Source organism: Panulirus ornatus, chromosome 23 (assembly GCF_036320965.1).
Source record: "Panulirus ornatus isolate Po-2019 chromosome 23, ASM3632096v1, whole genome shotgun sequence".
In the NCBI taxonomy this organism is placed as follows: domain Eukaryota; kingdom Metazoa; phylum Arthropoda; class Malacostraca; order Decapoda; family Palinuridae; genus Panulirus; species Panulirus ornatus.
In genome coordinates, this window is record NC_092246.1 from 12,334,401 (window position 1) to 12,406,489 (window position 72,089).

The 72,089-nt window shown below is 41.2% G+C and overlaps 2 protein-coding genes across 2 annotated transcripts; both read left to right on the forward strand.

Annotated features, from left to right (window-relative positions):
• The first annotated feature begins 24,472 nt into the window (after nt 1-24,472).
• Nucleotides 24,473-36,114, forward strand: LOC139756808 (uncharacterized). Its single transcript, XM_071676613.1, has 3 exons — nt 24,473-24,545; nt 34,281-34,565; nt 35,730-36,114. Exons 1-3 carry the CDS (start codon nt 24,531-24,533, stop codon nt 35,970-35,972), a joined length of 543 nt encoding a protein of 180 aa, XP_071532714.1. The 5' UTR covers nt 24,473-24,530; the 3' UTR covers nt 35,973-36,114.
• Nucleotides 36,115-56,640: 20,526 nt separating this feature from the next.
• On the forward strand, nt 56,641-58,636 carry LOC139756672 (adult-specific cuticular protein ACP-20-like). The gene is made up of 3 exons (XM_071676329.1): nt 56,641-56,677; nt 57,433-57,573; nt 58,316-58,636. The coding sequence occupies exons 1-3, from the start codon at nt 56,663-56,665 to the stop codon at nt 58,556-58,558; spliced, it is 399 nt and encodes a 132-aa protein (XP_071532430.1). The 5' UTR covers nt 56,641-56,662; the 3' UTR covers nt 58,559-58,636.
• Nucleotides 58,637-72,089: the final 13,453 nt, after the last annotated feature.

Below are 72,089 nucleotides of genomic sequence, written 5' to 3' on the forward strand. Positions count from 1 at the left end.
CTTTGTCAATCTTTCCTCACTCATTCTCTGCATGTGAGTAAACCATTTCAATACACCCTCTTCTGCTCTCTCAACCACACTCTTTTTATTACCACACATTTCTCTTCCCCTTTCATTACTTACTCGACCAAACAACCTCACACCACATATTGTTCTCATGCATCTCCTTTCCAACACATCCACCTTCCTCCGCACAACCCTTCTATAGCACACGCCTCGTATCCATATAACGTTGTTGGAGCCACTCCGAAATAACGCTCTCGCCTTCCACACATTCTTCAACGCTCCCAGAAACTTCAACCCCTCCCCCACCCTGTGACTCATTTCCGCTTCCATAATTCTATCCTCTGCTAAATCCACTCCCAGATATCTAAAACATTTCACTTCCTCCAGTTTTTCTCCATTTAAACTTACTCACTAACGCGGCTGACAGCGACAAAGTATAATGAATATATAAATGAAAGAATATATATATATATATATATATATATATATATATAAATATATATATATATATATTTAGCGCAAGGAAACAGACGAAAGAAATGGCCCAACCCCCCCCATACACATATATATACATACGTCCACACACGCAAATATACATACCTACACAGCTTTCCATGGTTTACCCCAGACGCTTCACATGCCTTGATTCAATCCACTGACAGCACGTCAACCCCGGTATACCACATCGCTCCAATTCACTCTATTCCTTGCCCTCCTTTCACCCTCCTGCATGTTCAGGCCCCGATCACACAAAATCTTTTTCACTCCATCTTTCCACCTCCTTACACGCTTTTTACCCTCCTACATGTTCAGGCCCTGATGGCTCAATATCTTTTCCACGTCATCCTTCCACCTCCAATTTGGTCTCCCACTTCTCGTTCCCTCCACCTCTGACACATATATCCTCTTTGTCAATCTTTCCTCACTCATTCTCTCCATGTGCCCAAACCACTTCAAAACACCCTCTTCTGCTCTCTCAACCACGCTCTTTTTATTTCCAGACATCTCTCTTACCCTTACGTTACTCACTCGATCAAACCACCTCACACCACACATTGTCCTCAAACATCTCATTTCCAGCACATCCATCCTCCTGCGCACAACTCTATCCATAGCCCACGCCTCGCAACCATACAACATTGATGGAACCACTATTCCTTCAAACATACCCATTTTTGCTTTCCGAGATAATGTTCTCGACTTCCACACATTCTTCAAGTCCCCCAGAATTTTCGCCCCCTCCCCCACTCTATGATCCACTTCCGCTTCCATGGTTCCATCCGCTGCCAGATCCACTCCCAGATATCTAAAACACTTCACTTCCTCCAGTTTTTCTCCATTCAAACTCACCTCCCAATTGACTTGACCCTCAACCCTACTGTACCTAATAACCTTGCTCTTATTCACATTTACTCTTAACTTTCTTCTTCCACACACTTTACCAAACTCAGTCACCAGCTTCTGCAGTTTCTCACATGAATCAGCCACCAGCGCTGTATCATCAGCGAACAACAACTGACTCACTTCCCAAGCTCTCTCATCCCCAACTGACTTCATACTTGCCCCTCTTTCCAAAACTCTTGCATTTACCTCCCTAACAACCCCATCCATAAACAAATTAAACAACCATGGAGACATCACACACCCCTGCCGCAAACCTACATTCACTGAGAACCAATCACTTTCCTCTCTTCCTACACGTACACATGCCTTACATCCTCGATAAAAACTTTTCACCGCTTCTAACAACTTTCCTCCCACACCATATATTCTTAATACCTTCCACAGAGCATCTCTATCAACTCTATCATATGCCTTCTCCAGATCCATAAATGCTACATACAAATCCATTTGCTTTTCTAAGTATTTCTCACATACATTCTTCAAAGGAAACACCTGATCCACACATCATCTACCACTTCTGAAACCACACTGCTCTTCCCCAATCTGATGCTCTGTACATACCTTCACCCTCTCAATCAATACCCTCCCATATAATTTACCAGGAATACTCAACAAACTTATACCTCTGTAATTTGAGCACTCACTCTTATCCCCTTTGCCTTTGTACAATGGCACTATGCACGCATTCCGCCAATCCTCAGGCACCTCACCATGAGTCATACATACATTAAATAACCTTCCCAACCAGTCAACAATACAGTCACCCCCTTTTTTAATAAATTCCACTGCAATACCATCCAAACCTGCTGCCTTGCCGGCTTTCATCTTCCGCAAAGCTTTCACTACCTCTTCTCTGTTTACCAAATCATTTTCCCTAACCCTCTCACTTTGCACACCACCTCGACCAAAACACCCTATATCTGCCACTCTATCATCAAACACATTCAACAAACCTTCAAAATACTCACTCCATCCCCTTCTCACATCACCACTACTTGTTATCACCTCCCCATTTGCGCCCTTCACTGAAGTTCCCATTTGCTCCCTTGTCTTACGTACTTTATTTACCTCCTTCCAGAACACCTTTTTATTCTCCCTAAAATTTAATGATACTCTCTCACCCCAACTCTCATTTGCCCTTTTTTTCACCTCTTGCACCTTTCTCTTGACCTCCTGTCTCTTTCTTTTATACATCTCCCACTCAATTGCATTTTTTCCCTGCAAAAATCGTCCAAATGCCTCTCTCTTCTCTTTCACTAATACTCTTACTTCTTCATCCCACCACTCACTACCCTTTCTAATCAACCCACCTCCCACTCTTCTCATGCCACAAGCATCTTTTGCGCAATCCATCACTGATTCCCTAAATACATTCCATTCCTCCCCCACTTCCCTTACTTCCATTGTTCTCACCTTTTTCCATTCTGTACTCAGTCTCTCCTAGTACTTCCTCACACAGGTCTCCTTCCCAAGCTCACTTACTCTCACCACCCTCTTCACCCCAACATTCACTCTTCTTTTCTGAAAACCCATACAAATCTTCACCTTAGCCTCCACAAGATAATGATCAGACATCCCTCCAGTTGCACCTCTCAGCACATTAACATCCAAAAGTCTCTCTTTCGCACGCCTGTCAATTAATACGTAATCCAATAACGCTCTCTGGCCATCTCTCCTACTTACATAAGTATACTTATGTATATCTCGCTTTTTAAACCAGGTATTCCCAATCATCAGTCCTTTTTCAGCACATAAATCTACAAGCTCTTCACCATTTCCATTTACAACACTGAACACCCCATGTATACCAATTATTCCCTCAACTGCCACATTACTCACCTTTGCATTCAAATCACCAATCACTATAATCCGGTCTCGTGCATCAAAACCACTAACACACTCATTCAGCTGCTCCCAAAACACTTGCCTCTCATGATCTTTCTTCTCATGCGCGGGTGCATATGCACCAATAATCACCCACCTCTCTCCATCAACTTTCAGTTTTACCCATATTAATCGAGAATTTGCTTTCTTACATTCTATCACATACTCCCACAACTCCTGTTTCAGGAGTATTGCTACTCCTTCCCTTGCTCTTGTCCTCTCACTAACCCCTGACATTCCCAAACCACTCTTCCCCTTTACCCTTGAGCTTCGTTTCACTCAGAGCCAAAACATCCACGCTCCTTTCCTCAAACATACTACCTATCTCTCCTTTTTTCACACATATATATATATATATATATATATATATATATATATATATATATATATATATATATATATATATATATATATATGTATATAAATGAAAGCCGGCAAGGCAGCAGGTTTGGATGGTATTGCAGTGGAATTTATTAAAAAAGGGGGTGACTGTATTGTTGACTGGTTGGGAAGGTTATTTAATGTATGTATGACTCATGGTGAAGTGCCTGAGGATTGGCGGAATGCGTGCATAGTGCCATTGTACAAAGGCAAAGGGGATAAGAGTGAGTGCTCAAATTACAGAGGTATAAGTTTGTTGAGTATTCCTGGTAAATTATATGGGAGGGTATTGATTGAGAGGGTGAAGGCATGTACAGAGCATCAGATTGGGGAAGAGCAGTGTGGTTTCAGAAGTGGTAGAGGATGTGTAGATCAGGTGTTTGCTTTGAAGAATGTATGTGAGAAATACTTAGAAAAGCAAATGGATTTGTATGTAGCATTTATGGATCTGGATAAGGCATATGATAGAGTTGATAGAGATGCTCTGTGGAAGGTATTAAGAATATATGGTGTGGGAGGAAAGTTGTTAGAAGCAGTGAAAAGTTTTTATCGAGGATGTAAGGCATGTGTACGTGTAGGAAGAGAGGAAAGTGATTGGTTCTCAGTGAATGTAGGTTTGCGGCAGGGGTGTGTGATGTCTCCATGGTTGTTTAATTTGTTTATGGATGGGGTTGTTAGGGAGGTAAATGCAAGAGTTTTGGAAAGAGGGGCAAGTATGAAGTCAGTTGGGGATGAGAGAGCTTGGGAAGTGAGTCAGTTGTTGTTCGCTGATGATACAGCGCTGGTGGCTGATTCATGTGAGAATCTGCAGAAGCTGGTGACTGAGTTTGGTAAAGTGTGTGGAAGAAGAAAGTTAAGAGTAAATGTGAATAAGAGCAAGGTTATTAGGTACAGTAGGGTTGAGGGTCAAGTCAATTGGGAGGTGAGTTTGAATGGAGAAAAACTGGAGGAAGTGAAGTGTTTTAGATATCTGGGAGTGGATCTGGCAGCGGATGGAACCATGGAAGCGGAAGTGGATCATAGGGTGGGGGAGGGGGCGAAAATTCTGGGGGCCTTGAAGAATGTGTGGAAGTCGAGAACATTATCTCGGAAAGCAAAAATGGGTATGTTTGAAGGAATAGTGGTTCCAACAATGTTGTATGGTTGCGAGGCGTGGGCTATGGATAGAGTTGTGCGCAGGAGGATGGATGTGCTGGAAATGAGATGTTTGAGGACAATGTGTGGTGTGAGGTGGTTTGATCGAGTGAGTAACGTAAGGGTAAGAGAGATGTGTGGAAATAAAAAGAGCGTGGTTGAGAGAGCAGAAGAGGGTGTTTTGAAGTGGTTTGGGCACATGGAGAGAATGAGTGAGGAAAGATTGACCAAGAGGATATATGTGTCGGAGGTGGAGGGAACGAGGAGAAGAGGGAGACCAAATTGGAGGTGGAAAGATGGAGTGAAAAAGATTTTGTGTGATCGGGGCCTGAACATGCAGGAGGGTGAAAGGAGGGCAAGGAATAGAGTGAATTGGAGCGATGTGGTATACCGGGGTTGACGTGCTGTCAGTGGATTGAATCAAGGCATGTGAAGCGTCTGGGGTAAACCATGGAAAGCTGTGTAGGTATGTATATTTGCGTGTGTGGACGTATGTATATACATGTGTATGGGGGGGGGGGGTGGGGCCATTTCTTTCGTCTGTTTCCTTGCGCTACCTCGCAAACGCGGGAGCCAGCGACAAAATATAATAAAAAAAAAATAAATATATATATATATATATATATATATATATATATATATATATATATATATATATATATATATATATATATGTATATATATATATACATATATATATATATATATATATATATATATATATATATATCTTTTTTCTTTCATACTATTCGCCATTTCCCGAGTTAGCGAGGTAGCGTTAAGAACAGAGGACTGGGCCTTTGAGGGAATATCCTCACCTGGCCCTCCTTCTCTGTTCCTTCTTTTGGAAAATTGAAAAAAAAAAATACGAGAGGGGAGGATTTCCAGCCACCTGCTCCCTCCCCTTTTAGTCGCCTTCTACGACACTAAGGGAATACGCGGGAAGTATTCTTTCTCCCCTATCCCCAGGGATATATATATATATATATATATATATATATATATATATATATATACATATATATATATATATATATATATATATATATATATATATATATATATATATATATATATATATATATATATATATTTATACATATATATATATATATGTGTGTGTGTGTGTGTGTGTTGGAAAGGATCACAATTTTGCGCGTGATTAAGATATTCCTATGAGTCCACGGGAAAAATGAAACACGAAAAGTTCCCAAGTGCACTTCCGTGTAATAATCACATTATCAGGGGAGACACAAGAGAGAAATACAACAGTCAGTTGATATACATCGAAGAGACGAAGCTAGGACGCCATATATATATATATATACATATATATATATATATATATATATATATATATATATATATATATATATATATATATATATATATATATATATATATATATATATATATATCAATTTCTATTATACTTTGTCGATGTCTCCCGCGTTAGCGAGGTACTGCAAGGAAACAGACGAAAGAATGGCCCAACCCACCCACATACACATGTATATACATACACGTCCACACACGCACATATACATACCTATACATTTCAACGCATACGTATATTTACATACACAGACATATACATAGATATACACATGTACATAATTCATACTTGCTGCCTTTATACGTTCCCGTCACCACCCCGCCACACATGAGATTATACCCCCCCCCCCTTCAACCCCTCTCCCCATCCCCACCCCGCATGCGCGCAAGGTAGCGCTAGGTAAAGATAACATGGGCCACATTCGTTCACATTCAATCTCTACCTGTCATGTATATGCATTGGAACCATAGCTCCCTTTGACATCTAGGCCCCACAATACTTTCCATGGTTTACCCCAGACGCTTCAACATGCCCTGCTTCAACCCAATGACAGCACCTCGACCTCGGTATACCGCATCATTCCAATTCGCTCTATTCCTTGCACGCCCTTCACCCTCCTGTATGTTCAGGCCCCGATCGATCAAAATCTTTTTCTCTCCATCCTTCCACCTCCAATTTGGTCTCCCACCTCCCCGCGTTCCCTCCACCTCTGACACATACATCCTCTTTGGTAATCTTTCCTCACTCATTCACTCCAAGTAATCAAACCATTTCAATACACCCTCTCATGTCTCTCAACCACACTCTTTTTATCACTACACTCTTTTCATCACCACACATCTCTCTTACCCTTTCATTACTTACTCGATCAAACCACCTCACACCACTTATTGTCCTCAAACATCTTACTTCTAACACATCTTTCCTCCTCAGCACAACTCTATCTATAGCTCATGCCTCGCAACCATATAACAATGTTGGAACCACTATTCCTTCAAACATACCCATTTTTGCTCTCCGAGATAACGTTTTCGCCTTCCACACATTCTTCAAGGCTCCCAACACATTCGCCCCTTCCCCAGCTTGTGACACTTTCGCTTCCATGATTCCATCCGCTGCTAAATCCACTCCCAGATATCTAAAATGCTTCACTTCCTCCAGTTTTTCTCCATTCAAACTTACCTCCCAATTCAATTGCCCCACAACCCTATTGAACCTAATAATCTTGCTCTTATTCACATTTACTCTCAGCTATCTTCTTTCACACCCTTTACCAAACTCAGTCACCAACATCTCCAGTTTTTCACCCGAAGCAGCCACAAGCGATGTATAATCAGCGAACAACAACTCACTTCTCAAGCCCTCTCATCCACAACAGACTGCATATTCGCTCCTCTCTCCAAAACTCTTCCATTCACCTCCCTAACTACTCCATCTATAAACAAATTAAACAACCATCGAGACATCACGCATCCCTGCCGCAGACTGACATTCACTGAGAACCAATCACTTTCCTCTCTTCCTACACGTACACATGCCTTACATCCTTGATAAATACTTTTCACTGCTTCTAACAACTTACCTCCCACACCATATAGTCTTAATACCTTCCACAGAGCATCTCTATCAACTCTATCATATGCCTTCTCCAGATCCATAAATGCTACATACAAATCCATTTGTCTTTCTAAGTATTTCTCACATACATTCTTCAAAGCAAACGCCTGATCCACACTTCTCTACCACTTCCGTAACCACACTGCTCTTCCCCAATCTGATGCTCTGTACATGCCTTTACCCTCTCAGTCAATACCCTCCCATATAATATCCCAGGAATACTTATAAAACTTATACCTCTGTAATTTGAACACTTACCTTTGTCCCCTTTGCCTTTGTACAATGGCATTATGCATGCACTCCGCCAATCTTCAAGCACCTCACCATGAACCATACATACATTGAATATCGTTACCAACCAGTTAACAACGCAGTCATCCTTTTTTAATAAATTCCACTGCAATACCATCCAAACCTGCTGCCTTGCCGGCTTTCATCTTCCGCAAAGCTTTTAGTACCTCTTCTCTGTTTACCAAATCATTCTTCCTAACCTTCTCACTTTGAACACCACCTCGACCAAGACATCCTATATCTGCCACCCTATCATCAAACACATTCAACAAGCCTTCAAAATACTCACTCCATCTCCTTTTCACATCACCATTACTTGTTATCACCTCCCCATTAGCCCCCCCTTCACTTATATTTCCATTTGTTCCCTTGTCTTACGCACTTTATTTACCTCCTTCCAAAACATCTTTTAATTCTACCTAAAATTTGATGATACTTTTTAATAAATTCCACTGCAATACCATCCAAACCCGCCACCTTGCCGGCATTCATCTTCCGAAAAGTTTTCACTACTTCTCTGTTTACCAAACCATTCTCCCTGATCCTCTCACTTTGCACACCACCTCGACCAAAAAACCCTACATCTGCCACTCTGTCATCAAACACATTCAGGAAACCTTCAAAATATTCACCTCATCTCCTTCTCACTTCACCACTACTTGTTATTAGTTCCCCATTAGCCCCCTTCACCGTTCCTCCCATTTGTTCTCTTGTCTTACGCACTTTATTTACCTCTTTCCAAAACAACTTTTTATTCTCCCTCAAATTTAATGATATTCTTTCACCCCAATTCTCTTTTGCCTTCTTTTCACCTCATGCACCTTTCTCTTGACCTCTTGCCTCTTTCTTTTATACATCCATCAGTCATTCGCAATACTTCCTTGAAAAATCGTCCAAACGCTACTCTCTTCTCTTTCGCTAACACTCTTACCTCTTCATCCTACCACTCATTACCCTTTCTAATCTGCCCACCTCACACTTTCTCATCCCACAGACATCTTTTGCGCAAGTCATCACTGCTTTCCTAAATGCATCCCATTCCTCCCCCACTCACCTTACATCATTTGCTCTCACCTCTTTCCATTCTGCACTCAATCTCTCCTGGTACTTCCTCACACAAGTCACCTTTCCAAGCTCACTTATTCTTACCACTCTCTTCACCCTAACAGTCTCCCTTCTTTTCTGAAAACCTCTACAAATTTTCACTTGCTCTTCCACAAGACAATGATCAGACATCCCTCCAGTTCCCCCTCTCAGTAGATAAACATCTAGAAGACTCTCTTTCACGCCCGTATCAATTAACACGTAATCCAAAAACGCTCTCTGACCATCTCTCCTACTTACATACGTATAGTTATGTATATCACCAGTCCTTTTTCAACACAAAAATCTACAAGCTCCTCACCATTTCCATTTACAACACTGAACACCCCATGTAGATCAATTACTTCCTCAACTGCCACATTACTCACCTTTGCATTCAAATCCCTCATCACTATAACCCGGTCTAAGGGGGGGGGGGGGTGGATGGGATGTATTTAGGGAAGTAGTGATAGCTTGAGCAAAAGATGCTTGTGGCACAAGAAAGGTGGGAGGTGGGTAGATTGGAAGGTGTAGTGAGTGGTGGGATGAAGAGGTAAGATTATTAGTGAAAGAAAAGAGAGAGGCATTTGGACGATTTTTGCAGGGAAATAGTGCAAATGACTGAGAGATGTATAAAAGAAAGAGGCAGGAGGTCAAGAGAAAGGTGCAAGAGGTGAAATAGAGGGCAAATGAGAGTTGGGGTTAGAGAGTATCATTAAATTTTAGGAAGAATAAAAAGATGTTTGGAAGGAGGTAAATAAAGTGCGTAAGACAAGGGAACAAATGGGAACTTCAGTGAAGGGGGCTAATGGGGAGGTGATAAGAAGAAGGGGTGATGTGAGAAGAAGATGGAGTGTTTTGAAGGTTTGTTGAATGTATTTGATGATAGAGTGGCAGATATAGGGTGTTTTGGTCGAGGTGGTGTGCAAAGTGAGAGGCTTAGGGAGAATGATTTGGTAAAGAGAGAAGAGGTAGTAAAAGCTTTGCGGAAGATGAAAGCCGGAAGGCAGCGGGTTTGGATGAAATTTATTAAAAGAGGGGGTGACTGTGTTGTTGACTGGTTGGTGAGGATATTCATTGTATGTATGGCTCATGATAAAGTGCCTGAGGATTGGCGGAATGCATGCTTAGTACTATTGTACAACGGCAAAGGGGATAAAGGTGAATGTTCAAATTACAGAGATATAAGTTTGTTGAGTATTCCTGGGAAATTATATGGGAGGGTACTGATTGAGAGGGTGTAAGCATGTAAGTGTGGTTTCAGAAGTGGTAGAAGTGTGGATCAGGTATTTCCTTTGAAGAATGTATATGAGTTGAAGAATGTATATGAGAAATACTTAGAAAAACAAATGGATTTGTATGCAGCATTTATGGATCTGGAGAAGGCATTTGATAGAGTTGATAGACCTACTCTATGGAAGGTATTAAAAGTATATGGTGGGGGAGGCAAGTTGTTGGAAGCAGTGAAAAGTTTTTATCGAGGAACTAAGGCATTTATATGAGTAGGAAGAGAGGAAAGTGCTTGGATCTCAGTGAATGTCTGTTTGCGGCAGGATTGCGTTTTGTCTCCATGGTTGTTTAATTTGTTCATGGATTGGGTTGTTAGGGAGGTGAATGCAAGAGTTTTGGAAAGAGGGGCAAGTATGAAGTCTGTTGGGGATGAGAGAGCTTGGGAAGTGAGTCAGTTGTTGTTCGCTGATAATACAGCGCTGATGGCTCATTCATGTGAGAAACTGCAGAAGCTGGTGACTGAGTTTGGTAAAGTGTGTGAAAGAAGAAAGTTAAGAGTGAATGTGAATAAGAGCAAGGTTATTAGGTACAGTAGGGTTGAGGGTCAAGTCAATTGGGAGGTAAGTTTGAATGGAGAAAAACTGGAGGAAGTAAAGTGTTTTAGATATCTGGGAGTGGATCTGGCAGCGGATGGAACCATGGAAGCGGAAGTGGATCATTGGGTGGGGGAGGGGGCGAAAATCCTGGGAGCCTTGAAGAATGTGTGGAAGTCGAGAACGTTATGTCGGAAAGCAAAAATGGGTATGTTTGAAGGAATAGTGGTTCCAACAATGTTGTATGGTTGCGAGGCGTGGGCTATGGATAGAGTTGTGCGCAGGAGGGTGGATGTGCTGGAAATGAGATGTTTGAGGACAATGTGTTGTGTGAGGTGGTTTGATCGAGTAAGTAATGTAAGGGTAAGAGAGATGTGTGGAAATAAAAAGAGCGTGGTTGAGAGAGCAGAAGAGGGTGTTTTGAAATAGTTTGGGCACATGGAGAGAATGAGTGAGGAAAGATTGACCAAGAGGATATATGTGTCGGAGGTGGAGGGAACGAGAAGTGGGAGACCAAATTGGAGGTGGAAAGATGGAGTGAAAAAGATTTTGAGTGATCGGGGCCTGAACATGCAGGAGGGTGAAAGGCGTGCAAGGAATAGAGTGAATTGGATCGATGTGGTATACCGGGGTTGACGTGCTGTTAATGGATTGAATCAGGGCATGTGAAGCGTCTGGGGTAAAGCATGGAAAGTTGTGTGGGGCCTGGATGTGGAAAGGGAGCTGTGGTTTCGGGCATTATTGCATGACAGCTAGAGACTGAGTGTGAACGAATGTGGCCTTTGTTGTCTTTTCCTAGAGCTGCCTCGCACACATGAGTGGGGAGGGGGATGGTATTCCATGTGTGGCGAGGTGACGATGGGAATGAATAAAGGCAGACAGTGTGAATTGTGTGCATGGGTATATATGTATGTGTATGTGTGTGTATATATATGTGTACATTGAGATGTATAGGTATGTATATTTGCGTGTGTGGACGTGTATGTATATACATGTGTATGGGGGTGGGTTGGGCCATTTCTTTCGTCTGTTTCCTTGCGCTACCTCGCAAACGCGGGAGACAGCGACAAAGCAAAATAAAAAAGAATAATATATATATATATATATATATATATATATATATATATACACATATATGTATAGCGTTAATGAGATGAATATATATATATATATATATACAATCAACTGTCCGTGCCGGTTCAGCTCACATACAAAATTTGTACAGTTGTAAGACAGGGAGGTGTTAACACAGTTGCTAAATCAGGGAGATTGTTGCGCAAGCGAACGCACTGTGATGCTTTAAGAAAAATATTACTGCAGAAAATCACTAGTTCAATGAGGCACTGACAAAGGAACGTAGTGAGTCAGAGAGGCATAGAGACATTTCGTCGCCATTGCTGGCCGGGTTGAGCCGGGGATGTAACGACCCACAGAAAGTATATGAAAGTATAACAGAACACGAAGGTTGATCCTGTAGACAGAAGGTAATGTGACGCTAAAAGACTGAACTAGAAATGTATCGAGGCAAGAAGCCTCTGAGTCGGAGAGGTAAGGCTAATGGGATGAGGACGTTAAAGAAGCAGCTGCTGATAATTTAGAGATCCAGTGAAGAGCGAAATTACACAGGCACCTAGCTCATAAAACAGGGATGCAGTCAGACAGGAAGTTATAGGACACATAATAGGTCATAAAACATTAATGCAGTGAAGCAGGGAGTTTCACCAGCAAGGTAAGTGATGCAACGGAGATGACGTGATGCAAGGAGTTACTGGGGCCTGCAGGTGATTCGACAGAGATTAAGTGAAGCAGTGAGTCACCGAGGTGCATGGATGATGCAAAGTGGATACAAGGCGTCACTAAGGCACATGAATGATATACCGGAGAGACAGGGAGCTACAAAAGCCTATAGATGATACAGTGGAGATACAGGGAGTTACCGAGGCACAATTACGATACAAAGGAGATGACTGGAGTTACTGATGCATGAAAATCATGCAATAGAGATAAGAGATAAGTGTTACGACGGTGACACAGGGAGTTACGGAGGCATGATGATGCAAAGGGTTACTGGGGCTCAGAGACGCAGGAATATGGAAAACTGTATACTAAGACGACAATAGGATAGCGTGGCAAGTAGGTACCGATGCCAGGAGGTACTGATGTAAGGAGGTGGGTCATGCCCTATCCTGAAACACAAAGAAACTGAGGCTTGGGTTTAAGGAAGAAGAAATGCATCATAACAGGGCTGTGGTGAAGCAAGGAGCTACTGGAACACGAAGGGGCGGTAAGACACCTCCGAAGTGAAAATGGACGGTACTGAGGTATACAGCTGGTATGATAAAGGCGAGGGCTAAAGGGAGGTTACTGAGGCAAAGAGATTATGAGGATGAGGGATAGGAAAGCAGGAGTCTGATGAAGCAGGGGGGAAGAGAAAAAGGAACGTAATAAGGAAAGGAAGTACTAACGCAAGAAAGTACTGAGGAAAGTATGTGATAAGCTGGATACGTAATGAAACTGAAATGTAATGAAGCAGGGAAGTACTGTGAAAGGGAAGTAATGCAACAGGAAGGTAATACAATAGGGATGTACATGATGAAACAGGAGATGATATGTCCAGAATATGAAAAGTAGTAGAAGTAATAAGATGAGGATGTGAACATTCTAACCAGACAGGGTATTTATTGCACTTCGTGAGGTCCTTACCTGAATGGGCACAGTAAGTTCCCTAACTCTACGTGTTCTAGATACTTTAGAACTGTGGCCACACAGGGCATCTTATGCTTACTCTGGTCTACCAAAACTAATAAAAAGCTACGCGGTCAAGGTGTTATAAACACCCTGGCATCGGTATCCTTAGCACGATCTAAATCAGTTCGATACAGTGAACACCTGACGCTATCTAAGCCCCTCTTTCCCACGGAAACATCCCACCTCTTAACTACAGATGAGTAACCTGGTGTTACTTGGCCCACGCCAGTCTATATCAGCACCTTCACGTTGGGAGAGCCGCCATATTGACCGAAGAGAGTACTTCTACGCATGGAGTGCCACAATAATTACACTGCACCATTATACTAGGAGAACCAGACTGGTCTAAGTAAACATCAGTCCATCACCACCAGTGCCAACTACGCCACATGACACAGGGTTACCACGCTAAACAAGGCTAGATACCTCCCCTGCAGCTGAGCCATACTGAACAAGCTGATAATTCCATCACCAAGTGAGCCACACAAGCGATGATGAGAACTCTAGTGCCACTAGAGTCACATTGAACCAAGCGAAAAGTGTGGCACTATTTGAGGCATATTGGGGCTAGGGAGAACCTTAGCTGTGTCTGTGCCATACTAGACAAAGTAGAAACCCATGCGCCAGTGCATTGGATCACACGAGAACCCTGCCAACAAACTGGACTAGGTGGAAATCCTGGAACCATCCTGCTCCACCTGATCCACATGCGCCAGGTGGACTACACTAGACCAGATGAGGTTCCTAGCGTCACCCTGGGTCACGCTGGACAGGAGAACACCCTGACGCCAGGTAAGACTAACTGGTCCCAAGTTGAGCCACGTGAGACCAGTAAGCACTGCCTAGATCACGCACCAGAACATGACACTAACCTTGACCTCAAACAGGCATCATGACAGCGCCGGCCGAGGGATGACTTTCAACTCGTGATAAATCAGGAACAGTATATCTGTATATATGTATAACCCAGCCTTAGGAGTCGACTCATTTCTATGCTAACCTGAGACAATACAGCCCACATTTCAATAATAGATATCCATGATTGTTTCAATGAAACGTACACAATGTATTATACTCCAAGATGGCTGACCAAAACGATAGAAAAGTCTATTCTCTATCTTGAATTATGATATACGATTACCATATACCTGTGATCACATTCTAATATCTCAAAAAAAAAATCAAGGTGACTTATTACATCTCCATACGAAAAAATGACTTGCATCCATTAGTATGTTTCCCTGGAAAACAATGAAACATAAAGCAAGGTGATCTAACACCAGCAGTATATCGTGTTGTCCATATGATTATGTCAGCCATAGAGCTAAGACAATTCCGGGGAGAATTCATCTACAAAAGAGAATTTTTCACAGCCGACTAAGTCATCCACGCTATAAAGTCGACAACACAATAGAAATATCCACGAAAAATAAGTAATTCATTCAAACAAGTAGATGATATATATATATATATATATATATATATATATATATATATATATATATATATATATATATATATATATATATATATATATATATATTAAGAATATATGGTGTGGGAGGCAAGTTGTTAGAAGCAGTGAAAAGTTTTTATCGAGGATGTAAGGCATGTGTACGTGTAGGAAGAGAGGAAAGTGATTCGTTCTCAGTGAATGTAGGTTTGCGGCAGGAGTGTGTGATGTCTCCATGGTTGTTTAATTTGTTTATGGATGGGGTTGTTAGGGAGGCGAATGCAAGAGTTTTGGAAAGAGGGGCAAGTACTATGAAGTCTGTTGGGGATGAGAGAGCTTGGGAAGTGAGTCAGTTGTTGTTCGCTGATGATACAGCGCTGGTGGCTGATTCATGTGAGAAACTGCAGAAGCTGGTGACTGAGTTTGGTAAAGTGTGTGAAAGAAGAAAGTTAAGAGTAAATGTGAATAAGAGCAAGTTAATTAGGTACAGTAGGGTTGAGGGTCAAGTCAATTGGGAGGTAAGTTTGAATGGAGAAAAACTGGAGGAAGTAAAGTGTTTTAGATATCTGGGAGTGGATCTGGCAGCGGATGGAACCACGGAAGCGGAAGTAGATCATAGGGTGGGGGAGGGGGCGAAAATCCTGGGAGCCTTGAAGAATGTGTGGAAGTCGAGAACATTATCTCGGAAAGCAAAAATGGGTATGTTTGAAGGAATAGTGGTTCCAACAATGTTGTATGGTTGCGAGGCGTGGGCGATGGATAGAGTTGTGCGCAGGAGGATGGATGTGCTGGAAATGAGATGTTTTAGGACAATGTGTGGTGTGAGGTGGTTTGATCGAGTAAGTAACGTAAGGGTAATAGAGATGTGTGGAAATAAAAAGAGCGTAGTTGAGAGAGCAGAAGAGGGTGTTTTGAAATGGTTTGGGCACATGGAGAGAATGAGTGAGGAAAGATTGACCAAGAGGATATATGAGTCGGAGGTGGAGGGAACGAGGAGAAGAGGGAGACCAAATTGGAGGTGGAAAGATGGAGTGAAAAAGATTTTGTGTGATCGGGGCTGAACATGCAGGAGGGTGAAAGGAGGGCAAGGAATAGAGTGAATTGGATCGATATGGTATACCGGGGTTGACGTGCTGTCAGTGGATTGAATCAGGGCATGTGAAGCGTCTGGGGTGAACCATGGCAAGCTGTGTAGGTATGTATATTTGCGTGTGTGGACGTATGTATATACATGTGTATGGGGGTGGGTTGGGCCATTTCTTTCGTCTGTTTCCTTGCGCTACCTCGCAAACGCGGGAGAGAGCGACAAAGCAAAAAAAAAAAGAAAAAAAAAGATATATATATATATATATATATATATATATATATATATATATATATATTGGGAAGGATCACAATTTTGCGCGTGATCAAGATATTCCTATGAGTCCACGTGGAAAATGAAACAAGAAAAGTTCCCAAGTGCACTTTCGTGTAATAATCACATCATCAGGGGAGATACAAGAGATAAATATAACAGTCAGTTGATATACATCGAGGAGACGAAATAGGACGCCATTTGGTAAACATGTGATTTGGTAAACATATATATATATACATATATATATATATATATATATATATATATATATATATATATATATATATATATATATATATATATATATATATATATATATATATATATATATATATATATATATATATATATATATACACACACAGACATATACATATATACATATCTACATAATTCATACTCTCTGCCTGTCTTTATTCCCATCGCCACCTCGCCACACATGGAAAAACAACCCCCTCCCCCCTCATGTGTGCGAGGTAGCGCTGGGAAAAGACAGCAAAGGCCACATTCGTCCACACTCAGTCTCTTGCAGTTATGTAATAATGCACCGAAACCACAGCTCCCTTTCCACATCAAGGCCCCATGGAACTTTCCATTGTTTACCCCAGACGCTTCACATGCCCTGGGTCAATCCATTGACAGCACATCGACCCAGGTATACCACATCGTTCCAATTCATTCTATTCCTTGCATGCCTTTCACCCTCCTGCATCTTCAGGCCCCGATCACTCAAAATCTTTTTCACTCCATCTTTCCACATCCAATTTGGGTTCCCACCTCTCCTCGTTCCCTCCACCTCTGACACATTTATCCTCTTTGTCAATCTTTTCTCACTCATTCTCTCCATGTGACCAAACCATTTCAACACACCCTCTTCTGCTCTCTCAACCACACTCTTTTTATTTCCACTCAACTCTCTTGCCCTATCATTACTTAATCGATCAAACCACCTCACACCACATATTGTCCTCAAACATCTCATTTCAAGCACATCAACCCTCCTGCGCACAACTCTATCTATAGCCCACGCCTACCAACCATACAACATTGTTGGAACCACTATTCCTTCAAACATACCCATTTTTGCTTTCCGAGATAATGTTCTCGACTACCACACATTCTTCAAGGCTCCCAGAAGTTTCGCCCCCTCACCCACCCTATGATTCACTTCCGCTTCCATGCTTCCATTCGCTGCCAAATCCACTCCCAGATATCTAAAACACTTCACTTCCTCCAGTTTTTCTCCATTCGAACTTCCCTCCCAATTGACTCGACCCTCAACTCTACTGTACCTAATAACCTTGCTCTTATTCACATTTACTCTCAACTTTCTTCTTTCACACACTTTACCAAACTCAGTCACCAGCTTCTGCAGTTTCTCACATCAATCAGCCAGCATCGCTGTATCATCAGTGAACAACTGACTCACTTCCCGAGCTCTTTAATCCGCAACAGACTGCATACTTGCCCCTCTTTCCAAAACTCTTGCATTCACCTCCCTAAGAACCCCATCCATAAACAAATTAAACAACTATGGAGACATCACACACCCCTGCCGCAAACCTACTTTCACTGAGAACCAATCACTTTCATCTCTTCCTACACGTACACATGCCTTACATCCTCGATAAAAACTTTTCACTGCTTCTACCAACTTGCCTCCCAAACCATATATTCTTAATACCTTCCACAGACCATCTCTGTCAACCCTATCATATACCTTCTCCAGATCCATAAATGCTACATACAAATCCATTTGCTTTTCTAAGTATTTCTCACATACATTCTTCAAAGCAAACACCTGATCCACACATCCTCTACCACTTCTGAAACCACACTGCTCTTCCCCAATCTGATGCTCTGTACATGCCTTCACCTTCTCAATCAATACCCTCCCATATAATTTACCAGGAATACTCAACAAACTTATACCTCTATAATTTGAGCACTCATTTTTATCCCCTTTGCCTTTGTACAATGGCACTATGCAAGCATTCCGCCAATCCTCAGGCACCTCACCATGAATCATACATACATTAAATAACCTTACCAACCGGTCAACAATACAGTCACCCCCTTTTTTAATAAATTCCACTGCAATACCATCCAAACCCGCAATACCCTGCAATACCATCCAAACTCCCCTCCTTGTATTTTAACTTTCTAAAAGGGGAATCAGAAGTAGGAGTCACGCGGGGAGTGCTCATCCTCCTCGAAGGCTCAGATTGGGGTGTCTAAATGTGTGTGGATGTAACCAAGATGAGAAAAGAGGAGAGATATGTCGTATGTTTGAGGAAAGGAACCTGGATGTTTTGGCTCTGAGTGAAACGAAGCTCAAGGGTGAAGGGAAAGAGTGGTTTGGGAATATCTTGGGAGTAAAGTCAGGGTTTAGTGAGAGGACAAGAGCAAGGGAAGGAGTAGCACTACTCCTGAAACAGGAGTTGTGGGAGTATGTGATAGAGTGTAAGAAAGTGAACCCCAGATTGATATGGGTAAAACTGAAAGTTGATGGAGAGAGATGGGTGATTATTGGTGCATATGCATCTGTGCATGAGAAGAAAGATCATGAGAGGCAAGTGTTTTGGGAGCAGCTGAATGAGTGTGTTAGTGGTTTTGATGCACGAGACCGGGTTATAGTGATGGATGATTTGAATGCAAAAGTGAGTAATGTGGCATTTGAGGGAATACCTGGTATACATGGGGTGTTCAGTGTTGTAAATGGAAATGGTGAAGAGCTTGTAGATTTATGTGCTGAAAAAGAACTGGTGATTGGGAATACCTGGTTTAAAAGAGAGATATACATAAGTATACGTATGTAAGTAGGAGAGATGGCCAGAGAGCGTTATTGGATTACGTGTTAATTGATAGGCGCGCGAAAGAGAGACTTTTGGATGTTAATGTGCTGAGAGGTGCAACTGGAGGGATGTCTGATCATTATCTTGTAGAGGCGAAGGTTAAGATTTGTAGGGGTTTTCAGAAAAGAAGAGAGAATGTTGGGGTGAAGAGAGTGGTGAGAGTAAGTGAGCTTGGGGAGGAGACTTGTGTGAGGAAGTACCAGAAGAGACTGAGTACAGAATGGAAAAAGGTGAAAACAAAGGAGGTAAGGGGAGTGGGGGAGGAATGGGATGTATTTAGGGAAGCAGTGATGGCTTGCGCAAAAGATGCTTGTGGCATGAGAAGAGTGGGAGGTGGGTTGATTAGAAAGGGTAGTGAGTGGTGGGATGAAGAAGTAAGATAATTAGTAAAAGTGAAGAGAGAGGCATTTGGACGATTTTTGCAGGGAAATAATGCAAATAAGTGGGATATGTATAAAAGAAAGAAGCAGGAGGTCAAGAGAAAGGTACAAGAGGTGAAAAAGAGGACAAATGAGAGTTGGGGTGAGAGAGTATCACTAGATTTCAGGGAGAATAAAAAGATGTTTTGGAAGGAGGTAAATAAAGTGCGTAAGACAAGGGAACAAATGGGAACTTCACTGAAGGAGGCTAATGGGGAGGTGATAACAAGTAGTGGTGATGTGAGAAGAAGATGGAGTGAGTATTTTGAAGGTTTGTTGAATGTGTTTGTTGATAGAGTGGCAGATATAGGGTGCTTTGGTCGAGGTGGTGTGCAAAGTGAGAGGGTTAGGGAAAATGATTTGGTAAACAGAGAAGAGGTAGCAAAAGCTTTGCGGAAGATGAAAGCCTGCAAGAAAGGAGGTTTGGATGGTATGGCAGTGGAATTTATTAAAAAAGGGGGTGACTGTATCGTTGACTGGTTGGTAAGGTTATTTAATGTATGTATGATTCATGGAGAGGTGCCTGGGGATTGGCGGAATGCTTGCATAGTGCCATTGTACAAAGGCAAAGGGGACAAAGATGAGTGATCAAATTACAGAGGTATAAGTTTGGTGAGTATTCCTGTGAAATTATATGGGAGGGTATTGATTGAGAGGGTGAAGGCATGTACAGAGCATCTGATTGGGGAAGAGCAGTGTGGTTTCAGAAGTGGTAGAGGATGTGTGGATCAGGTGTTCGCTTTGAAGAATGTATGTGAGAAATACTTAGAAAAGTAAATGGATTTGTATATAGCATTTATGGATCTGGAGAAGGCATATGATAGAGTTGATAGAGATGCTCTGTGGAAGTTATTAAGAATATATGGTGTGGGAGGCAAGTTGTTAGAAGCAGTGAAAAGTTTTTATCGCGGATGTAAGTTATTTGTGCGTGTAGGAAGAGAGGAAAGTGATTGGTTGTCAGTTAATGTAGGTTCGCGGCAGGGGTGTGTGACGTCTCCATGGTTCTTTGATTTGTTTATGAATGGGGTTGTTAGAGAGGTGAATGCAAGGGTTTTGGAAAGAGGGGCAAGTATGCAGTCTGTTGTGGATCAGAGAGCTTGGGAAGTGAGTCAGTTGTTGTTCGCTGATGATAAAGCGCTGGTGGCTGATTCATGTGAGAAACTGCAGAAGCTGGTGACTGAGTTTGGTAAGGTGTGTGAAAGAAGAAAGTTGAGAGTAAATGTGAATAAGAGCAAGGTTATTAGGTACAGTAAGGTTGAGGGTCAAGTCAATTGGGAGGTAAGTTTGAATGGAAAAAACTGGAGGAAGTGAAGTGTTATAGATATCTGGGAGTGAATTTCGCAGCTGATGGAACCATGGAAGCGTAAGTGAATCATAGGGTGGGGGAGGGGGCGAAAATTCTGGGAGCCTTGAAGAATGTGTGGGAGTCGAGAACATTATCGCGGAAAGCAAAAATGGGTATGTTTGAAGGAATAGTGGTTCCAACAATGTTGTGTGGTTGCGAGGCGTGGGCTATGGATAGAGTTGTGCGCAGGAGGGTGGATGTGCTGGAAATGAGATGTTTGAGGAAAATATGTCGTGTGAGGTGGTTTGACTGAGTAAGTGATAATAGGGTAAGAGAGATGTGTGGTAATAAAAAGAGTGTGGTTGAGAGAGCAGAAGAGGGTGTTTTGAATTGGTTTGGTCACATGGAGAGAATGAGTTAGGAAAGATTGACACAGACGATATATGTGTCATAGGTGGAGGGAACGAGGAGAAGTGGGAGACCAAATTTGAGGTGGAAAGATGGAGTGAAAAAGATTTTGAGTGATCGGGGCCTAAACATGCGCTACCTCGCACACATGAGGGGGGAGGGGGTTGTTATTCCATGTGTGGCAAGGTGGTGATGGGAATGAATAAAGGTAGACAGTATGAATTATTCACATGTGTATATATGTATATGTCTGTGTGTGTATATATATGTATACGTTGAGATGTATAGGTATATATATTTGCGTGTGTGGACGAGTATGTATATACATGTGTATGTGGGTGGGTTGGGCCATTCTTTCTTTTGTTTCCTTGCGCTACCTCGCTAACGCGGGAGACAGCGACAAAGAAAAATAAATAAATAAATGATATATATATATATATATATATATATATATATATATATATATATATATATATATATATATATATATATATATATATATATATTAATATATATATATATATATATATATATATATATATATATATATATATATATATATATATATATATATATGTATATATATATATATATATATATATATATATATATATATATATATATATATATATATATATATATATATATATATATATGTATGGTGAAATCGCAATTCAGTAGGAGTTCAGATAATTTTATATAACACATAATTTCACAGAGATAATCTGCCTCATCACGTGCGATCAATTCACAAAGTTTTTAAATTCCAGCACAACCACACAAATTCCGTCTCTCCCGTGTCATTCTAGACTGAAGAATGACATAGGAGAGACGGAATTTTTGCTGTGTTGTTGGGAATTGCAAAGCTTTATTGATTGTTTGTACCTGATGAGGTGGATTGTCTTCGTGTTGTGCCGCATATATAAAATTGCGTTCTATGAAATTATCTGCCATTTCACCTTCATAATTATCATCAGGGGATTGTGTGACTAAATTAACATTATATATGTATGTATGTATGCATGTATGTATGTATATATATGTATGTATTTATATATATATATATATATATACATATATATATATATATACATATATATATATATATATATACATGTGAATAAGAGCAAGGTTATTAGGTACAGTAGGGGTGAGGGTCAAGTCAATTGGGAGGTGAGTTTGAATGGAGAAAAACTGGAGGAAGTAAAGTGTTTTAGATATCTGGGAGTGGATCTGGCAGCGGATGGAACCATGGAAGCGGAAGTGGATCATAGGGTGGGGGAGGGGGCGAAAGTCTGGGAGCCTTGAAGAATGTGTGGAAGTCGAGAACATTATCTCGGAAAGCAAAAATGGGTATGTTTGAAGGAATAGTGGTTCCAACAATGTTGTATGGTTGCGAGGCGTGGGCTATGGATAGAGTTGTGCGCAGGAGGATGGATGTGCTGGAAATGAGATGTTTGAGGACAATGTGTGGTGTGAGGTGGTTTGATCGAGTAAGTAACGTAAGGGTAAGAGAGATGTGTGGAAATAAAAAGAGCGTGGTTGAGAGAGCAGAAGAGGGTGTTTTGAAATGGTTTGGGCACATGGAGAGAATGAGTGAGGAAAGATTGACCAAGAGGATATATGTGTCGGAGGTGGAGGGAGCAAGGAGAAGAGGGAGACCAAATTGGAGGTGGAAAGATGGAGTGAAAAAGATTTTGTGTGATCGGGGCCTGAACATGCAGGAGGGTGAAAGGAGGGCAAGGAATAGAGTGAATTGGATCGATGTGGTATACCGGGGTTGACGTGCTGTCAGTGGATTGAATCAAGGCATGTGAAGCGTCTGGGGTAAACCATGGAAAGCTGTGTAGGTATGTATATTTGCGTGTGTGAACGTATGTATATACATGTGTATGGGGGGGGTTGGGCCATTTCTTTCGTCTGTTTCCTTGCGCTACCTCGCAAACGCGGGAGACAGCGACAAAGTATAAAAAAAAAAAAATATATATATATATATATATATATATATATACATATATATATATATATATATATATATATATATATATATATATATATATATATATATATATATATATATATATATATATATATATTTCTTTCTTTCAAACTATTCGCCATTTCCCGCATTAGCAAGGTAGCATTAAGAACAGAGGACTGGGCCTCTGAGGGAATATCCTCACCTGGCCCCCTTCTATGTTCCTTCTTTTGGAAAATTAAAAAAAAAAAATGTATGTATGTATATACGCATATATATTGCAAGGATCACAATTTTGCGCTTGATCAAGTATAATCCTATGAGTTCACAGGGAAAGTGAAACACGATATGTTCCCAAGCGCGCTTACGTGTGATAATCACATCATCAGGGGAGACACAAGAGAGAAATATAACAGTCAGTTGATATACAACGAAGAGACGTAGCTCGGACGTCTCCTCGCTGTATATCAACTGACTTTTATATTTCTCTCTTGTGTCTCTCCTGATGATGTGATTATTACACGAAAGTGCACTTGGGAATTTATCGTGTTTCATCTTCCCCGTGGACTCATAGGAATAGATATATGTATGAATGAGTGTGTTTGTATGTATGTATGTATGTATGTGTGTATATAATCTAATCGAGTAGCTTTTCATTCCAAAGGAGTCCATCATTTTCCTCCTACTGATCATAGCGCAGCCTTGAAGCTGCAGAAGTACCAGAAAAGGTATTGTATTATTCCATAATTAATGATTATGTACAAATGAGTCTTATCTGTGTGTGTGTGTGTGTGTGTGTGTGTGTGTGTGTGTGTGTGTGTGTGTGTGTGTGTGTGTGTGTGTGTGTGTGTGTGTGTATATTCGTCTATTTATCTATTTCGGATGTCTAAACACGTTATATCTTATACTCATATAGGACTTTTACTTCCCAAGTAAGGTGCATCTGTCGTGAGTGCTGGAGATAACGGAGGCGTGTGGGTGTGGCCCCTGTAGTCTCCAGGGTGAGGCAGGTATATAAGGTGGTGCGGGTCGACTTCCAGCATCACACTCACCTCAGCCTCCACCATGATCGCTCCTAAGGTAAGATCATGCATCGCTCGTCCACCTGGCTTGTGTAGATAGCTGACACTCTGTCTATTAGGTCTGGAGACCTTGTGCTCTTGTCTAACTCCATCGCCATCGATATTGGAGAAAAAGATGTGTAGATTTTCAGTATTTTTTCGATTTTAGATTTTTTCAATATTCAGCTCTTCAAGAAGTATAGTTTGCACTGTGTCTACGTGAACGAGAGTGACAGACTACGTGAACTGAAAATCGTATTTGAATGTGTGTGTGTACGTTTCAAAAATAGATAGCATACACAGATACACACACACACACACACACACACACACACACACACACACACACACACACACTTACATGGCAGTGATCGAAGAATATTCCTTTTAACTACAATCTTATGGTGGACATGATGCTGTATTCCGTCTCTGAATGTGTGAAACAAGTTCGTCCAAAAATCTACGTTCTGATAACTTGGAAATGTCCTCTGAGATTGTTCCAGGTAGCTGCACGAGCTGCATATCTGTAACCAGATTCTCTTTTGGCCAGCTGAATTTTGTAATTACGTACGTAATGGTTATCGTTAGTATTATCATTATTACCATTATCATTATCATTTTCATTATTATTATGAATATTACTGTCGCTGTTGAATTCAGAGACATCCATAATGACAGTGATGACAAGAAATAATATTTTCTTGGTGATCAAGACGCTGGTATACGTAGGAAGCATATAATACGGTACAATACGGTATAATTCGGTACAATACGATATAATACGGCTTGGCCAATTGAGGCCATATCTTCCATTTTTGCTGTTATACTTCTTTGCGTTCCAGTTTCAAGTCTGCATCTCTTAGCAATCCCACACTCTTTCTTGGTCGCGCTTAACCACAGGGAGGGGACCAGTCCAGTGATACAACTGAAAAAGTTTGATAGCAAAGTTACCGCACCGTAGTGCTTGTCACCCCAGCTACCGTCCTCAGCTGAGAGCTTTTCTTAACTGTCTGCGCGTGACGTGACTCGTCCAGTCGTGGTACCAACCGTGCAATCTTGTCACACCTCCTTACAACGACGGGGTTGAGGTCACCATCAATATTATGCGGCACGGTGGCTCTCTCTCTCTTTCTACGTCTACGACTCTGAACCAGGTGTTCGCGAGCACAATGGTGTTCTCTTGATCTTGTAAAAGCGTTCACCAAAAATGACTCAAATCGGTGTTCGCGAGAACCAATTTGGGAGTCCCTGCTCGAGATTCATATGAGATATTCCCCTCGCTTAATTTTCTGCTCTTGCCCTATTCAAATAAGCCACTGGTGCTGCCTGGCTGACTCTATTTCCTTCGTAAATACCGTCAGTTCCTTCGTCAGGCACACAGCTGCACTGATGCCTCCTGTGGTTCACATGGTAAGGGAGATGATAGCAGGTCGCAGTGCTTAACCAAGAGGAGGTAAGTCACTCTACGTAAATACTTCAAAATCTAGTTTGTCTTACGTTTGGTTATGCAGTTACTGTGCCCCACAAGGGAGAGAGAAAAAGACGAGCGTTTTTCCCATACGATTAAATCTAGTCCATTATATTTAGCAGTAAGTGGTTGCTAAACGTCACGGATACATGGGCCGCTGGAAATCAGACCCGCATAGATTCAAATCCTGGTCATGTCAGCCGGTACACAGTCCAACCAGCTGTTCGTCCTCCCCTGATGGCTTGTCGATAATACAGATACCTGGCATAGGCAAGGGTGTGCGTGCGTGCGCATGCATACACAGGAGTTTAGATATGGTTCATACATACAAGGTTGAGAGACGGGACAACACAAGTGTAAAACTCTCACCCAGCAACACACGAATAGTAATCACAACTGGTAATCACGCATGACCACAATCATGCAACACTCATGTGCTCCTCCTATAAGGTTACTTTGCTGGTTGTTTGGGGTGTAGGCCTATCACTTACCAGGGTCACTGAGGCCGTCACTGTCAAATCACATCCACCAGCTGACAAAAAACTCCAGCGCCTTCTTCAGGGGTTAAGGATAATCCTATGACGAAAAACACTCCCACTGTACATGTGGCCCATACTCTAAGAAAAGTCTAAGTGATATGAGATAAAACAAGGACTCCCAGCAGAACAATCTTGGGGACAAAATGCTATGAACAAATGAGATTCTCTCATCCCATTATATTGTAGACTGTAGTGTGATAATAGCAGCTGGCAGACGTAAGGATATCAGAGCCACTCGACGTTGGTCTTTCAATCAAGTATTCTTGATACAAGGGATAATAATTTTACTTTACTTCCAAGTTGCTTAAATCCTTTAATGCAAATGTTGCCTTCAGCAACAATAATACTATAAAGATTATCTTAATCAGGAACTCACCAGAAAATTCTCCTGGGTGCATCTATAAAGAGCAATGTAAAATTTGTGATAAGTTTTATGTCGGTCAGACTGGTAAGGATCTTTCTGTTAGACTTAAGCAACATAAATGTAGTATAAGAATAGGACAAGAATCAAATGCCTTGTTTAATCACCTTCAAAACTACAATCATTGCATTGACTGGAGTAATACCATCTCAGTTATTAACTCTAACTCCAGTACCACGAGAAATATCATTGAATCTATTATCAAATACATAAAGAATTATTACCTTGATATTAGCGAAGGTCTATACAAATTGGATAACTTCATTGTTAATAAATTTTGTAAACAATTCCCCTTCTTGTCCACATAAAAAGTTAATGATGCGCTCTTGTCTGTCTTTGACAATCACGTGTTTACAAAATGGCGTCCAAGCTACGTCTCTTCGTTGTATATCAGCTCACTTGTATTTCTCTCTTGTGTCTCCCCTGATCATTTGATTATTACCCGAAAGTGCACTTGGGAATTTATCGTGTTTCATTTTCCACGTGGACTCATAGGAATTTATATATACGTATATACGTATATACGTATATACGTATATATATATATATATATATATATATATATATATATATATATATATATATATATATATATATATATATATATATATTTTCTTTCTTTTCTTTCGTACTATTCGCCATTTCCCGCGATAGCGAGGTAGCATTAAGAACAGAGGACTGAGCCTTTGAGGGAATATCCTCACCTGGCCCCCTTCTCTGTTCCTTCTTTTGGAAAATTGAAAAAAATGAGAGGGGAGGATTTCCAGCCACCCGCTCCCTCCCCTTTTAGTCGCCTTCTACGACACGCAGGGAATACGTGGGAAGCATTCTTTCTCCCCTATCCCCAGGGATATATATATATATATATATATATATATATATATATATATTACTTTGTCCCTGTCTCCCGCGTTAACGAGGTACCGCAAGGAAACAGACGAAAGAATGGCTCAACCCACCCACATACACATGTATATACCTACACGTCCACACACGCAAATATACATAACTATACATCTCAACGTATACATATATATACACACGCAAACATATATATATATACACATGTACATAATTCATATTGTATGCCTTTATCCAATTCCATCGCCACCCCGCTACACATGAAATGACAACCCCCTCCCCCCTCACGTGCGCGAGATAGCGCTAGGAAAAGACAACAAAGGCCACATTCGTTCACACTCAGTCTTTAGCTGCCATGTATAATGCACCGAAACCACAGATCCCTTTCCACATCCAGGCCCCACAGAACTTTCCATGGTTTATCCCAGACGTTTCGCATGCCCTGGTTCAATCCATTGACAGTACATCGACCCCTTTAAACCACATCGTTCCAATTCACTCTATTCCTTGCACGCCTTTCACCCTCCTGCATGTTCAGGCCCCGATCACTCAAAATCTTTTTCACTCCATCCTTCCACCTCCAGTTTGGCTTCCACTTCTCGTTCCCTCCACCTCTGACACATATATCCTCTTGGTCAATCTTTCCTCACTCATTCTCTCCATGTGACCAAACCATTTCAAAATACCCTCTTCTGCTCTCTCAACCACACAATTTTCATTACCTATTATTACTTACTCGATCAAACCACCTCACACCACATATCATCCTCAAATATCTCATTTCCAGCACGTCCACCCTCCTCCGCACAACTCTCTCTATAGCCCACGCCTCGCAACCATATAACATTGCTGGAACCACTATTCCCTCAAACATACCCATTTTTGCTTTCCGAGATAATGTTCTCGACTTCCACACATTCTTCAACGCTCTCAGAACTTTCGCCACCTCCCCCACCCTATGATTCACTTCCGCTTCCATGGTTCCATCCGCTGCCAGATCCACTCCCAGATATCTAAAACACTTCGCTTCCTCCATCTTTTCTCCATTCAAACTTACTTCCCACTTGACTTGTCCCTCAACGCTACTGTACCTAATAACCTTGTTCTTATTTACATCTACTCTCAGCTTTCTTCTTTCACACACTTCACCAAACTCAGTCACTAGCTTCTGCAGTTTCTAACACGAATCAGCCACCAGCGCTGTATCATCAGCGAACAACAACTGACTCACTTCCCAAGCTCTCTCGTCCACAACAGACTGCATACTTGCCCCTCTTTCCAAAACTCTTGCATTCACCTCCCTAACAACCCCATCCATAAACAAATTAAACAACCATGGAGGCATCACACACCCCTGCCGCAAACCAACATTCACTGAGAACCAATCACTTTCCTCGCTTCCTACACGTACACATGCCTTATATCCTTATATATATATATATATATATATATATATATATATATATATATATATATATATATATATATATATATATATATATATATATATATATATATTTCTATAAGTCCATGTCGAAAATGAAACACGATAAGTTCCCAAATCCTCGTTGACTCGTAGGAATATATTTGATAACGCGCAAAATTGTGAATCTCCCTAATATATATATATATATATATATATATATATATATATATATATATATATATATATATATATATATATATATATATTTTTTTTTTTTTTTTTTTTTTTTTTTTTTATACTTTGTCGCTGTCTCCCGCGTTTGCGAGGTAGCGCAAGGAAACAGACGAAAGAAATGCTCCCCCCCCCCATACACATGTATATACATACGTCCACACACGCAAATATACATACCTACACAGCCTTCCATGGTTTTCCCCAGACGCTTCACATGCCCTGATTCAATCCACTGACAGCACGTCAACCCCGGTATACCACATCGCTCCAATTCACTCTATTCCTTGCCCTCCTTTCACCCTCCTGCATGTTCAGGCCCCGATCACACAAAATCTTTTTCACTCCATCTTTCCACCTCCAATTTGGTCTCCCTCTTCTCCTCGTTCCCTCCACCTCCGACACATATATCCTCTTGGTCAATCTTTCCTCACTCATTCTCTCCATGTGCCCAAACCACTTCAAAACACCCTCCTCTGCTCTCTCAACCACGCTCTTTTTATTTCCACACATCTCTCTTACCCTTACGTTACTCACTCGATCAAACCACCTCACACCACACATTGTCCTCAAACATCTCATTTCCAGCACATCCATCCTCCTGCGCACAACTCTATCCATAGCCCACGCCTCGCAACCATACAACATTGTTGGAACCACTATTCCTTCAAACATACCCATTTTTGCTTTCCGAGATAATGTTCTCGACTTCCACACATTCTTCAAGGCCCCCAGAATTTTCGCCCCCTCCCCCACCCTATGATCCACTTCCGCTTCCATGGTTCCATCCGCTGCCAGATCCACTCCCAGATATCTAAAACACTTCACTTCCTCCAGTTTTTCTCCATTCAAACTCACCTCCCAATTGACTTGACCCTCAACCCTACTGTACCTAATTACCTTGCTCTTATTCACATTTACTCTTAACTTTCTTCTTCCACACACTTTACCAAACTCAGTCACCAGCTTCTGCAGTTTCTCACATGAATCAGCCACCAGCGCTGTATCATCAGCGAACAACAACTGACTCACTTCCCAAGCTCTCTCATCCCCAACAGACTTCATACTTGCCCCTCTTTCCAAAACTCTTGCATTTACCTCCCTAACAACCCCATCCATAAACAAATTAAACAACCATGGAGACATCACACACCCCTGCCGCAAACCTACATTCACTGAGAACCAATCACTTTCCTCTCTTCCTACACGTACACATGCCTTACATCCTCGATAAAAACTTTTCACTGCTTCTAACAACTTGCCTCCCACACCATATATTCTTAATACCTTCCACAGAGCATCTCTATCAACTCTATCGTATGCCTTCTCCAGATCCATAAATGCTACATACAAATCCATTTGCTTTTCTAAGTATTTCTCACATACATTCTTCAAAGCAAACACCTGATCCACACATCCTCTACCACTTCTGAAACCATATATATATATATATATATATATATATATATATATATATATATATATATATATATATATATATATATATATATATATATATATATATATATATATATATATATATATATATATATATATATATTTATATATATATATATATATATATATATATATATATATATATATATATATATATATATATATATATATATATATATATATATAAATTAGCTTAAGTTCGGTAACCAGTTAATTGACCACCCTCTAAGGGAGGATAAACAACCGGATTGACTGTGGAGCGACTGCCACAGCCAGGGTTCAGAATTATGTGCCCGATCATGGGCGGCCCGCGAATGGATCACATTTAGCAACACTGACCGATACACGACGAAGAACCACTGCCTCCCTCAAGTTCACGTCTCTCACAAGAAACCTTCTCATTTCTCGACTCTTTTTAGAGGATGCTATCATGATGATGAAAGTGCCAAACGTCAATAGCTTCCAAGAGAATAAGGGATTTGAAAATAATAGAAGTTAAGGAGAGAATTACTTCCAGACTATATTACTAAACCCTACCCTCCTACCCAAGATTCTTTTTCTGTAGGGTTCTTACTGCGCTACGAAGCCAGCCACATCCACTAGGTGGTGCCACAGATTATGAAGTTCAATTATGTGTATATTGTATATTTCTTTGTAGTGAGAGTACACGAGAGTCGAGGAGTAGGTTGTCAGCGTCTTCACTATGCTGTATCTTGGGTATCAGCGGTCTTGCAATATGTCGCGCTGGTATTTCAAATATTGGAGAGATAGGTAGTATCCATATCTCACACCCAGCTAACCTGTCTATTTACCTTTCTAAACCTAATGACTTTGCTTTGATTCACATTTATTCATAACCTTCTCCTTTCGTACACTTTCCCAAACTCAGACACCAGCTTCTGCAGTTTCTCATTCGAATATGCCTCTAGCGCCGTGTCATCAGCAAACAACTGACTCATCTCTCAGGCCGCCCTCACTCCCAACAGACTGCATACCTCCCGTCCTCTCCAAGACTCTTGCATTTACCTCGCTCACCACCCATCTCGTAAACAAATTCAACAGCCACAGACCCACCTTCAATCTTCTCTCGACCTACTCGCATCTACTCCCACGCACACCATATGCTCTTGAGGAAGATTCCTCACTGCTTCTAATAGCTTTCCTCCCAACACCATATGTTCGTAAAACCATCCAAAAAGCATGTCTATCAACCTAACGAAATGCTTCGTCCAAATCCATAAATGCTACACACAAAGCATTCTGTTTCTCTAAGTATTTCTCACACACATTCTTCAAAGCAAACACCTGATCCATACGTCCTCTACCACTCCTGAAACCACATTTTTCCTCCCCAGTCTGATGTTCTGCGTATGCCATCATCCTCTCAATTACTACTCTTCCATGAACTTTCCAGTCACATTCAACAAACATATAACTCTGTAATTCGAACACTCGCCTATATCCCCCTTGTCTCAGTCATCTCACCATGATTCGTACATACATTGAAAATCCTAAGTAAACAATACACCACACAGTTACTCTCTTTCTTCAGGTATTCAAGCGCATTACCATCCACTCCAGCCACATTACTACATTTCATCTTATGCAAGGCTTTTACCTCCTCTTCTATTTTCACCAAACCATTTGTCATAATTCTCTCACTTCGCATACTTCCCTGATACAAACATCCTACATCTGTCACTCTATCATCAAACACATTTAATCATCTTTCATAGCATTCAATCCGTCTCCTCTTCGCCTCATCACTGCCTGGTGCCACTTCCCCATTTGCCCCCTTCATCGATGTCGCCATTTGTTCTCTTGCTTTTCTCACACTATTAGCCTCCTCCCAAAATATCTTATTCACCCTAAAGTTAGCTGATACTTGCTCACTTCATTCTCATTTGAACTCTTTTTCAGCCCCTCCACTTTCCTTTTGAATTCCTGCCGCATTTTCTTGTAAACGCCTTTCAATCACTCGCACCACATCCTAGCAGCAATAACACTCATACGCCTTTCTTTTCTCTTTCGCCAACACCTCTGCGTCGTCAACCCAACATTCACTACCCTTTCTCACCTACCCAGAACTATCTTCCACACGCCACACACTCTCTCATATGTCAACTCTGCTTCCCTAAATACATTCCATTCCTCACCCATTACCCTAGCTTCGTTATTCTCACCCTCTCCCAGTCTACAGTCAGTCTCTCCTAGTGTTTCTTTACACAAGAGTCTTTTCCAAGCTCACTTATTTCCATCACCGTCTTTTTACCCTTAACCTTTCCTTTTTTTCCTCAAAACCTCTACCACTCTTTACTCTCGTCTCCACCAGGATATTAACAGAAATCCTACCATAACAATTACATCCAAGAATCTTTCTGCACGTCTATCAGTTACTAAGTAATCCAACTTACCCACGTATACTTACGTATGTTCTTTTTAAACCAGATATTCCCAATCTGTAGTTATTTTTCAACACAACTCGACAAGCTGTTCATGATTTCCATTCACCTTACTGAATAACCCTCACCCCCATCTATAATCTCGACTGCCACATCACCCACTTTCGCATTCAAATCATCCGATTTCTCGCATCACAACTGCTCACTTACTCACTCAATTGCTCACCAAAACACTCGCCTCTTTTCACCATTCTTCTCAAGACCAGGTGCACAAGCACTAATAATCACCCAGCTTGCGTAATCTATTTTCATTCTCACTCACATCAGCATGGGGCTCACTTCCTTACGCTATTTTATACATTCTCACAACTCCTCCTTCGTCAGAAGTGCTACCTCTTCCTTAGCTCACGTCCTCACACTTCCCTTGAGTTTACTCCTAAAACATTTCCAAAGTACTCTTCCCCTTGACCTTTAAAATTTGTGTCACTCAGGGCCAAGACATCCAGGTTCCAATCCTCCAACATACTACATAAGTTTCCTTTCTTCACATCTTTTTTACATGCAAACACATTCAGACAGCCTGAGACCTCGATGAGGATGACCACTCCTCAGTTGGCTCGTTCTTCTGTTCCATCTTTTAGATATTGAAATACAAGGAGGAGTAAGGGTCCAGCCTCACTCCGACCCCTTTTACTCGCCTTCTACGATACGCAGGGAATACATTGATAGTATTCTTTCTCCCCTATCCCCTGGGACATGTATAATGATGTAATGCAGACATGTATAATGTCGACAGATAATTAGATATAGATATTTGTATGAGAACAATAGCATGAAACAACAGCCTTAGAGAATCTGTGAATGAGTCGGTCAATTTTGAACAATTCTGTCCTGAGTGTGCCACTCTGCCTCGTGTATACTAATCCTGTTCGATTGATTTCCTTTCAGCTGATCCTCTCCCTAGGCTTCCTAGCCACCGTCTTTGGCGACAAATCGCACCATGTGACAGTACACCATGGAGGAGGTGGAGGAGGTCACCATGGAGGTGGTGGCGGTGGTGGCGGTGGTATTGTTATCCACGGTGGTGGTGGTGGTGGTGGCGGCGGTGGCGGAGGCTACGGCGGTGGAGTGCATGGTGGCGGCGGTGTGGGCGGAGGCCACGGAGGAGGAGGAGGAGGCGGAGGTCATGGCGGTGGCGGTTATGGTGGTGGTGGTCATCACGTCTCCTATTACGTAGGTCTTCCCTAAGTACTCATTGCAAGGGAGAGGTTTGGATACTCACTTTCGTGTTAGGGGGATGTTTGATTCTGAATGTAAGGAATGTATGAATTTACATTCGTGATACACACTAGTACTCCCACTGTCGAGGGAATTATACCACATGATACAAGCCACTGTCTACAGTGACAAGATGATTATATTACGTGATACACGCCACAACTAACAGTTCAAGAGAATCATATCGCGTGATACACGCCACTGTTCATAGTGTCAAGGGCATTATATTACAGGATACATGGCATTGCTCACACTGGAAATTATATCGCGTGATGCTCACAGAGGAGATAATACTACATGACACACGTCACTGTTCACAGTGAAAATTTTACAGCTTGGTGAAATAATTGGTCATAACACCTGTATAACGCAACAAGAAAATCCTGGAAAACTATCACAGTGAGGAGAGTTGAACAACACATTAAAAATGCCTGTATTATTGACAGTTGTAGGTGACCCCTCACTATAACAGCAAGATATGCAATACTAAGAACAAAGCCAGATGTAGCTACATGTCACTAGTTACGAACCTGGAAATGTTCACAATGCAAAAACAACACTATGTTAAACTATGGCCCTTTACTCATCATACAATGAATACTTATAGCAACATAGTAATAGCACGTCATCTTGCAGGTTCTATAGCAGCATCATACTAACACATCATAATGCAGGTTCTACATATAGCAACATCATCCTAGTAAGTCATAATGCAGGTTCTACTTATAGCAACTTCATACCAGCACGTCATAATGCTGTTCTACTTATAGCAACATCATCCTAGTACGTCATAATGCAGGTTCTACTTATAGCAACTTCATACCAGCACGTATAATGCTGTTCTTCTTATAGCAACTTCATACCAGCACGTCATAATGCTGTTCTACTTATAGTAACATCATACCAGCACGTCATAATGCTGTTCTACTTATAGCAACTTCAGACCAGCACGTCATAATGCTGTTCTACTTATAGCAACATCATCCTAGTAAGTCATAATGCAGGTTCTACTTATAGGAACTTCAGACCAGCACATCATCATGCAGGTCCTGATTCTGATATCATGAACGAGTAGACAGTAATTACCAGTTATTCAAATGACGTTCCGTTTCGCTGCAGGCTTCTCCTCACTACACCTACGACTACGGTGTCCATGACGACTACAGCGGCACCAACTTCGGCCACAGTGAAGCTCGCGATGGCTACAAGACCCAGGGGAAATACTACGTCCACCTGCCCGACGGTCGCATCCAGGTCGTCAGTTACTACGCCGACGAGCACGGCTACCATCCCCACGTCTCCTACCAGGGCGTGGCCCACTACCCCCACGTCGTCTCAGGCCACTACGGAGGATATCACTAGATGCGTATACTGTGAACCATATGTGAACATATTTTGGTATATCTCCTGTCTCTACGAATGTCCCTGTTAGTCTTTAGTCTTTTCTCACCTAAAACATCTACTTGAGGCTGTTTCTCTTCAGAATATATTAACAAATTGACAATATGTTTTATTGGTATCCTGTTTTCTTGAAGCAGTTTTAGGACACGTTAGAGTTGGAAGATTTCTTGTTATCTGTATATTGGTTTTAAGTCTCTATGAGTACAGAAAGTGAGCAATTGTAAGTCCAAGATAATCCTGTTTTCATAGTATTCTTCAAGTTTACTGAACGTACGGATTTCCCTCTACATATAAGTTTTCCTTTTAGTACCATATACCTTTCAGTTCTATTTTCAACAAAAGTAAGTTTCTTATGAGCTACTCGGTGTCTGAGATAAGGTAGATCTTAAGTTAGAATTATAGGTAAGTGCAATGAGCAATTTATGAATGTGTAAACATAAAAAACATTTAAACAGAGTACCATCCGTCATAAAGCAACATAACGTGTGAGTTAACGTAGCGACCAGAACCTGTTTCCACCGTAGCACAGTTAGCTTAACTTTACCCACATTGCAATGGGGAATATGAATATGATTAGCGTAATACTGCCATCTACATTCACCGTAATCTAAGAGTGGGGCATTAATATAGCGAATAGTAACCATGTGTTCAACAATGTAGGAAATGACGTCTGGTATGATGAATGGTCACCACATGTTGGGCACTGACTCGCCCAGGGAATGGCCACGGGTTCACCTAGAATATCAAAAGTACATAGAAGAGCGCACGCAGCTGCTCTGATAAGTAGGTAATAGCGACAGGCTGGAGCTGAGAGAGCGCAGAAGAGAATAACAAGAAGATGGTGTAAATCAGGTTAGATATATGTCTGGAATTAGGGTATCAAACTGAGGTCAAGAGGCGGACTACATTCATAGGAACGAGATAAAGGACTGGACGACAGAGACAATCATATCTCTCGTTAACTAGTTTACCATAGTTCGCTAATTACATGCTGAGCAGTGAACAAAACAGTGCCTAACAATGATAACACAAACACAGATTTCGATTCTGTGTGTTCCTTACGAAAATGTAATATAGCGCAAGGAAACAGACGAGGAATGGCCCAACCAACCCACATACACATGTATATACATAAACGCCCATACACGCATATATACATACGTATACATTTCAACGTATACTTACATATATAGACACAGATATATACATATATGCACATGAGCATATTCATACTTGCTGCCTTCATCCATTTTCGACGCCACCCTGACACATGAAATAGCATCCCCTTCCCTCAGCGAGGCCACATTCGTTCACGTTCAGTCTCTGGTTGTCATTTGCAATGCACCGAAACCACAGCTCCCTTTCCACATCCAGGCCCCACTGACCTTTCCATGCTTTACCCCAGAGGCTTCACATGCCTTGGTTCAATCCATTGACTCCATCTTTCTACCTAAGATTTGGCCGGTCTCCCGATTCCCTTTGTTACCTCCATTTCTGACACATATTTTTTTTGTCAGCCTTTTCTCACTCATTCTCTCCATATGTCCAAACCAATTCAATACATCCTATTCTGTTCTTTCAACGATGCTCTTTTTATTACAACACCTCTCTCTTTCCCTTCCATTATTCACTCGACCAAACTAACTCAAACATTTCATTTCCAACAAATCCACCCTCCTCCGCGCAACCCTTTCTATAGCCCATGCCCAGCAATCATACGATATTGTTGGAAATATTATTCTTTCAAACATACGCATTTTTGCTCATCCATAAACAAATTAAACAATCATGGTAACATCACACACCCTTGCCACAGCCCTGCCTTCTCTGGGAACCAATCACTCTCCTCTCTTCCTACTGATTACACGCCTTACACCCTTGATAAAAACTTCTCACTGTTTCTAGCAGCTTACCTACCACACCATATATATTCTTACGACCTACCACAAAGCATCTCTATCAACCCTGTCATATGCCTTCTCCAGATCCATGAATGATACATACAAATACATCTATTTTTCTAAGTATTTATCACATACATTCTTCTAAGAAAACACCTGATCCGCATATCCTCTGCCACTTCTGAAACCACACTGCTCCTCCCCAATTTGATGATCTGTACTTGCCTTTACCTTCTCAATCATTGCCCTCCCATATCATTTTCCAGGCATACTCAACAAACTTATGACTGTACTTTGAGCACTCACCTTTATCTCATTTGCCTTAATATAATGACACTATACATGCATTCCTCTAGTCCTCAAGCACTTTACCATGATCCATACATATACTGAATATCCTTACCAACCAATCAAGAATACAGTCACCCCCCTTTTTGACAAATTCAACTGCAATGCCATCCCATCCAATCCCGTCGCCTTGCTAGATATCATCTTCTGCAAGGCTTTCACCATCTCCTTTCTTTTTCACCAAAATACTCTCACTTCGCATACCACCACGACCTAACCACCCTACATATGCGACTCTATCATCAAATACAATTAACAGACATTCCAAATACTCACTCCATCACTACCTATTATCACATCCCCATTTGCTCCCTTCACTGATCTCTCCATTTGTTCTCTTGGCTTTCGTGCATTATTTATTTCCTTCCATAATATCTTTTAATTCTCCCTAAAGTTTAATGCTACTCTCTCACCCCAACTCGCATTTGCCATCTTTTTCAACCCCTGCACCTTCCTTTTAACCCTGGCGAAGATGGCAAAGGTAGTGATGAAGCAAAGAGGAGAGGGAGTGAGCATTTTGAAAGACTGTTAAATGTATTTGATGATAGGGCGACAGATGTACGGTGTTTTGGTAGGGGTGGCATGCGAGATGAGAGTCATGGAGATTGATTTGGTGAAAAGAAAAGAAGTGTTGAAAGCCTTGATAAAGATGAAATGCGGCAAGGCGGCAGGAGTGGATGGTTTTGCAGTTGAATTTAGTAAGAATGGATCATGGTGAGATCTGAGAATTGGCAGAATGCATGTATTGTGCCATTGTATAAAGGTAAAGGGGATAAGGGATGATTAGGGATGTAAATGCGAGTGGCGAGTACGCAGTCTGCTGGGAATGAAAGGTCCTGAGAAGGGAGTCAAGTGTTTTTTGCCGATGATACAGCACTGGTAGCTGATTCGAGTAAGAAACTACAGAAGTTGGTGACTGAGTTTGGAGGAGTGTGTGAAAGGAAAACGATGGGAGTAAACGTGAATGAAAATAAAGGTTATTACGTTCAACAGGGTTGAGGACAAGTTAGTTGGAGTGTAAATTAGAATGGAGAAAAATTGGAGGAAGTGAAGTGTTTTAGATATATAGGAGTGGACTTGACAACGAATGGAATCATGCAAACGGAAGTGAGTCGTAGGGATGGGGAGGGGGGCGAAACGTCTAGGAGTGATGAAAAATGTGCTGAATGAGAGAACGTTATCTCGGAAGGCAAAAAGGGGTATTTGAAGGAATGGTAGTTCCAATAATATTATATGGTTGCGAGGCATGGGCTATATATAGGGTTGTGCGGAGGTTGGTGAATGTGTTGGAAATGAAATGTTTGAGGACTATATGTAGTGTGAGGTGGTTTGATCGAGTAAGTAATGAAAGGTTAAAAGGGATGTGTGGAAATGAAAAGAGAGTGGTTGAGAGAGCAGAAGAGTATGTTGAAATGGTTTGGACGTATGGAGAGAATGAGTGAGGAAAGGTTAACAAAGAGGATATATGTGTCAGAGGTGGAGGGAACAAGGAGAAGCGGAAGACCAAATTAGAGGTGAAAGGTTGGAGTGAAAAAGATTTTGAGCCTGAACATGCAGGAGGGTGAAAGGCGTGCACGGAATAGATGTGGTATACTGGGGTTGACGTGCCGTCAATGGACTGAACCAGGGCATGTGAATAGGGAGCTACATTCACAATACAATACTAATGAAAATATCTTAATCAAAAACTAGTAAGAAAATTTTGCGGGCTGTATTTACAGAATACCTTGTGAAAGCTGTGATATGCTTTATGTTGGACAGACTGGTAAGGATCTCTATGTTAGACTTAAGCAACATCAATATAGTATGAGAACAGGACACTAATCAAATGCTTTATTTAGTTATGTTAAAAGTCACAACCATTGTATTGGCTGGAGTAACGCTAACTTAGTTATCAACTGTAACTCCTTGATCAAGAGATAGATCATTGAATCTTTTCTTATTGAATACACAAAGAATAGTAACATGAATATTAGTGAAGGTCTATACACACTGGATAGCTTTATCGTAGGCAAAAATTCTTAACAGTTCCCTATCTTGTCCACATTATAAAATCTGATGACTATCAGGCGCGATGCCAGACCGGAACACCACCAACCAGAAAGACTTGTGTACCAAAGGCGTCTTAGCTTCACCTGACTAAGTCTTCTATCCTATTCTTGTATCTCCTCTGACGATGTGATCATTACACGAAAGCATACTTTTGAATTTATCGTGTTTCATTTTCCTCATGGTTATCAGCAAATACTTGATCACGCGCACCAATGTGACCTACTGCAAAATCTATACACTCAAAGTAACCGACTCTTCGGCTCGTTAAAAAGTATCAACACTAACCGCAGTAATCCAGCACTATGAAGCACTCCCGACCCGTTTTACTGACCTCACGTCTGTTAGAAAACACACAAACCTACTCACGAGACACACTTCAAAAATCAGCCCCACACCAGCTTCACACCTAAAGAGGAAAGTCATAATGTACAAAATCCATCCAAAAACATTTGCTCAACCATCCGTTAGTGCCTCAAACACAAGCAATGCAATCAAATCCTTAAAGAGTTCTCCTGCTGCAGTCCCGAGCAACATATCAAACTTTCACAAACTACACTCTGGCCCATTCACAGTCCAGGAACTTACAGATATCTTCAACTACTCCTGGTCTTACAACAAAGTCCTTAACAGTTGGAAACTTTCCAAACATAATGCTCATCCTAAAACCCTTCAAACCACCCATCTTCCCATTCCCCTACCGCCCAATATGGCTTCTATCTTTAGTATTCATACTTTGCGAAAAATTGATCCAAAACAGAGCCATGCAAAACATATCACTCTAACTCACACAATATGGCTTCAGATTCAGCCACTCCACCATCACACTACATACAACAAATGGCAAATGGTTTTAACCAGCCAAAGTCCCCTTCCCGCACAGTATTAGTGGCAATGGACAATAACAAAACATTCGACAGTGTTTCCCGACACATCTTTATACAAAACATACGCTACACCATCCTCCACAAAAATGGCAAGAAGTGTTCTGCCAATTTTATAAGCGGCCTCCATTTCAAAGTCACTAGCTATGGCTTTGCCTCTATACCACAAATCTACAATGAAAATCCGCAAGGAGCAGTTGTTTCTCCAACCCTCTCCACTCTTTTCCTACATGACCTCCTAATGATTCCAGCAAACTTGAGTATGAAGGTCCTTTCATATGCAGACAAACTCACAATCACATCAAAACATCCTGACATCACAATGGCAATAACAAACATGCTATGCCACACTACCTTACACAGCTGGAACAACGGTTCACACACAACAGTATGTCTACATCTCCACAGTAGTATCCAATCCCTCTGTTAACTCCAGGCAGACACAAAACCAGCTCACACCCTGCAGTCACCTTGAATGGACAATCAATCCCACTGAACAATACACAAACCACTCCAGGCTTCACATACGGAACACGTGACATTCATTCCCAAAGACAGAAAAAAATCAGCACAAAAGAGAGATGCAAATTGGATGCCCTCGGAACTCTAAAGGACACTAAATATGGACAAGAAAAAGATTTCCTTAGAAGTCTACACACAATTTATCATCTTCACACTTTTCGCGCATTTCACAAGACATGCTCTTCACTTCCTCCAAAATTCGTAGATACTTTCCTTCGTTTATTTTTCCCTTCCATAATGCTCTCTGTATTTCAATTAAGGCCAAGCTTTGATCCAGACTTTTGACCGTGACTTGAGCCTCCAACGTAAAAAGAAAAAATCCTCACCTGCTTCTCAAAAGCAAAAATTACAAAGCTGAAAACCGTCCATTCAGAACAATCACGGGCTGTTAAGCAGCCACAACTACTTGACAACTTCACAGTGAATCAAAGATCCTCCCGACCAAATTACACTCCAAATTTTTTAGTGCTCAATTCTGTGGAACAGCACCAGACTCTTTCCATCAACCCCTTTTCATTACTAACCACCAACCCTTAAGTAGAAGTGAAAGGCCTAGTTCTTCCTGACACTTCGTCTAAACATGTAATGTACACATTACCGTAGCGCCTTGGTTGGGAGAATTTCTACGTCATGAAAGATGTGTGATGCATCAGCGAGATCCGTGAATCAGTGAGTAGTTGCAGAAAAGATGCCGCTTTATGATCATCGTGGCCAAGGGGTAAGGCTACTTGGCTGCCACACAGATGGTCTGGGGCTCGATTCTCGGGTTATGGTGGTAATAGCTTGTATTAGATATCATGTGTACATTACAAAGTTTATATATATATATATATATATATATATATATATATATATATATATATATATATATATATATATATATATATATATATATATATATATATATATATGAAATGTATTCGTATGAAAAAAATTAACTTAGATAATGTACAGTGAATTTTTGTCAGAATTTTTCGTATTAATTCCACAGCAGAGTCATTCTGGGCAAGTATGTGGAAGTTCCCATGAATGTGTCCCCGCCCCTGTATATTGAGGGTTTGAACTTACCATTTGGTAAGTGTTAATGAATTTTAAATACACCACGTTTCGAGCTTCAAGAAAATAGTGAAGTTAGAGAAAAATGTAGCTTAGACATTGAAGCTTATTGATTCAGTGGTGAAATTGATGAGAACTGCTATTGACGTTTGTGTGAATAAATTGTACATTTCCTTTTCCATAGCCAGAGGTTGAACCATTATGTGATGTTCATTTTTTCATTCATTTCAAGCTAAAGGTTTGTTTTCTAAATTGTTTCTTACATTTTTCATATGTATATATATGTATGTGTGTGTGTGTGTGTGTGTGTGTGTGTGTGTGTGTGTGTGTGCGTGTGTGTGTGTGTGTGTGTGTGTGTGTGTATATATATATGTATATTATCCCTGGGGATAGGGGTGAAAGAATACTTCCCACGTATTCCTCGCGTGTCGTAGAAAGCGACTAGAGGGGACGGGAGCGGGGGGCCGGAAATCCTCCCCTCCTTGTATTAACTTTCTAAAATGGGAAACAGAAGAAGGAGTCACGCGGGGAGTGCTCATCCTCCTCGAAGGCTCAGAGCGGGGTGCCTAAATGTGTGTGGATGTAACCAAGATGTGGAAAAAGGAGAGATAGGTAGTATGTTTGAGGAAAGGAACCTGGATGTTTTGGCTCTGAGTGAAACGAAGCTCAAGGGTAAAGGGGAAGAGTGGTTTGGAAATGTCTGGAGAGTGAAGTCAGGGGTTAGTGAGAGGACAAGAGCAAGGGAAGGAGTAGCAATACTCCTGAAACAGGAGTTGTGGGAGTATGTGATAGAATGTAAGAAAGTAAATTCTCGATTAATATGGGTGAAATTGAAAGTTGATGGAGAGAGATGGGTGATTATTGGTGCATATGCACCTGGGCATGAGAAGAAAGATCATGAGAGGCAAGTGTTTTGGGAGCAGCTAAATGAGTGTGTTAGCGGTTTTGATGCACGAGACCGGGTTATAGTGATGGGTGATTTGAATGCAAAGGTGAGTAATGTGGCAGTTGAGGGAATAATTGGTATGCATGGGGTGTTCAGTGTTGTAAATGGAAATGGTGAAGAGCTTGTAGATTTATGTGCTGAAAAAGGACTGATGATTGGGAATACCTGGTTTAAAAAGCGAGATATACATAAGTATACTTATGTAAGTAGGAGAGATGGCCAGAGAGCGTTATTGGATTACGTGTTAATTGACAGGCGTGCGAAAGAGAGACTTTTGGATGTCAATGTGCTGAGAGGTGCAACTGGAGGGATGTCTGATCATTATCTTGTGGAGGCTAAGGTGAAGATTAGTATGGGTTTGCAGAAAAGAAGAGTGAATGTTGGGGTGAAGAAGGTGGTGAGAGTAAGTGAGCTTGGGAAGGAGACCTGTGTGAAGAAGTATCAGGAGAGACTGTGTACAGAATGGAAAAAGGTGAGAACAATGGAAGTAAGGGGAGTGGGGGAGGAATGGGATGTATTTAGGGAATCAGTGATGGATTGCGCAAAAGATGCTTGTGGCATGAGAAGAGTGGGAGGTGGGCTGTTTAGAAAGGGTAGTGAGTGGTGGGATGAAGAAGTAAGAGTATTAGTGAAAGAGAAGAGAGAGGCATTTGGACGATTTTTGCAGGGAAAAAATGCAATTGAGTGGGAGAAGTATAAAAGAAAGAGACAGGAGGTCAAGAGAAAGGTGCAAGAGGTGAAAAAAAGGGCAAATGAGAGTTGGGGTGAGAGACTATCAGTAAATTTTAGGGAGAATAAAAAGATGTTCTGGAAGGAGGTAAATAGGGTGCGTAAGACAAGGGAGCAAATGGGAACTTCAGTGAAGGGCGTAAATGGGGAGGTGATAACAAGTAGTGGTGATGTGAGAAGGAGATGGAATGAGTATTTTGAAGGTTTGTTGAATGTGTCTGATGACAGAGTGGCAGATATAGGGTGTTTGGGTCGAGGTGGTGTGCAAAGTGAGAGGGTTAGGGAAAATGATTTGGTAAACAGAGAAGAGGTAGTAAAAGCTTTGCGGAAGATGAAAGCCGGCAAGGCAGCAAGTTTGGATGGTATTGCAGTGGAATTTATTAAAAAAGGGGGTGACTGTATTGTTGACTGGTTGGTAAGGTTATTTAATGGATGTATGACTCATGGTGAGGTGCCTGAGGATTGGCGGAATGCGTGCATAGTGCCATTGTACAAAGGCAAAGGGGATAAGAGTGAGTGCTCAAATTACAGAGGTATAAGTTTGTTGAGTATTCCTGGTAAATTATATGGGAGGGTATTGATTGAGAGGGTGAAGGCATGTACAGAGCATCAGATTGGGGAAGAGCAGTGTGGTTTCAGAAGTGGTAGAGGATGTGTGGATCAGGTGTTTGCTTTGAAGAATGTATGTGAGAAATACTTAGAAAAGCAAATGGATTTGTATGTAGCATTTATGGATCTGGAGAAGGCATATGATAGAGTTGATAGAGATGCTCTGTGGAAGGTATTAAGAATATATGGTGTGGGAGGAAAGTTGTTAGAAGCAGTGAAAAGTTTTTATCGAGGATGCAAGGCATGTGTACGTGTAGGAAGAGAGGAAAGTGATTGGTTCTCAGTGAATGTAGGTTTGCGGCAGGGGTGTGTGATGTCTCCATGGTTGTTTAATTTGTTTATGGATGGGGTTGTTAGGGAGGTAAATGCAAGAGTCTTGGAAAGAGGGGCAAGTATGAAGTCTGTTGGGGATGAGAGAGCTTGGGAAGTGAGTCAGTTGTTGTTCGCTGATGATACAGCGCTGGTGGCGGATTCATGTGAGAAACTGCAGAAGCTGGTGACGGAGTTTGGTAAAGTGTGTGGAAGAAGAAAGTTAAGAGTAAATGTGAATAAGAGCAAGGTTATTAGGTACAGTAGGGTTGAGGGTCAAGTCAATTGGGAGGTGAGTTTGAATGGTGAAAAACTGGAGGAAGTGAAGTGTTTTAGATATCTGGGAGTGGATCTGTCAGCGGATGGAACCATGGAAGCGGAAGTGGATCATAGGGTGGGGGAGGGGGCGAAAATTTTGGGAGCCTTGAAAAATGTGTGGAAGTCGAGAACATTATCCCGGAAAGCAAAAATGGGTATGTTTGAGGGAATAGTAGTTCCAACAATATTGTATGGTTGCGAGGCGTGGGCTATGGATAGAGTTGTGCGCAGGAGGATGGATGTGCTGGAAATGAGATGTTTGAGGACAATGTGTGGTGTGAGGTGGTTTGATCGAGTAAGTAACGTAAGGGTAAGAGAGATGTGTGGAAATAAAAAGAGCGTGGTTGAGAGAGCAGAAGAGGGTGTTTTGAAATGGTTTGGGCACATGGAGAGAATGAGTGAGGAAAGATTGACCAAGAGGATATAAGTGTCGGAGGTGGAGGGAACGAGGAGAAGAGGGAGACCAAATTGGAGGTGGAAAGATGGAGTGAAAAGGATTTTGTGTGATCGGGGCCTGAACATGCAGGAGGGTGAAAGGAGGGCAAGGAATAGAGTGAATTGGAGCGATGTGGTATACAGGGGTTGACGTGCTGTCAGTGGATTGAATCAAGGCATGTGAAGCGTCCGGGGTAAACCATGGAAAGCTGTGTAGGTATGTATATTTCCGTGTGTGGACGTGTGTATGTACATGTGTATGGGGGGGGTTGGGCCATTTCTTTCGTCTGTTTCCTTGCGCTACCTCGCATACGCGGGAGACAGCGACAAAATAAAAAAAAAAAAAAAAAAAAAAATATATATATATATATATATATATATATATATATATATATATATATATATATATATATTTTATTTATATATTTTGCTTTGTCGCTGTCTCCCGCGTTTGCGAGGTAGCGCAAGGAAACAGGCGAAAGAAATGGCCCAACCCACCCACATACACATGTATATACATACACGTCCACATATGCAAATATACATACCTATTCCATCTCAACGTATACATATATATATACACAAAGAGACATGTACATATATACACATGTACATAATTCATACTGTCTGCCTTTATTCATTCCCATCGCCAACCCGCCACACATGAAATAACAACCCCCTCCTCCCTCATGTGCACGAGGTAGCGCTAGGAAAAGACAACAAAGGCCACATTCGTTCACACTCAGTCTCTAGCTGTCATGTATAATGCACCGAAAACACAGCTCCCTTTCCTCATCCAGGCCCCACAGAACTTTCTATGGTTTAACCCAGACGCTTCACATGCCCTGGTTCAATCCATTGACAGCACGTCGAACCCTGTATACCACATCGCTCCAATTCACTCTATTCCTTGGACGCCTTTCACCCTCCTGCATGTTCAGGGCACGATCACTCAAAATCTTTTTCACTCCATCTTTCCACCTCCAATTTGGTCTCCCACTTCTCGTTCCCTCTACCTCTGACACATATATCCTCTTTGTCAATCTTTCCTCACTCTTTTTCTCCATGTGACCAAACTATTTCAATACCCTCTTCTGCTCTCTCAACCACACTATATTACCACACATCTCTCTTACCCTTTCATTACTTACTCGATCAAACCACCTCACACCACATATTGTTCTCAAACATGTCATTTTCAGCACATCCACCCTCCTCTGCACAACTCTATCTATAGCCCACGCCTCGCAACCATATAACATTGTTGGAACCACAATCCTTCAAACATACCCGTTTTTGCTTTCCGAGATAATGTTCTCGACTTCCACACGTTCTTCAGCGCTTCCAGAACTTTCGCCCCCTCCCCCACCTATGATTCACCTCCGCTTTCATGGTTCCATCCGCTGCCAGATTCACTCCCAGATATCTAAAACACTTTACTTCCTCCAATTTTTCTCCATTCAAACTTACCTCCCAATTGACTTGACCCTCAACCCTACTGTACCTAATAACATTGCTCTTATTCACATTTACTCTTAACTTTCTTCTTTCGCACACTTTACCAAACTCAGTCACCAGCTTCTGCAGTTTCTCACATGAATCAGCCACCAGCGCTGTATCATCAGCGAACAACAACTGACTCACTTCCCAAGCTCTCTCATCCACAACAGGCTGCATACTTGCCCCTCTTTCCAAAACTCTTGCATTCACCTCCCTAACAACCCCATCCATAAACAAATTAAACAGCCATATATATATATATATATATATATATATATATATATATATATATATATATATATATATATATATATATATATGTATATTACTTGCTTTTTTTTATATTCATTTTGCTTTGTCGTGTCTCCCAGGTTAGCGAGTTACCGCAAGAAACAGAAGAAAGAATGGCCCAACCCACCCATATACACATGTATATACATACATATCCACACACGCAATATATACATACCTATACATCCCAACGTATACATATATATACACACACAGACATATACATATATATACAAGCACATAATTCATAGTCTGCCTTTATTCATTCCCATCACCACCCCGTCACACATGAAAATAACCACCCCCTCCCCCTAAATATGCGCGAGGTAGCGCTAGGAACAGACAACAAAGGCTACTTTCGTTCACATTCAGTCTCTAGCTGTCATGTAATAATGAACCAAAACCACAGCTCTCTTTCCACATCCAAGCCCCACAGAACTTTCCATGGTTTACCCCAGACGCTTCACTTGCCCTGGTTTAATCCATTGACAGCACGTCGACCCCGGTATACCATATCGTTCCAATTTACTCTATTCCTTGCACGCCTTTCACCCTCCTGCATGATCAGTCCCCGATCACTCAAAATGTTTTTCACTCCACCTTTCCACCTCCAATTTGGTCTCCCACTTCTCCTCGGCCCCTCCACCTCTGACACATATATCCTCTTGGTCAATCTTTCCTCACTCATTCTCTCCATGAGACCAAACCATTTCAAAACACCCTCTTCTGCTCTCTCAACCACACTCTTGTTATTACCACACATCTCTCTTACCCTATTATTACTTACTCGACAAACCACCTCACACCACATATTGTCCTCAAACATCTCATTTCTAGCGTATCCACCCTACTCTGCACAACTCTATCCATAGCCCACGCCTCGCAACCATATAACATTGTTGGAACCACTATTCCTTCAAACATACCCATTTTAGCTTTCCGAGATAATACTTTCGACTTCCACACATTCTTCAACGCTCCCAGAATTTTCGCCCCCTCCCCCACCCTATGATTCACTTCCGTTTCCATGGTTCCATCCGCTGCCAGATCCACTCCCAGATATCTAAAACACTTCACTTCCTCTAGTTTTTCTCCATTCAAACTTACCTCCCAAGTGACTTGACCCTCTACACTACTATACCTAATAACCTTGCTCTTATTCACATTTATTCTCAATTTCTTCTTTCACATACTTTACCAAACTAAGTCACCAGCTTCTGCAGTTTCTCACATGAATCAGCCACCAGCGCTGTATCATCAGCAAACAACAACTGACTCACTTCCCAAGCTCTCTCGCCCACAACAGACTGCATACTTGCCCCTCTTTCCAAAACTCTTGCAGTCACCTCCCTAACAACGCCATCCATAAACAAATTAAACAACCATATAGACATCACACACCCCTGCCGCAAACCTACATTCACTGAGAACCAATCACTTTCCTCTCTTCCTACACGTACACATGCTTTACATCCTCGATTAAAACTTTTCACTGCTTCTAGCAACTTGCCTCCCACACCATATATTCTCAATACCTTCCACAGAGCATATCTATCAACTTTATCATAAGCCTTCTCCAGATCCATAAATGCTACATACAAATCCATTTGCTTTTCTAAGTATTTCTCATACATTCTTCAAAGCAAACACCTGATCCACACATCCTCTACCACTTCTGAAACCACACTGCTCTTCTCGAATCTGATGCTCTGTACATGCCTTCACCCTCTCAATCAGAGAGCTTGGGAAGTGAGTCAGTTGTTGTTCGCTGATGATACAGCGCTGGTGGCTGATTCATGTGAGAAACTGCAGAAGCTGGTGACTGAGTTTGGTAAAGTGTGTGAAAGAAGAAAGTTAAGAGTAAATGTGAATAAGAGCAAGGTTATTAAATACAGTAGGGTTGAGGGTCAAGTCAATTGGGAGGTAAGTTTGAATGGAGAAAAACTGGAGGAAACTGCAGAAGCTGGTGACTGAGTTTGGTAAAGTGTGTGAAAGAAGAAAGTTAGGAGTAAATGTGAATAAGAGCAAGGTTATTAAATACAGTAGGGTTGAGGGTCAAGTCAATTGGGAGGTAAGTTTGAATGGAGAAAAACTGGAGGAAGTAAAGTGTTTTAGATATCTGGGAGTGGATCTGGCAGCGGATGGAACCATGGAAGCGGAAGTGGATCATAGGGCGGGGGAGGGGGCGAAAATTCTGGGAGCCTTGAAGAATGTGTGGAAGTCGAGAACATTATCTCGGAAAGCAAAAATGGGTATGTTTGAAGGAATAGTGGTTCCAACAATTTTGTATGGTTGCGAGGCGTGGGCTATGGATAGAGTTGTGCGCAGGAGGATGGATGTGCTGAAAATGAGATGTTTGAGGACAATGTGTGGTGTGAGGTGGTTTGATCGAGTAAGTAACGTAAGGGTAAGAGAGATGTGTGGAAATAAAAAAAAGCGTGGTTGAGAGAGCAGAAGAGGGTGTTTTGAAATGGTTTGGGCACATGGAGAGAATGAGTGAGGAAAGATTGACCAAGAGGATATATGTGTCGGAGGTGGAGGGAACGAGGAGAAGTGGGAGACCAAATTGGAGGTGGAAAGATGGAGTGAAAAAGATTTTGTGTGATCGGGGCCTGAACATGCAGGAGGGTGAAAGGAGGGCGAGGAATAGAGTGAATTGGATCGATGTGGTATACCGGGGTTGACGTGCTGTCAGTGGATTGAATCAAGGCATGTGAAGCGTCTGGGGTAAACCATGGAAAGCTGTGTAGGTATGTATATTTGCGTGTGTGGACGTATGTAAATACATGTGTATGGGGGTGGGTTGGGCCATTTCTTTCGTCTGTTTCCTTGCGCTACCTCGCAAACGCGGGAGACAGCGACAAAGCAAAAAAAAAATATATATATATATGTATATATATATATATATATATATATATATATATATATATATATATATATATATATATATATATATATACATAATATCACGAGAGGTGGGTGATTGTTAGTGTTAATGCACCTGGCCACGAGCGGAATAACGGTAAAAGGAGAGTAGTTTTGGAGCATCTGAGTGAGTGTGCTACCAAACTTTGTTCAAACGTCAACATCATCAGCGAGATCATCCGGTATAACTAATGCTAATATCCATCTCGTCCCAAGTAATTTTTTTAACTAACAGTACAGAGGTAAGCTCAAGCAATCTTAGGTAAAGACCACGCCCAGTGTTACTTAAAAGGGATTCCCCCACTATGTTCGAACCCTGTTCATTGCAAATTTTGATAGTCATTTGCCTACTTCTGGTATCTGTGCGGGAGGCCTATAAACTAACTTCACCGTTATTTCCTTTAAAAAAAAAATCTTTGATTTCTATATATATATGAATCAATTCTATAGTTACATTATTTTTCAGTACCGAATTAAGATGAACTTTAACGACGAGTAAATTTCGCCTATTACATTTCTCCTATCACTATTAAGCAAAATTTACCCCTGAAGAGTAAATCCTGGACCAGAAAATTTTCTTCTCGATCGGTTGTCTCAGACTGAATTTCTACTGCGTATACCTCGTGCATTAAGATAGAACATACTGACAACTCACTGAGACTTTACCCCCACTGATCTGTGAATGTGCAACAGTGTAAATAGGGAGCCCGTGTACAGTCTCACAAAATTGTAACAGCTCCCTTGGCCTGAAGTTTCTAATAATCTACAAAAGGCTGACAGAGATTAAGGTGACTTCTTTGACACTCTGATGCAGTTGTAAATTTCATTAGGGTGGCAACGAAGTTAAGTTTTAATCTCGGTCGGCCAGTTGTAGATCATTAAAGACTGCAGGCCCGGAGGCCAGATACTTTTTTGAGTGAGTGTACCTGAAATTAGTCCGTAACCATGATTGGACCTGGCCTGCACTGTGTACTAGCTACGTAGCTCCAGGCTTCTACCTGAGAAATGACCTCAAGCTGTCATAATCTGTCTTTTTCAATACCTGCCTCATTTCCAATCTGCACGAACTGACCTATCCTGCTACGCTCCTTCACTGCTTTTTCCCTTCCTTCTACCTGTGAGGTGACCTCTCCTACCTGGGAATTAGCCGTTAGCTTCCCCACTTTTCCATGTACTATACATGCCTGAACCTGATTTTTGACTTCTGGTTGACTATCCTGCCATGCCACCTATCAACTTTAACCTATCAATTTGTATACCACATGAAAATGTACCATACTCCTTAATTCATTCAATACCACTATCATCCAGCTGCTTCAAGCCTAACTAACCCCATACTACAACCCTCTCGACTAACTCTGCCAAAGCCAGCACACTTGCCCTAAACAAATAGACCCCCATCCCTAACATGAATTACAATTTGCCCGTTAAAAGCATCCAAGTACCATTGGCATCTTTCTGAATACAACTTAATCAGATGAAAAATAACACCCTTACCCTGGATAACCACTCAATCTCAGCTTTCCGGAATAGAATATCATAAAGTATTGCACTCCCATCTTTGCTCCCAGGACAATACTTTCACATAACATCATGGTACAGGAGGCTTAGATATAGCCCTGCAATAATTCTCAGCTGCAACACAGATAACCCCGCACTCTACCACTCAGCGACTTGATGAAGCAAACTCGCCACCAGTTGACCCATATTGACTGCACCACCATGCAGGGGCTTTAAGGGTACGTGGACCTAATCTGTAACACTAAAACATGTGAGGTGTTCATGCTTTTAAGCTATACATTTTGTGTTCTATCATTCTCAAACAATTTGATTAGAAACGGGTAGTTATGTGTGCCCGAAACACAAACACACACACACACACACACGCATATATATATATATATATATATATATATATATATATATATATATATATATATATATATATATATATATATATATATATATATATATATATATATATATGCATATATATATACATATATATATATATCTATATATATATATATATATATATATATATATATATATATATATATATATATATATATATATATATATATATATATATATATATATATATTTTTTTTTTTTTTTTCAAACTATTCGCCATTTCCCGCGTTAGCGAGGTAGCGTTAAGAACAGAGAACTGGGCCACTGAGGGAATATCCTCACCTGGCCCCCTTCTCTGTTCTTTCTTTTGGAAAATTAAAAAAAATTGAGAGGGGAGGACTTCCAGCCCCCCGCTCCCTCCCCTTTTAGTCGCCTTCTACGACACGCAGGGAATACGTGGGAAGTATTCTTTCTCCCCTATCCCCAGGGATTATATATATATATATATATATATATATATATATATATATATATATATATACATTTTTTTTTTTTTTGCTTTGTCGCTGTCTCCCGCGTTTGCGAGGTAGCGCAAGGAAACAGACGAAAGAAATGGCCCAACCCACCCCCATACACATGTATATACATACGTCTACACACGCAAATATACATACCTACACAGCTTTCCATGGTTTACCCCATACGCTTCACATGCCCTGATTCAATCCACTGACAGCACGTCAACCCCGGTATACCACATCGCTCCAATTCACTCTATTCCTTGCCCTCCTTTCACCCTCCTGCATGTTCAGGCCCCGATCACACAAAATCTTTTTCACTCCATCTTTCCACCTCCAATTTGGTCTCCCACTTCTCCTCGTTCCCTCCACCTCCGACACATATATCCTCTTGGTCAATCTTTCCTCACTCATTCTCTCCATGTGCCCAAACCATTTCAAAACACCCTCTTCTGCTCTCTCAACCACGCTCTTTTTATTTCCACACATCTCTCTTAGCCTTACGTTACTTACTCGATCAAACCACCTCACACCACACATTGTCCTCCAACATCTCATTTCCAGCACATCCATCCTCCTGCGCACAACTCTATCCATAGCCCACGCCTCGCAACCATACAACATTGTTGGAACCACTATTCCTTCAAACATACCCATTTTTGCTTTCCGAGATAATGTTCTCGACTTCCACACATTCTTCAAGGCTCCCAGAATTTTCGCCCCCTCCCCCACCCTATGATCCACTTCCGCTTCCATGGTTCCATCCGCTGCCAGATCCACTCCCAGATATCTAAAACACTTTACTTCCTCTAGTTTTTCTCCATTCAAACTTACCTCCCAATTGACTTGACCCTCAACCCTACTGTACCTAATTACCTTGCTCTTATTCACATTTACTCTTAACTTTCTTCTTTCACACACTTTACCAAACTCAGTCACCAGCTTCTGCAGTTTCTCACATGAATCAGCCACCAGCGCTGTATCATCAGCGAACAACAACTGACTCACTTCCCAAGCTCTCTCATCCACAACAGACTTCATACTTGCCCCTCTTTCCAAAACTCTTGCATTCACCTCCCTAACAACCCCATCTATAAACAAATTAAACAACCATGGAGACATCACACACCCCTGCCGCAAACCTACATTCACTGAGAACCAATCACTTTCCCCTCTTACTACACGTACACATGCCTTACATCCTCGATAAAAACTTTTCACTGCTTCTAACAACTTGCCTCCCACACCATATATTCTTAATACCTTCCACAGAGCATCTCTATCAACTCTATTATAAGCCATCTCCAGATCCATAAATGCTACATACAAATCCATCTGCTTTTCTAAGTATTTCTCATACATTCTTCAAAGCAAACACCTGATCCACACATCCTCTACCACTTCTGAAACCACACTGCTCTTCCCCAATCTGATGCTCTGTACATGCCTTCACCCTCTCAATCAATACCTTCCCATATAATTTACCAGGAATACTCAACAAACTTATACCTCTGTAATTTGAGCACTCACTCTTATCCCCTTTGCCTTTGTACAATGGCACTATGCACGCATTCCGCCAATCCTCAGGCACCTCACCATGAGTCATACATACATTAAATAACCTTACCAACTAGTCAATGATACAGTCACCCCCTTTTTTGATAAATTCCACTGCAATACCATCCAAACCTGCTGCCTTGCCGGCTTTCATCTTCCGCAAAGCTTTTACTACCTCTTCTCTGTTTACCAAATCATTTTCCCTAACTCTCTCACTTTGCACACCACCTCGACCAAAACACCCTATATCTGCCACTCTATCATCAAACACATTCAACAAACCTTCAAAATACTCACTCCATCTCCTTCTCACATCACCACTACTTGTTATCACCTCCCCATTTGCGCCCTTCACTGAAGTTCCCATTTGCTCCCTTGTCTTACGCACTTTATTTACCTCCTTCCAGAACATCTTTTTATTCTCCCTAAAATTTAATATATATATATATATATATATATATATATATATATATATATATATATATATATATATATATATATATATATATATATATATATATATATATATATATATATATATATATATTTATATATATATATATATATATATATATATATATATATATATATATATATATATATATATATATATATATATATGTATAATTATTGATGCTTATGCGCCTGCTCATGAGAAGAAAGATCATTAGAGGCAAGCGGTTTGGAAACAGCTGAGTAAGTGTGTCAGCAGTTTTGATGTAAGAGACCGGGTAGTAATGATAGGTAATTTAAACACGAAGGTAAGTAATTTAGCAGTTGCGGGCGTAATGTGGGCGCATGGGGTTTTCAGTGCTCTCAATGGAAGTGGTGAACGGCTTGATGAGTTGTGTGCTGAAAAAGGACTGATGACTGGAAATACACAAGTATACGTCTGTGAGTAGGAGAGATGGTCTACGGGCATTATCATATTAAATATCAATTGACAGGCGTGTACAGAAAGACTTTTGGATGTAAGTGTGCCGAGAGGGGCAGCTGGTGGAATGTCCGATCACTATCTTGTGGAAGCGAGGGTGAGTATTCCCAAAGGTTTTCGAAAAAGAAAAAAAATATGTCGGGGAAAAGAGAGTGGTAAGAGTAACTAAGCTTGGAAAAGAATTACGAGAAAAGATTGAGTGCAGAATGGCAAAAGGTGAGAGCAAATGAAGTGAAGAGAGTTGGTGAGGATAGGGATGTATTTAGGGAAGCAGTGATGGCATGTGCAAGAGATGCATGTGGCAGGTGGGAGGAGGGCAGATTAGAAAGGGTAGCGAGTGGTGGGATGAAGTAAAATTGCTAGTGAATGAGAAAAGAGAGGCGTTTGGGCGATACTTACAGAGAAGGAGTGCAAGTGATTGGGAGATGTATAAGAGAGAGCTGCAAGAGGTCAAAAGAAAGGTGTAAGGGTTGAGAAAGAGCGAAAATAGAGTTGGAGTGAGAGAATATCATTAACTTTAGGTTGAATTAAAAGATTTTTTTAGAAGGTGGTAAATAACGTGCGAAAGACTAAAGAACAAATGAAAACAACGATGAAAGGGACAAGGGGGAAGTGATAACAGGTAATGATGAAGTGAGGAGATGGAGTATCTGAAAGATTATTAAATCTGTTTGGTGATAGAGTGGAAGATGTCGGGTGTGTTGGCCGGTGTGGTGTCCAAAGTGAGAACCTCATGGAGAGTCAAATCTACCAGTCCCCTGCGTGTGGGACGACCTAACTGTGGGAGGCTGCCCTTCTAAAGTGATCGTCTTGAGGGAGTGGGAGTGGTGGGTGGCTGGTGCCGGGGAGGAGGGAGCGGTGGGTGAGGGTAATAGTGAGTGGCCTACTGGTGACCATGGGTGAGGAGGTATATAACCTCGTGTGAATCAGCCAACAGCCTCACTCACATCACAACCAGCCGCCATCATGACCACAGTCAAGGTAACAGGGCACCATCGTCACGTATTGTGATGAACAGTATTGATCATATCCACTACACTAAGGATTAGAATCTATGTCATCTGCTTACGCATCGGTGATCCTTGGATTTTCGACCACATAATCGCTCCATCTTCAGAAGGAAATTATTTCTTATAGTGAAAAGGAGAAAATATTTTATGGCCAAGCCAGTTCACATGATCTCGATCGATGTTACAGTCTTGAATTTTCCTTCAGACCGTTCACAGTGTTCCTCAGATGGATTATTTTACTTCATATTGTAAGAATTTAGCCTCACGTATTTACGTTCTACTTTGCGCTTTAAACATTCTGCTTTAAAATCTATACACTTTGCTTGGGCTATTTACATATCGGTGCAGGTACATCACATGTTTATATTTCGCATCAGATTATCATTAAATTGCTCGTGTAACTCGGCTATAATTATTATATTCCTCCCAGATATACTTTCCATGTTATATATCTGCTATGTATACGTATCGCAGATATATTCCCCGCAGTAAACCTGTGCAACCCACTTCAGTAACACAACGAAACATACAGTGATGTTTACTGACATTTAGAATCTCATTCTCTTCTTTTTTTCAAATAAGAACTTTAAAAAGCAGATTATGTGGCGAATAATTAGTTGGGAATACTTTTTTTTGCTGACGGTGCTCAAAAACAGCTCTCAGAACGAAGAGCAATGATAAGTGTTCTTGTTTCTAATCTAAGACGTGCAATTACTTGTGTTCCAGCTGACGAACTTCGTATGCCTGTTGGCTCTTGTCTTCAGCGACGCCTCCGTCACCCACGCTGGTCACGCTCACCAGGGGTCTCTGCTCTCCCAAGGGGGATCAGCACATCACGGGTCCTACCACTCTGGATCCTATCATAACGTGAGTTCATCTGTGCTCCCTCAGTTCCAGTGTTTCCGTTTCTACCTTCGAACAAAAAAAAAGTTGAGAAAATACAAAATCAAATTATGTGACCAAATCTCATGGGTTTGTCTAAAAAGATTTTGATATCCAGTGTGTAGAAACTTTGACTTAATAGATTACTGATATTTTATGAGAGGTATGATATGAAATTTGTAGACGGCGAATATTTCGGATAATACAGTACTGTTTGACTGAAACCAACAACAGCTGAGGTAAGACATTTGATTCTATTTTGTCAGATTAATCACCAAATGATAAAAGACCCTTACGGGTCAAAACGAGGCAGTTTGTGATAGTGGAAGAGAAAAGAAACTCATGGATGAATATGGTAGGAGTAGAAAGACATTTAGATTTTCCAAACAGGAAGACATGCAATCTCTTCTTATAACTAAGGAAGTGCAAGTGATGTATGATACATCATCTTACGTATTTGGTTTGTTGCTTACATTCATTACAGAAAACCACATTTCAGGTTCATATGCACCGCATTAGGATAACAGTGGAATAGTCTCTCATTGAAAGACTCTTTTACGATGTCGGTGATGTCTCTATAATGTGACAAAATATGAAAAACGACCATATTGTAGTCCGTTTCTCCTCTATTAGACACATAATACTAATGATAAACTAATGTCAGATGACACCAACTTAACGGGAAACTGAGAATGCATAAAGATGTATGACTATCACACACACACAGGCTCCTCCTCGCTACACCTACGCCTACGGTGTCCACGACGACCACACCGGCACCAACTTCGGCCACAATGAAGCTCGCGATGGCTACAACACCGAAGGGAAATACTACGTCCACCTGCCCGACGGTCGCATCCAGGTCGTCAGTTACTACGCCGACGAGCACGGCTACCATCCCCACGTCTCCTACGAGGGCGTGGCTCACTACCCCCATGTCGTCTCAGGCCACTATGGAGGATATCATTAAATGTGTTCCATTCATTATCAACAGTTCCTCTTGTAAAGCCTTCGTCTTTCATCTAAATTTTTCCCTTCATTTGTAAAATAAAACAGTGCAATATTCTCACTTTTTTTTCTGATCATAACAGCCTTTCTTTTTCTACTCTTCCTCAAAGATTCACACAGAGAGAGAGAATCAAGGTCAAAAGGTACTCAGTTTACCACGTTTAAATTTTGCCTTCTCATGAAATTGAAACAGTACCATATATTCACACTATATCTAAACCTGAGACACACTGACGATTATGATCTAACTTTATTGCCATGCAGAATGCCACTTTGTTGCACCAACCGGTCTATGGTACAATGACACTCAAACACCACATCCTCTCCACACGCCTCTTCCATATAATGTTCTCTCACGATTTTCGATGGTCATCAGAACCTTGGTAATCGAGGTTTTTAAAGGCGATTCTTTACCCATGAGACAAAGAATTATGGTGTTCACTACCCCATCTTTTTTTTAAAGGCAGTCATTTTTTTCCGTTCATTGAGAAAAAAAAGAGAGAGGCTTCTATTAGGAAAGATCAGTGGACCAATATCTTTGGGGAAACTAAATGATATGGCGGGAGTCCAGAGCACAACTGTATTAACCTCTATTCAGCGATCAGTATGCGCACCAGAGGTCCTCCACAATGGCTACACAGTAATCAAAAACCAAACCTTCAGTTTCATCCAGGTACACCAGACCCACAGTTTGTTGTCAGCACGACTCACTTCTTTAAGGCTGGTGAGTCAGATGTGAATAGAGAGATTGTTCTTTCGATGTCATTTTCAATACGAGGCGAGGAGATGTAACTTAATGCTGACAGTATACAGCAGGGAAACGGAGGAAGTTCTGGTTACTTCACTTTACCAGCATAACTCTCAGCATGTCAGTATAGCCCTCAGCACGCCAGCATAGCCCTTAGCATGCCAGCATAACCCTAAGTATCTTAAAGAACTTCAGAAAGTTTGCATAATGTTATGTTCTACTGAAGTCACTGTTTAGAAGCAATAACGCTAAAGGAACACATGGTTTGTACGAGAAGGGATCCGAGCTGGCTGCTCACTCGTCATAATGCCTCTACATGTGAAGGTTTTAAGATTTAATATTTGATGTTACTGACAAACGTAATAAAGTATAATAATCTGGCTGAAGAAATAACATTCTCTGTGAGGTTTTCTTCTTTCATATCTATTTTTTGTTTCTTTTTTTTTTTTTTGAAGAAAACAAAAGATACCGCCTCAATTTTTGGGATACTTGTGGTCACAGATTCGAAATGTATACCGAACGCTACAGGAAACTACATTGATGCTGGGTTATTGTCATCGACTGAGCCAACTGCCTGAGCGAGTTACACAATGTAAGAACTGAATGATTCAGCATTCGACACTGACGTGGCAGAGGCAGAAATTTTGAAAATCCCAGACAACCACCAGTTACCCTTGAAAGTGTCACAGAAGAAGAAGAAGAAGAAGAAGAAAAGAAGAAGAAGAAGAAGAAGAAGAAGAAGAAGAAGAAGAAGAAGAAGAAGAAGAAGAAGAAGAAGAAGAAGAAGAAGAATCAAAGAGAGTTTCAGCGTCTTGAAAAGTAAGATCCACGGAAAATAAACATTCAGATATTCAACGGTGAAAATCGCGTATATGGCACATATGACGTCGACGCACCTGAAGTGATCCTTCAAAAAAGTTACACACGTTAGCCAAACGTGAGGCTCATCAATCACATTCCTTGCGTACATGTTAAAGTGTCCTCTCCCTGTGGATGGGAGAGACTTGGTGCCACCCATGTATCTCCTGCATGTCGGAGAAGGCGACTGAGAGGAAAGGAAGCAGGGAACCTGAAATTTATATCTTCCCGTACTATTACTCTTCAAAAGAAAAACAGAAAAAGGGAAAAAGCTGAGCGAGCATTTCTCTCTTAAGGCTCACTAGTCTGTTTCTCGGGGAAAGAATAAAGGCAGCAAATATGAATTATGGACGTTTATATATACATATGCCTGTGTATGTATATGTATGAAGTGCATAGGTATGTATATATGCGTGTGTAGACGTGTATGTGAATAAATGTGCATGTGGGTAGGTTGGGCTATTCTTTCGTCTGTTTCCTTGCGCTACCTCGCTAACGCGGGAAACAGCGAAAAAGCACGATGAATATGAAATATATATATATATATATATCATAGAACATACAAACCTCCAACAGCCAGGATCGAACCTGGGACCCCTGTGCAAGAGGCAGGCATGCTAACCGCTAGGCTATGGTTAGCGGTTAGCATGCCTGCCTCTGGCACAGGGGTACCAGGTTAGATCCTGGCTGTTGGAGGTTTGTATCTTCTATGAAGGTGCGCGTTCATATGCACTTTATTCGTATTCATATACCTCCGCGTTGTACAGTTAGGTTCGGTAAAACGCTGTCAGCTGGCTATGTGCGTCTGTTCGGAAACAACCAAGTATAGACCCCGTTGCTCACCATTGTGAGACGAAGGGTATTCGAGTACTCAGTATTTCGAATAGTTGTTTCCTATTATACAGTCCCATAGCCTAGCAGTTACATGCCTGCCTCTTGCACAGGGGTCCCAGGTTCGATCCTGGCTGTTGGAGGTTTGTATGTTCTATGAAGGTGCGCGTTCATATGCACTTTATTCGTATATATATATATATATATATATATATATATATATATATATATATATATATTCGCCAATTCCCGCGTTAGATAGGGATTGTTAAAAGAACAGAGGACTGAGCCTTAGAGGGAATATCCTCATTCCGCTCCCTTCTCTGTTCCTTCTTTTGGAAAATTAAACCGCTCCCTTCTCTGTTCCTTCTTTTGGAAAATTAAAAAAACGGGAGGGAAGGATTTCCAGCCCCCTCGCTCCCTCCCCTTTTAGTCGCCTTCTACGACACACAAGGAATATATGGGAAGTATTTTTCCCCTATCCCCAGGGATAATATATATATATTTTTTTTTCTTTTTTTTTTGCTCTGTCGCTGTCTCCCGCGTTTGCGAGGTAGCGCAAGGAAACAGACGAAAGAAATGGCCCAACCCACCCCCATACACATGTATATACATACGTCCACACACGCAAATATACATACCTACACAGCTTTCCATGGTTTACCCCAGACGCTTCACATGCCCTGATTCAATCCACTGACAGCACGTCAACCCCGGTATACCACATCGATCCAATTCACTATATTCCTTGCCCTCCTTTCACCCTCCTGCATGTTCAGGCCCCGATCACACAAAATCTTTTTCACTCCATCTTTCCACCTCCAATTTGGTCTCCCACTTCTCCTCGTTCCCTCCACCTCCGACACATATATCCTCTTGGTCAATCTTTCCTCACTCATTCTCTCCATGTGCCCAAACCATTTCAAAACACCCTCTTTTGCTCTCTCAACCACGCTCTTTTTATTTCCACACATCTCTCTTACCCTTACGTTACTTACTCGATCAAACCACCTCACACCACATATTGTCCTCAAACATCTCATTTCCAGCACATCCATCCTCCTGCGCACAACTCTATCCATAGCCCACGCCTCGCAACCATACAACATTGTTGGAACCACTATTCCTTCAAACATACCCATTTTTGCTTTCCGAGATAATGTTCTCGACTTCCACACATTCTTCAAGGCTCCCAGGATTTTCGCCCCCTCCCCCACCCTATGATCCACTTCCGCTTCCATGGTTCCATCCGCTGCCAGATCCACTCCCAGATATCTAAAACACTTCACTTCCTCCAGTTTTTCTCCATTCAAACTTACCTCCCGATTGACTTGACCCTCAACCCTACTGTACCTAATAACCTTGCTCTTATTCACATTTACCCTTAACTTTCTTCTTTCACACACTTTACCAAACTCAGTCACCAGCTTCTGCAGTTTCTCACATGAATCAGCCACCAGCGCTGTATCATCAGCGAACAACAACTGACTCACTTCCCAAGCTCGCTCATCCCCAACAGACTTCATACTTGCCCCTCTTTCCAAAACTCTTGATTTACCTCCCTAACAACCCCATCCATAAACATATTAAACAACCATGGAGACATCACACACCCCTGCCGCAAACCTACATTCACTGAGAACCAATCACTTTCCTCTCTTCCTACACGTACACATGCCTTACATCCTTGATAAAAACTTTTCACTGCTTCTGACAACTTGCCTCCCACACCATATATTCTTAATACCTTCCACAGAGCATCTCTATCAACTCTATCATATGCCTTCTCCAGATCCATAAATGCTACATACAAATCCATTTGCTTTTCTAAGTATTTCTCACATACATTCTTCAAAGCAAACACCTGATCCACACATCGTCTACCACTTCTGAAACCACATTGCTCTTCCCCAATCTGATGCTCTGTACATGCCTTCACCCTCTCAATCAATACCCTCCCATATAATTTACCAGGAATACTCAACAAACTTATACCTCTGTAATTTGAGCACTCACTCTTATCCCCTTTGCCTTTGTACAATGGCACTATGCACGCATTCCGCCAATCCTCAGGCACCTCACCATGAGTCATATATACATTAGATAACCTTACCAACCAGTCAATAATACAGTCACCCCCTTTTTTGATAAATTCCACTGCACTACCATCCAAACCTGCTGCCTTGCCGGTTTTCATCTTTCGCAAAGCTTTTACTACCTCTTCTCTGTTTACCAAATCATTTTCCCTAACCCTCTCACTTTGCACACCACCTCGACCAAAACACCCTATATCTGCCACTCTATCAGCAAACACATTCAACAAACCTTCAAAATACTCCCTCCATCTCCTTCTCACATCACCACTACTTGTTATCACCTCCCCATTTGCGCCCTTCACTGAAGTTCCCATTTGCTCCCTTGTCTTACGCACTTTATTTACCTCCTTATAAAACATCTTTTTATTCTCCCTAAAATTTAATGATATATATATATATATATATATATATATATATATATATATATATATATATATATATATATATATATATATATATATATATATATATATGTGTGTGTGTGTGTGTGTGTGTCTTTGATGATAGAGTGGCAGATATAGGGTGTTTTGGTCGAGGTGGTGTGCAAAGTGAGAGGGTTAGGGAGAATGATCTGGTAAACAGAGAAGAGGTAGCAAAAGCTTTGCGGAAGATGAAAGCCAGCAAGGCAGTGGGTTTGGATGGTATTGCAGTGGAATTTATTAAAAAAGGGGTGACTGGATTGTTGACTGGCTGGTAAGGTTATCTAATGTATGTATGACTCATGGTGAGGTGCCTGACGACTTGCGGAATGTTTGCATAGTGCCATTGTACAAAGGCAAAGGGGATAAGAGTGAGTGCTTAAATTACAGAGGTATAAGTTGGTTGAGTATTCCAGGGAAATGATTTGGGATGGTATTGATTGAGAGGGTGAAAGCATGTACAGAGCATCAGATAAGGAAGAGCAGTGTGGTTTCAGAAGTGGTAGAGAATATGTGGATCAGTTGTTTGCTGTGAAGAATGTATGTGAGAAATACTTAGAAAACCAAATGGATTTGTATGTACCATTTATGAATCTGGAGAAGGCATATGATAGAGTTGATAGAGATGCTCTGTTGAAGGTATTAAGAATATATGGTGTGGGAGGTAAGTTGTTAGAAGCAGTGAAAAGTTTTATCGAGGATGTAAGACATGTGTACGTGTAGGAAGAGAGGAAAGTGATTGGTTCTCAGTGAATGTAGGTTTGCGGCAGGGGTGCGTGATGTTTCCATGGTTGTTTAATTTGTTTATGGATAGGGTTGTTAGGGAGGTAAATGCAAGAGTCCTGGAAAGAGGGGCAAGTATGAAGTCTGTTGGGATGAGAGAGCTTGGGAAGTGAGTCAGTTGTTGTTCGCTGATGATACAGCGCTGGTGGCTGATTTGGGTGGGAAACTGCAGAAGCTGGTGACTAAGTTTGGTAAAGTGTGTGAAAAAAGAAAGCTGAGAGTAAATGTGAATAAGAGCAAGGTTATTAGGTACAGTAGGATTGAGGGACAAGTCATTTGGGAGGTACGTTTGAATGGAGAAAAACTAGAGGAAGTGAAGTGTTTTAGATATCTGAGAGTGATTTTGGCAGTGGATGGAACCATGGAAGTGGAGGCGAATCATAGGGTGAGGGAGGGGGAAAAGTTCGGGGCGCTTTGAAAATGTGTGAAAGTCGAGAACGTTATCTTGGAAAGCAAAACTAGGTATGTTTGAAGGAAAAGTAGTTCCAACAATGTTATATGGTTACGAGGCGTGGGCTATAGATAGAGTTGTGCGGAAAAGAATGGATGTGCTGGAAATGAGATGTTTGAGGATAATACGTGGTGTGAGGTGGTTTGATAGAGTAATTAATGAAAGGGTTAGAGAGGTTTGTGGTAATAAAAGAAGTGTGGTTGAGAGAGCAGGAGAGGGTATTTTGAAAAGGTTGGTCACATGGAGAAAATGAGTGAAGAAAGATTGACAAAGAGGATATATGTGTCAGAGGTGGGGGGAACGAGGAGAAGTGGGAGACCAAATTGGAGGTGGAAAGATGGAGTGAAAAAGATTTTGTGTGATCGGGGCCTGAACATGCAGGAGGGTGAAAGGAGGGCAAGGAATAGAGTGAATTGGAGCGATGTGGTATACAGGGGTTGACGTGCTGTCAGTGTATTGAATCAAGGCATGTGAAGCGTCTGGGGTAAACCATGGAAAGCTGTGTAGGTATGTATATTTGCGTGTGTGGACGTGTGTATGTACATGTGTATGGGGGGGGCGGGGGGTTGGGCCATTTCTTTCATCTGTTTCCTTGCGCTACCTCGCAAACGCGGGAGACAGCGACAAAGTATAAAAAAAAAAAAAAAAAAAAAATATATATATATATATATATACATATATATATATATATATATATATATATATATATATATATATATATATATATATATATATATATATATATAAATGAATATATGCAAGAATTACACAAGTAGCAAGTATCCACAAGATTCTAGTAAGAAACGGAAAAAGTATTTGAAGTGCTCACATATATGACAGTCAAGACAGAGTAATGACAAAGAGTCAAGAGACAGGTAAAGGGATTAAGGCACAGGTCATCGTCGACTTCCTTAAATCTCTCGGACTACAAGATCAGGTTACTTTATGTTCTGGGAAACATATTATACTTTTCCCCATAAAGGTCACCTGATTTATATAAACTAACCTTTTGATTCATATCAGTGTCTCAAATATGTTTGACTAGATTCAACAATAAAATTTGTACCGTTATTGTATTATTGCACATGACAACTGTTGCTTTGCTTCAGTCAATAAGCTAATCAACATCTCTAAAGTGAACAATTATTGCATTAAAACCTTGACGGTATTTAACACTATTCTTACGTTGTTTACCCCTAATACTAAGCACCTTATCAACTTGACCAATGTTAACATGATCACAATCTTTACAAAGGACATTGTGCTCAACCCTGTTAGTAGTTACGAAATTTCTGATGAGGCTCTCCCTGACAGTATTATCACTGCTGAAGACCATAATGATATCAAAACTTGGTAGCAAAACAGGAAATATATAGGTTACTTAGGAGACCAGAGACAGGACTTCCTATACTCATACGACACTGCTTAGTATAGAAACTGTCACTGAACTGAAACTTACAATCTTTAACACAGTTTCTTGACTCGAAAATGCTCCTTGTAGGCAAAGGTAAAGTGTATTTACCAAGCCATTCCGCTTAAAACCTATTACTGTTTTGACAAGAATTCTTGATAATGATGCAGATTTCAGCAATAATGATACTGTCCGGAAAAGCCATATTAGAAATTCCCTAACTGCTCGAAATGGTTGTGTAAAATACTCCCTGTAAAGAGTTTGACCAAGTTTACGTTGGTCATATTGATAGGTAAGATTCATAGAGACGGGGATAAACAGATAAAAGCTATATTGTTATGCGTAGTATAAAATCTAATGCAATATTTGTTCACCTTAGAGATTTTGATCAAGCAACTGACGCAATGCTAGGTTACAAATACTATGATTCAGTAATGAATATGACAGTTGTTGAATCTTTCTTCTTTGACAAAGTAGAGGTAACAGAGTGAATCAAATTGTCGGTTCACATAAATCAGATAACTTTGTAAGTGAAACGCTTGTAAATATACTTCCCTGAATACCTTACTCATCCTCCTGCGCGAGGTAAAAGTCACGTTATACAAAGCTGTATCACTTGCAATACACTCTCATTAGCGAACTTGTCACTCTAGAGCCTAGCCTACATTTCCCTTCCGTTGAAAACATCGCAGCCCTGAGCGGCAGGAACGTTTGGAAGTTAACATCAAGATTCTTTCATAAAAATCGGATTTAGGATCATCATATATATATATATATATATATATATATATATATATATATATATATATATATATATATATATATATATATGTATGTATATTATTATTATTATTATCATTTTTGCTTTATCGCTGTCTCCCGCGTTAGCGAGATAGCGCAAGGAAACAGACGAAAAAATAGCCCAACCCAACCACATACACATGTATATACATACACGTCCACACACGCAAATGTACATACCTATACATCTCAATGTACACATATATATACACACACAGACATATACATATATACACATGTACATAATTCATACTGTCTGCCTTTATTTATTCCCATCGCCACCTCGCCACACATGGAATAACAGCCCCCTCCCCCCTCAAGTGTGCGAGGTAGCGCTAGGAACAGACAACAAAGGCCACATTCGTTCACACTCAGTCTCTAGCTGTCATGTAATAATGCACCGAAACCACAGCTCCCTTTCCACATCCAGGCCCCACACAACTTTCCATGGTTTACCCCAGACGCTTCACATGCCTTGGTTCAATCCATTGACAGCACGTCGACCCCGGTATACCATATCGTTCCAATTCACTCTATTCCTTGCACACCTTTCACCCTATTGCATGTTCAGGCCCCGATGATTCAAAATCTTTTTCACTCCATCTTTCCACCTCCAATTTGGTCTCCCACTTCTCCTCGTTACCTCCACCTCTGACACATATATCCTCTTGGTCAATCTTTCCTCCCTCATTCTCTCCATGTGACCAAACCATTTCAAAACACCCTCTTCTGCTCTCTCAACCACACTCTTTTTATTTCCACGCATCTCTCTTACACTTACATTACTTACTCGATCAAACCACCTCACACCACATATTGTCCTCAAACATCTCATTTCCAGCACATCCACCCTCCTGCGCACAACTCTATCCATAGCCCACGCCTCGCAACCATACAACATTCTTGGAACCACTATTCCTTCAAACATACCCATTTTTGCTTTCCGAGATAATGTTCTCGACTTCCACACATTCTTCAATGCTCCCAGAATTTTCGCCCCCTCCCCCACCCTATGATTCACTTCCGCTTCCATGGTTCCATCCGCTGCCAGATCCACTCCCACATATCTAAAACACTTTACTTCCTCTAGTTTTTCTCCATTCAAACTTACCTCCCAACTGACTTGACCCTCAACCCTACTGTACCTAATAACCTTGCTCTTATTCACATTTACTCTTAACTTTCTTCGTTCACACACTTTACCAAACTCAGTCACCAGCTTCTGCAGTTTCTCACATGAATCAGCCACCAGCGCTGTATCATCAGTGAACAACAACTGACACTTCCCAAGCTCTCTCATCCACAACAGACTGCATACTTGCCCCTCTTTCCAAAACCCTTGCATTCACCTCCCTAACAACCCCATCCATAAACAGATTAAACAACCATGGAGACATCACACACCCTCGCCGCAAACCTACATTCACTGAAAACCAATCACTTTCCTCTCTTCCTACACGTACACATGCCTTACATCCTCGATAAAAACTTTTCACTGCTTCTAACAGCTTGCCTCCCACACCATATATTCTTAATACATTCCACAGAGCATCTCTATAAACTCTACCATATGCCTTCTCCAGATCCATAAATGCTACATACAAATCCATTTGCTTTTCTAAGTATTTCTCACATACATTCTTCAAAGCAAACACCTGATCCACACATCCTCTACCACTTCTGAAACCACACTGCTCTTCCCCAATCTGATGCTTTATACTTGCCTTCACCCTGTCAATCAACACCCTCCCATATAATTTACCAGGGATACTCAACAAACTTATACCTCTGTAATTTGAACACTCACTCTTATCCCCTTTCCATTTGTACAATGACACTATGCAAGCATTCCGCCAATCCTCAGGCACCTCACCATGAGTCATACATACATTAAATAACCCTACCAACCAGTCAGCAATACAGTCACCCCCTTTTTCAATAGATTCCACTGCAATACCATCCAAACCTGCTGCCTTGCCGGCTTTCATCTTCTGCAAAGCTTTTACTACCTCTTCTCTATTTACCAAATTATTTTCCCTAAGCGTCTCACTTTGCACACCACCTCGACCAAAACACCCTATATCTGCCACACTATCATCAAACACATTCAACAAACCTTCAAAATACTCACTCCATCTCCTTCTCACATCACCCCTACTTGTTATCACCTCCACATTAGCCCCCTTCACTGATGTTCCCATTTGCTCCCTTGTCTTATGCACTTTATTTACCTCCTTCCAGAACATCTTTTTATTCTCCCTAAAATCTAATGATACTCTCTCACCCCAACTCTCATTTGCCCTCTTTTTCACCACTTGCACCTTTCTCTTGACCTCCTGCCTCGTTCTTTTATACATCTCCCACTTAATTGCATTTTTCCCTGCAAAAATCATCCAAATGCCTCTCTCTTCTCTTTCACTAATAATCTTACTTCTTCATCCCACCACTCACTACCCTTTCTAATCAACCCACCTCCCACGCTTCTCATGCCACAAGCATTTTTGCGCAAGCCATCACTGATTCCCTAAATACATCCCATTCCTCCTCCACTCCCCTTACCTCCTTTGTTCTCAACTCTTTCCATTCTGTACTCAGTCTCTCCTGGTACTTCCTCACACAAGTCTCCTTCCCTAGCTCACTTACTCTCACCACTCTCTTCACCCCGACAATCTCTCTTCTTTTCTGAAAAACCCTACAAATCTTCACCTTCGCCTCCACAAGATAATGATAAGACATCCCTCCAGTTGCACCTCTCAGCACATTAACATCCAAAAGTCTCTCTTTCGCGCGCCTATCAATTAACGCGTAATCCAATAACGCTCTCTGGCCATCTCTCCTACTTACATACGTATACTTATGTATATCTCTTTTTTTAAACCAGGTATTTCCAATCACCTGTCCTTTTTCAGCACATAAATCTACAAGCTTTTCACCATTTCCATTTACAACACTGAACACCTCATGTACACCAATTATTCCTTCAACTACCACATCACTCACCCTTGCATTCAAATCACCCATCACTATAACCCAGCCTCGTGCATCAAAGCTACTAACCCTCACTTGGCTGCTCCCAAAACACTTGCCTCTCATGATCTTTCTTTTCATGCCCAGGTGCATGTGGACCAATAATCACCCATCCCTATCCATCAACTTTCAGTTTTACCCATATTAATCTAGAGTTTACTTTCTTGCACTCTATCACATACTCCCACCACTCCTATTTCAGGAGCAGTGCTACTCTTTCCCTTGCTCTTGTCCTCTCACTAATCCCTTACTTTACACCCAAGACATTCCCAAACCACTCTTCCCCTTTACCCTTGAGCTTAATTTCACTCAGAGCCAAAACATCCAGGTTTCTTTCCTTAAACATACTACCTATCTCTCCTTTTTCCTCATCTTGTTTAAATCCAAACACATTTAAACACCCCAATCTGAGCCTTCGAGGAGGATGAGCACTCCCCGCGTGACTCCTTCTTCTGTTTCCCCTTTTGGAAAGTCAAAATATAAGGAGGGGAGGGTTTCCAGCCCCCCGCTCCCTTCCCCTTTCGTCGCCATTTACGACATGTGAGGAATGCGTGGGAAGTATTCTTTCTCCCATATATATATATATATATATATATATATATATATATATATATATATATATATATATATATATATATATATATATATGTATATATATATATATATATATATATATATATATATATATATATATATATATATATATACATATATATATATTTATATTTATTTTTATTTATTTTGCTTTGTCGCTGCCTCCCGCGTTTGCGAGGTAGCGCAAGGAAACAGACGAAAGAAATGGCCCAACCCACCCCCATACACATGTATGTACATACACTTCCACACACGCAAATATACATACCTATACATCTCAATGTACACACATATATACACACACAGACACATACATATATACCCATGCACACAATTCACACTCTCTGCCTTTATTCATTCCCATCGCCACCTCGCCACACATGGAATACCATCTCCCTTCCCCGTCATGTGTGCGAGGTAGCGCTAGGAAAAGACAACAAAGGCCCCATCTTTCCCATTCAGTCTCTAGCTGTCATGCAATAATGCCCAAAACCACAGCTCCCTTTCCACATCCAGGCCCCACACAACTTTCCATGGTTTACCCCAGACGCTTCACATGCCCTGATTCAATCCACTGACAGCCCGTCAGTGAATGTAGGTTTGGGGCAGGGGTGTGTGATGTCTCCATGGTTGTTTAATTTGTTTATTATTATTTGTTTTATTGTTAATTTGTTTAATTTGTTTGTTAGGAAGGTGAATGCAAGAGTTTTGTAAAGAGGGGCAAGTATGAAGTCTGTTGTGGATTAGAGAGCTTGGGAAGTGAGTCAGTTGTTGTTCGCTGATGATACAGCGCTGGTGGCTGATTCGTCTGAGAAACTGCAGAAGCTGGTGACTGAGTTTGGTAAAGTGTGTGAAAGAAGAAAGTTAAGATTAAATGTGAATAAGAGCAAGGTTATTAGGTACAGTAGGGTTGAGGGTCAAGTCAATTGGACGGTAAGTTTGAATGGAGAAAAACTGGAGGAAGCGAAGTGTTTTAGATATCTGAGAGTGGATCATAGGGTGGGGGAGGGGGCGAAAATCCTGGGAGCCTTGAAGAATGTGTGGAAGTCGAGAACATTATCTCGGAAAGCAAAAATGGGTATGTTTGAAGGAATAGTGGTTCCAGCAATGTTGTACGGTTGCGAGGCGTGGGCTATGGATAGAGTTGTGTGCAGGAGGGTGGATGTGCTGGAAATGAGATGTTTGAGGACAATGTGTGGTGTGAGGTGGTTTGATCGAGTAAGTAATGTGAGGGTAAGAGAGATGTGTGGAAATAAAAAGAGTGTGGTTGAGAGAGCAGAAGAGGGTGTTTTGAAATGGTTTGGGCACATGGAGAGAATGAGTGAGGAAAGATTGACCAAGAGGATATATGTGTCGGAGGTAGAGGGAACGAGGAGAAGTGGGAGACCAAATTGGAGGTGGAAAGATGGAGTGAAAAAGATTTAAGTGATCGGGGCCTGAACATGCAGGAGGGTGAAAGGCGGGCAAGGAATAG

What these genes read in the sequence shown, in the direction of transcription:
- LOC139756808 (XM_071676613.1), top strand. An exon ending in GTCATCACGTCTCCTATTAC is followed by an intron (nt 34,566 to 35,729) that starts GTAGGTCTTCCC and finishes GTTTCGCTGCAG; the next exon opens with GCTTCTCCTCACTACACCTA.
- LOC139756672 (XM_071676329.1), top strand. An exon ending in ACTCTGGATCCTATCATAAC is followed by an intron (nt 57,574 to 58,315) that starts GTGAGTTCATCT and finishes ACACACACACAG; the next exon opens with GCTCCTCCTCGCTACACCTA.